Here is a 72,089-nt window from a genome sequence, read left to right as displayed (position 1 = left end):
CATAATTTTGGATTAAGCTGTTTTCACACACAAACTTTCAGAAAGCAGAAATGTTCAGGTACGTTAAAAATAAAATAAGATAAAACTTCCCCATCTTTTTGTAAATCCTGTGAAATGAGACATTTAACTGGAAACTTAATCTTATATTTTTGTAACACTTGCGGAAGTTGTTACTCAAATCTTCGGGTATAAACTTTTTTGTTGTTTTGTGTGCCTTATTTGCTGTAGGGGGTTTAAATTGATTTAAAGCTGTCCTGCAGGGGTTCCCTTAAGGGAAAACTTTGGCTCTAATTCATCACATTCATCACAATCAGATTCAGAATCAGATATTTTTGCCACGTAGGTTTGCACTTCCAAGGAATTTGACCTGGTGTTGATTGTGCAGACAAATGAGATGTATATAGATAATACATAATCTATACATATATTCAATATAAAAAATACAATATACTATATATAATATACAGTATATAGCCATATATTATATGCACAGTAGGCTGTAGGTTAATGTAACACACAATAAGACAACATTAGATTAAAAAAGTGAGATTAGTAAGATATTTTTAAAGACTAATAAGCACTAGCTATGAAGTTCCTCTGATTTAACAAATTATTCTCTTTGCTGATGTTAAAATTAATGAAAGAGTTACTAAACCGAATGTAGAAGCATAACTCTGCCCTCAGACAAAATTTTAAAACTTCAAAAGAGAGGATTGCCTAGAGCAGGCATCCCCAAACTCGGTCCTCATGGCCCCCTGTCCTGCAGGTTTTAGAGGTTTCCTTGCTCCAGCACAGCTGATTTTAATTGAAAGCTGATTAACAGGCTTTTGGTCTACTGCAATCATTATAACCAGCTGTGCTGAAGCAGAGAAACCTCTAAAACCTGCAGGACAGGGGGCCTTGAGGACCGAGTTTGGGAATGCCTGGCCTAGAGATTGGCAACTCATGCCATTGAGGGCCAAAGTCCTGCAACTTTAAGACGTTTCCTTGGTCTGTAAATTATTATAGCTTCTTCCTCCTGTTTCTAGCTCCTATCCTTTCAGCTTTCTTTGGGTCAACTGAATGAACACTATAGAGGGTAAAAAGAAGACATCTGGACTGCTAAATCCAGACAGCCTTTAGCCGTACAGATGTTATGTCAGGACAGATGCATACATGAAGGGTGCTTGTCAAATTTGTAAATACAGCCTTAAAGAAAAGAACTATGGAAAACAAAAAAATACATAAATGTTGAGAATGGCTAAAGCTCCTTATTATAAAAACCAAAACATAGTAGTAGATGTAACAATAGTGTATAGGATTTTTATAAAACTCCGTAAGGTAGGCTATTTGCCTATATGACCTGTCATATGTGGCGGATAGGTGTGTTACATGGTTTCTATGCACACTAAACTATCGATAGGAGGTTCCTGCAGGCACTGTAGTCAGCATTTATCATAACGGCCTAAGTACAGGTAGTTATGTAATTATTTGACGCAGATTGGTGTTGCACTTACCTGGCCTAGAGACACTCACAGGAGCGTTTAACTTTAACTTTAACTGACACCCTGACAGCACTTACTCTGCTGCTAGCTAGCTGGTAAGAAAAAAAGGAGGTCAAACAGAGTAGAAAGGGATCAAATCACACTGAAACTGATCGGAAGCAAAAGCACAAAGAATGAAACTTGGAGGAGTACTTTTATAGGGAAGCTTGAGTTTTGAGCTTTGAGGAGAAAAACCTGAGATGAGAATAGGCATAGGGTACATGCGAAACTAGAACCAGCAACTTTTATAAAACATCTAAAGAAAAAAAAAGGAAGAATATATTCCATATTATAGAGATATTAAGTTACTATTTCCCACCAATATGAAGCTTTATCAGTCATATTTCTGGTAAACAGCACTGTACACTTCTGCCATGAAAAAAAAAAGACTGCACATGCTTAGTCATTTCTATGGCTTTCAGAGAGAAAAACCACAAAATCGTAACTGGAAACTGTAGAGTAGCAGTTACTTCCTCAATTTTTTTCTCGCAATTATCTATGTGATGGTGATGCAGGCAAATGCAGCAAAAACAGGAACACAGCTGATTTGTGGGGCTCGATTGCCTGCAAAGTCTTATGGGGACAGCAACGTTTTTTCTGTGTTCTGAACTGTAGAAAATTTTATTTCTCTGATTTAAGGTTAAAAGGAAACAGCAGCAATATAGAATAATAGAATATATTCTGATAGACTCATGCTGCTCATTTGTCATTTCCTATAGCATGGCTTGTCAATTTATTGGCACATATTTGACTTTGATGTGAGTTAAACCAAGTTACTGGGTTAATGCCTATAGGAGAATCTCTCACAGCAGTGGGTAATTTGATTGCATCTCACATGATCAATATTGATTTTATTTCATCCATAACAACATAACTCAGCACCAGTATTATGCCATCTGTAAATAATGAATTACATCCATAAAGGTTTTATGAGTTATTAATGCAGAAAATGTGCTTTAAAGCTGAAAAAAAGTAAGTGTAAGAAGCAGCAACTGAAAACATGTTAAAAGCAACATCACCCCTACAGCCTTCAGAAGGATGTTACTGGTCTTAGATTGCTACAAGGACAAGAAGACCATGAAAAAAAGTGGTAATGTGGAGATGGGATAATTAGCAAACATGTTTTACAAAACTAATGTTCATGGGTTGCAAATGTTGGCTAACGTTATCCTATTAGAGCTTGCTAAACTAACTGAAAAATATTTGTTTACAATCTACCAGGAGGTACCAGGAAGAACCACAACTTGCACACCTGCAGATATGTTAGTATTAAAATAACATCATGCAGCAACAAATGGAAACCTTCCTGGTTTGACAAATTAATTTGTTTACCTGGACAGAATGTCGGCCTCGGAAGATGGCCGATCACACTGAGTCTGGTTCTGCTGGAGGTTTCTTCCTGTTAAAAGGGAGTTTTTCCTCTCCACTGTCACTACAAGCATGCTTAGTGTGGGGGATTGTATTTGAGTCAATGAGTCGATGCAATCAACTGGTTTTCCTTAGATAGAAAACTTTGAATCAATTTGACTGGATGATCTGGTTGAACTGTAAAGTGCCTTAAGAGTGACATGTGTTGTGAATTGGCACTATATAAATAAACTGAATTCAACTGAATTGAATTGAAAACATTATCCAGCATCAGGGGAATAATGTGACATCATTTTATGGAAATGGTTAAAATCAGCAAGATTTAATTTTCTGCTGTATCTTTCCAATTTGCTCGTTGATACATCATTGATTAGAATTAGGTTTTTGGCAAAGATTTAATAAAAGAGATCTCTTTAAAATTGTACACAAGGAACAGTTTTCATTATCAAATAACAATAAATGTAATAAAGTTGTTATAAAAATATTCTTCTTTACTTTCTAATGACATTTATCAAGGACTGTTTTAAATAAAAAAGTATGGACAATGAAAAAGCAGGAACTTCATTTCTGAGTTAAACAATTGATCACACTAGGTTTAAAAATTAACTGCAAAGATAGTATATCATGCAATAAAAAATCAAAGATAAATTTTAATTTTTATTTATTAATAATAACTAACAATATGTTTTTTTTTATTTGCCTTCAACTAAACTCATAGAAAACTAGAGTTTTTGGAATAATATTCAGACTTCTTCACACAGCATTAGACTCTCTGTTTTCGTGTTTTGTTTTATGTTTTTTTTATATGCATGTATTTGTTTTAATCTATTTATTTTATTCTATTTGTTTTATTAAGTTAAACTTCTATGTTTTAATAGAATTTTCACTTTACTTGGCATGTACAGCACGTTGTGCCAGCGGTGGTTGTTTTAAAGGGCTTTATAAATACACCTGAGTTGAGTTGAGTTAAGCAGTATATTTATGTATACATCCCGTTTGGATTGCTGTTTAAAAGTGGAAATATGTCTGATCTCAAGATAACCTCCATAATATCTAAATAATACTGACGCCAGCTGCCGGGTGTTTTTTCTTAACCCATCCGCAGAATGGGAAAGATAAGAAAACAGGCCAGTCAGTATAGCCAATGCAATTCACTTTATTCTTTTTTAGTAATAAAGGGCCACTTTCTTACAGATGTCACAACATAAGACTTTAGAGGACTGTAATGTAAATCATCACAGCGTTATAAAGGGTGTTCTTTGTAGGCTAAGTATATCTTCCTAGAAACAGACTGCAGATCAAAGCCTGAAGCATAGTACATAATTATGTTATCATCCATCCATAAAACCATGATAAAGAAAATCTTTGATAGCTGGGTTCAGAGCGTTAAGTGGGGAAAATCTAACATCACAAACCGAGACGCTCACTGTAATGTCAATCTTTAATAACTGCTTAATTTGCAGCTGAGATAAAAACAGAAGAAGTATCAACAGCTATGAACTGGACTGAAGCACAGGTGGGAAATCCAGATCCATTAAAGGAACATCAGATGAGTCTCATGCAATATAAATGCATCTGTAAAAATAAATTACAAAAATAAAAAAACACAAAGAGAAGAAGATTGAGAGTTTTAGCCAGATTTGATAATGGCACATCAGCTGGTCAACATACAAGCTTTTTCATTTATGCCTGTAACTAAGCAAAGCTAGTATTTCTACACATAGGTTTGCCACGGCATGAAAAAATATCCTGTATCTGAAAAAAGCTGGAATTTGTTCCAACAAAGAGACAGACAAACAAAACAAACAAACAAAATAAATAAAATCATTCAAGAGATGAAGCCTAAACAAAAGGAAATTAGCATAGGGTTTAAAAGCCCTTTGGTTGGTTTCACAGGAAGTTTTTCACTTGCAGTTTACACCCTTCCCTTTAGCTCACATTTCTCATTTATTTGGGGAAAAAACAATCATTGACACCTGCGAGGGTTTTGAGTTTTAATGGGTCTGATCCTCTTTGGTGAAACACCTGCTGAAACTGTTTACACAAGCTTAAACTTCCTTTGTGGATCTGTTGTAACTCTCCGGTCGAGGCAGTGTGTGAAATTACGTGTTGACTAAGTATCTCTTTCATTTGTCTACCTGAAAACGACGTGGCAAACCTTACAACAGCCACAAAAGGGTGTTGTCTGAGCAACAACATCAACAGGGTGGTTAATGATGATACACCCTGTCTGAAAGAAAACAAAGTGGTTAGATACATATCTTCAACGTAAGCTGTTTTAAGTGAAAAAATAAAAGAAATATGACAATTGTGACAACACCCACCAATGTAACTTGGAGCGTCTTCTGATACAGAAAAGATGGCTACACTTCTAATCCATTAAAATAAAAAAAATATGTAAGTTAAGTATGTAAGTAAAGAAAGATTAAATAATGTAAAAACAGGCGATCGCTGCAATAATGTATTAGGGAAAGTCGGCTGTGCAGGAAAAGCAGCTATATTTTAACAGGGCATTGTGTTTTTTTTTGTTCTTGCTTAGTTTTGTTTTGAATAAAAAGATCAAATGACTTACCTAATATATTGGATAAAAACTGAGTGAGATCAAGTAAGACACAGTTTGTACCAAAAAAAAAAAAATAATCATCTGATGATGACAGCTGGACGATTTTTAGCAGCACCAGTGTGACTGGCTGATCAAAAACACCATATTTGACACAGAGATGCTATAAAAATATAATCATTTACTGCTCTTATGGATAAATCTAAATAGATTTAAACTTCTGGCAGCCTCCTACTTGCACAAAAAAAAGAAAAAAAAGAAAAGGAGATCAGAAATTGGCCAGGAAATCTCTGGTCAGAGAATCCGTATCAGGTATTATAAATTCTCATCACAGAAGGATTAATTGTTGCTCTATAAATGTCCAAAACCAAAACATAGTTTAAAGGGATCTGTAAACTAAGTGTATTATAAACGATGTGTGTAATAATAACATGGAAATTATATTCTATTAACTATATAAATGTATGTCTAAGAGCTCATGCTTCATGTCCGCCTTCCAGATGCTCCTGGCAGGAGGTGACCTCTGTCCAGTGGTAGACGATCCGCTTCAGTGGCCACACAAACATGGCTGCAGAAAGAGAAACTCCACAAAGTCAGAATAAGGTCATCTAAACTTCCAGAAAAACTAATGAAGAGGAACAGCTGAAACAAATGCCATGAAACCACAGTGTGCAGCTTCCTCTCAGGCTCCAGTAGTTGTTCGGCTGCCCCTGAAAAATGCCTCAAGCTCGATGTGTAATAACATGCAATATGCTCACACCAGAGATTAGATGTTGGCCTAAAATAGTTAAAAAACAATCTGATATAGTTGCAATACAGAGAGTTGCATAATATTTGAATTAAAAACACAGACATGCTCGCCAAAGTTATCAAAGTACAATAAAACACAGAAGTTATCAGAAAGTAAAATTAGATGAGGCTGTTCAGGTTATTTTGTTTAATGATACTAGCAAACTGGACCGCCCAATTTAAGGCAGTGAAGCACAAAGGAAAGAAATCAATGCATATGAGGGGGTTGAAAAAACAGCACAGGAAGACATTAGGGTGAGATTGTAAAAGCACATGACAAAATGTATGTATGACTCAACTATTATTAATCTCACATGCTCCATAGGATCTGTGGGCTAGCTGTGTACAAGGATTAGTGAAGCACATCAGTAAATGTGGAGAGAAACAGAGAGATAAATGGTCTGAATTTGAGTTAGAGATCTCTCAGTTCATTAGCAGTCTGCGGTACCAGGGTAATGATGTCAGCTGGATGCCACTGTGTCCTTGACTGTCATTGATGGGACTGCAATGCCTTGCTTTGATTCAACTTTCAGTGCCTGTGTGTGTGTGTGGGTGTATTATGCACTATAGACGAGAGACTCACTATGCCTCTGTTTTCCAAATCAGTTCAACATACTGGCACAGTGAATCTCCTTGAATGCATAAGTTTCTGGCACAACTTCACTGACTTCAAAGGTCGATGGAGAGCGTAAAGAAAATCTGGTGGAGTAAAGACTCTGGAAATGCTAAAAGTACTGGGAAACAACTCTCCACTGACCAAGGCTATTTGGCTCATCTGCATTGGTCAGTGAATTAAGTTCTTTCTTAGTAAATAAATATCCTTGCCAGATAATAAGCACATTTAAAAGCCATAAGGAAACCAACGGGAAAGGGAACTTTTTTTTAATAACAGTGACAAAATCAAAGGTTCCAGCATTTTTTTTCCTTCGTTGACCAGTGGCTTTAATAACAGGTGCCTTAAAGTCAGCCACAATACAGACTCTCTGTCATCCATCAGTTTTCATGCGGTCATTGAAAGGCCAGCAGCTTACATGGAAGTGTGACATTATTAGTGTCACTGTAATTAATCACATCTGTCCTCATACCAAGCAAAGCACCTCATCCACTGATCCATTAACTACGGTCTTTTTATGGTCAGCTCTACCTTAAACCTGCTCAATTCTTTTCATGTTCTTTTTTCTTCAGTTATTTATTCTCCTTCATTACAGGTGTGTATTTGTTCCAATATCTTTTTATAATCACATCAGATATGAACGGGGAACAATTTTCATCTATACAGTGATTTAATGTCTTCTGTAATTGGTTTATGGTCAGGATTGCTTGACTATGGAGACAAAAATCCTAATCATATTTACTTTGATCAATACTTGAATTATATTTTGTAAATTTGGAGCAAGTTTCACGAACTGATCCACCACTATCAAAATGATAACAGTAATTTCTTACTAATTTTGCTCTAAACAGCAAAAGATGATAGAAATAATGACGTTTAAAAAGTATTTACAGTTCCTGAAATTTTTACTCCGCCAGGTTACAAGCATAATAATTAATTTATTTTCCCAATAAGATACAGTAGTGTCATGACCTTGGCACTGATGTCTGGTCTGATTACTCATTTCACTCACCTGCTTAGCTCTGCGCAGTTCTCATTACCGCTCATCTGATTCACCTGCTTCAGGCTAAATTTAACCAGCATTCAGACCAGTCATCAGTGCCACATTATTTAAAGCCCATTGTGAGATGTTTTCGAGCATTCCTGTGTTTTTGATCTGCCTGTCTGTGTACTGAACCTTGATCTCTTTCTTGACTCCTTTCTGGATTCCCCTTTGGCATTTCTATGGATCTCTGACCTCCTGGCTCTGACTACCAAGCATTTGACTGACACCAGCTTTGGCTTGACCCTCTGGATTATCCTGCCTACCTTTGTCTGCTTGGTTCTGATCTCCTACATGTCCTCTGAACGACCGATACATCAGCGTCTGGTCGGCGCCTGCTGCGTCATGTTGGCAGTCAACGGGCTGGAACCAACCTCATCCTCTGGACTCGGATTGGAATATAAGACCAGGTTAATGACTCACTAATTTATTATCATCCACGCCAGAAAGACGTGGTCACTAACCTGTTTTCTCCTCCTGCAGAGGTTCCTGCCTTAGACACCGACTCTGTTCACTGCTGTTCTGTTTCCAATAAAAGTTAAAATAATTCTTTTTGTCCACTTCGAATACTAGGTCCTAGTGTGCCGAACCTGAAAGATAGCTTGATAGAAAATACTGCATAATAAGATAAAAGGGTAAAGTTGCACTTTTTTTTATGCCAACATGTACTAACAGTTTGGAAGAAAATTAACTGATTAAAGTTGTGCAAATTTTTGGTAAGAACTTCTTAACCTTTTTAAGTTAACTTTTAAACTGTATGTTTAAAGTTGGTAAAGACACTACTGAAAACAAAGTTCTCTCTACATCCACATCACACAAAACCCATTACAATATGTTACAAGCTAAAAAGTATAAGTATAAATACTTTTAGGGGCTATTTTGTGGTCATGACGAGGTAAAACCACACTTGACAGCCTTCCAAACAGTGTTCCTGTTCAATATAACAATGGTTTTAGTGATTATTGTTATTTCTTCATAAATTTTAGGTTGGAGATACAGAGGCAAAGGGAACCCATCACAAACAGAGTCCAACAAAGCGAAACAACAGATCACTCCAGACACTCGCGATAATAGCTACAGTTTAGAGTCTGTTTATTTAAAGAAAACAGACGTTAACCTAGCTTCCTCGTTAGACCTAAAATTAGTTGACAAGGTGCCTCAATGCGTAACTCTCCCTATTGAGAAGTCTTACGTCATGGAGGAAGACTAAAATACATTAAAGGTTCTAAACTCCAACAGCATAAAACAGGGTATGACTCATTAGCACGAACCACAGAAATGGTGGCTGCTAATGACTTAGCTAGCATTTCCCTCTGGTCTCAGCATAATTGGTGAATCTAAAAGACAGCCTGTCATTTTGTTCCATCACATCACAGTAAATGCTTCCAAGTGTGGCATCCCATTATGTAAGATTTCCATGGCTGTCAGTGGTGGCATCAATCAAGCGTGTGGCTTTTCAGAGCGATTTCACATTAGCCTCAGGTTATCAGACACCAGATGCCCTCAAATGCATACGAGCTGCATGGAGGAAACATGCCCCAAAATCTTATATGTGAGGGAGACGATTTTTACAGAAATGTCGGTAAGAAACACCCAATTTGCCTTCTGAATAATTGCACACAAGGGGTCGCTAACCTTTTTGAGAATGTGAGCTACTTTATACTGAGTCAAGCGGCTACCGATACTGACCTATAAACTGGAAAAGTCCTTTACCAAAATTTCATGTATAATAAACAGATTTTTAGTGTCTTTTACACTGAAAAAAGTGTTCCTTCAAACTAATGCTTTTCACTCTAAACTAGATAAAATTATCGATTTGATTGTTTAACTCAATCTTTTTGCATTTTGAGACATCAAGTTTGATTTAACCTGAAGTAAATACACGTAGAAAAGACCCAAAACAAAGTTTTTGATTCCTCTCAATATGTATATATCTATTCATGGCCTGCAGGTAATTTTTTTTGTTTGAGTCAAATGTGAACTGCGCTTTGCATGCAGTCAGAGCACGTGATCAAATCCAAGTCCTAGATCATGACAGAGTGGGCCAGTGGCTAGCACTGCTGCCTTGCAGCAAGAAGGTTGCGGGTTCGAATGGAGTTTGCATGTTCTCCCTGAGCATGCGTGGGTTCTCTCCAGGTACTCCGGCTTCCTCCCACAGTCATAAAACATGACTGTTAGGTTAATTGGCTTTTCTAAATTCTCCTTAGGTATGAGTGTGTGCGTGAATGGTTGTGTTGCCCTGTGATGATCTGGCAAACTGTCCAGGGTGTATAGAGTTTGTAAAATGGGAAATGGTATATGTCGGGAGCTACGTTTTCAGACAGTAATTTCAGCTCAACTTTCTCACCACGGTTCTTTGAAACAGAGGGTCGTAAGAGAAAAAGTGTCTACGAAGTTTATAAGAAGAAAAGAAAGGCCTCAGAAGTGGCAGATATATCCCGGAATGCTTTGCGAGGAGAGCTCTCCTCTCAAAGCATTATGGTATTTGCTGTCACAGCAGCCCGCTGTCACCATAGGCTGTCGCTATCCGACAGCAATGACTAATAATAAAGATGGTGCAGGCATGGCGCAGTGGAGGAGGAATTATGTGACCAACGGGGGGCGAAAAGCAATGATCATCTGTCCGATAGTAAGTTAACTGGGTTTTGCTATAAAGACCGCTATATAGTCCCCACTCAAAATAGTGATTGGGGTATTCAGGGGTTAAGGCAGACGTTCGGACACAGTAAGCTTGTATGAGCTATGAGAAAAGCAACGCTTAAACAGAGCGTGCACGAGGAGAAATGGGCTGGTGCATGCTCCCACACGCATTTCATAGGTGTTCCCTTTCGGGAGCGGATATGGGGTTGTGCATGGGCATTTTTTTTTTTAACTGGGAAGGGAGGATCTTTTAAAAAAATTGTGAAAATCCTTCAAAATACCCACAAAACATTTTGACAGATACATAAAATACAGGTGCTGGTCATAAAATTAGAATATCATGAAAAAAGTAGATTGATTTCAGTAATTCCATTTAAAAAGTGAAACTTGTATATTATATTCATACATTACATACAAACTCATATATTTCAGATGTTTATTTTGTTTAATTTTGATGATTACAAATGACAACAAATGAAAATCTCAAATTCATCATATCAGAAAATTAGAATATTGTGAAAAGGTTCAAAATTGATGGCCCCTGGTGCCACACTCTAATCAGCTAATTAACTCAAACCACCTGCAAAAGCCTTTAAATGGTCTTTCAGTCTAGTTCTATAGGCTACACAATCATGGGGAAGACTGCTGACTTGACAGTTGTCCAAAAGACGACCATCGACACCTTGCACAAGGAGGGCAAGACACAAAAGGTCATCGCTAAAGAGGCTGGCTGTTCACAGAGCTCAGTGTCCAAGCACATTAATAGAGAGGCGAAGGGAAGGAAAAGATGTGGTCGAAAAAAGTGTACAAGCAAGAGAGATAACCGCACCCTGGAGAGGATTGTGAAACAAAACCCATTCAAAAATGTGGGGGAGATTCACAAAGAGTGGACTGCAGCTGGAGTGAGTGCTTCAAGAACCACCACACACAGACGTATGAAAGACATGGGTTTCTGCTGTCGCATTCCTTGTGTCAAGCCACTCTTGAACCACAGACAGCGTCAGAAGCGTCTTGCCTGGGCTAAAGAGAAACAGGACTGGACTGCTGGTGAGTGGTCCAAAGTCATGTTCTCTGATGAAAGTAAATTTTGCATTTCCTTTGGAAATCAAGGTCCCAGAGTCTGGAGGAAAAGAAGAGAGGCACTTCATCCACGTTGCTTGAAGTCCAGTGTAAAGTTTCCACAGTCAGTGATGGTTTGGGGTGCCATGTCATCTGCTGGTGTTGGTCCATTGTGTTTTCTGAGGTCCAGGGTCAACGCAGCCACATACCAGGAAGTTTTAGAGCACTTCATGCTTCCTGCAGCTGACCAACTTTTTGGAGATGCAGATTTCATTTTCCAACAGGACTTGGGACCTGCACACAGTGCCAAAGCTACCAGTACCTGGTTGAAGGACCATGGTATCCCTATTCTTAATTGGCCAGCAAACTCTCCTGACCTTAACCCCATAGAAAATCCATGGGGTATTGTGAAGAAGAAGATGCAATACACCAGACCCAACAATTCAGGAGAGCTAAAAGCCACTATTAGAGCAACCTGGGCTATCATAACACCTGAGCAGTGCCACAGACTGATCGACTCCATGCCACGCCGCATTGCTGCAGTAATACAGGCCAAAGGAGGCCCAACTAAATACTGAGTGCTGTACATGCTCATACTTTTCATGTTCATACTTTTCAGTTGGCCAACATTTCTATAAATCCTTTGTTTTTATTGGTCTTCAGTAATATTCTAATTTTCTGATATGATGAATTTGAGATTTTCATTTGTTGTCATTTGTAATCATCAAAATTAAACAAAAGAAACATCTGAAATATATGAGTTTGTATGTAATGTATGAATATAATATACAAGTTTCACTTTTTAAATGGAATTACTGAAATCAATCTACTTTTTCATGATATTCTAATTTTATGACCAGCACCTGTATGTGCGGCTGAAGGCCAAGCAAAGTCTCTGGAGGCCCGCCGTGTGGCTGGGGGCCAAGCAAAGTTTCTGGAGGCCAGTTGTGCGGCTGGAGGCCAAGCAAAGTCTCTGGAGGCCCGCCGTGTGGCTGGAGGCCAAGCAAAGTTTCTGGAGGCCAGTTGTGCGGCTGGAGGCCAAGCAAAGTCTCTGGAGGCCCACCGTGTGGCTGGAGGCCAAGCAAAGTCTCTGGAGGCCAGTTGTGCGGCTGGAGGCCAAGCAAAGTTTCTGGAGGCCGGCCGTGTGGCTGGAGGCCAAGCAAAGTTTCTGGAGGCCAGTTGTGCGGCTGGAGGCCAAGCAAAGTTTCTGGAGGCCGGCCGTGTGGCTGGAGGCCAAGCAAAGTTTCTGGAGGCCAGTTGTGCGGCTGGAGGCCAAGCAAAGTCTCTGGAGGCCCGCCGTGTGGCTGGAGGCCAAGCAAAGTTTCTGGAGGCCAGTTGTGCGGCTGGAGGCCAAGCAAAGTTTCTGGAGGCCGGCCGTGCGGCTGGAGGCCAAGCAAAGTTTCTGGAGGCCAGTTGTGCGACTGGAGGCCAAGCAAAGTCTCTGGAGGCCAGCCGTGCGGCTGGAGGCCAAGCAAAGTTTCTGGAGGCCAGTTGTGCGACTGGAGGCCAAGCAAAGTCTCTGGAGGCCAGCCGTGCGGCTGGAGGCCAAGCAAAGTCTCTGGAGGCCAGTTGTGCGACTGGAGGCCAAGCAAAGTCTCCGGAGGCCAGCCGTGCGGCTGGAGGCCAAGCAAAGTCTCTGGAGGCCGGCCGTGCGGCTGGAGGCCAAGCAAAGTTTCTGGAGGCCAGTTGTGCGACTGGAGGCCAAGCAAAGTCTCCGGAGGCCAGCCGTGCGGCTGGAGGCCAAGCAAAGTCTCTGGAGGCCGGCCGTGCGGCTGGAGGCCAAGCAAAGTTTCTGGAGGCCAGCCGTGCGGCTGGAGGCCAAGCAAAGTCTCTGGAGGCCGGCCGTGCGGCTGGAGGCCAAGCAAAGTCTCTGGAGGCCAGCCGTGCGGCTGGAGGCCAAGCAAAGTCTCTGGAGGCCAGTTGTGCGACTGGAGGCCAAGCAAAGTTTCTGGAGGCCGGCCGTGCGGCTGGAGGCCAAGCAAAGTTTCTGGAGGCCAGTTGTGCGACTGGAGGCCAAGCAAAGTCTCTGGAGGCCAGCCGTGCGGCTGGAGGCCAAGCAAAGTCTCTGGAGGCCAGTTGTGCGACTGGAGGCCAAGCAAAGTCTCCGGAGGCCAGCCGTGCGGCTGGAGGCCAAGCAAAGTCTCTGGAGGCCGGCCGTGCGGCTGGAGGCCAAGCAAAGTTTCTGGAGGCCAGTTGTGCGACTGGAGGCCAAGCAAAGTCTCTGGAGGCCGGCCGTGCGGCTGGAGGCCAAGCAAAGTCCCTGGAGGCCAGCCGTGCGGCTGGAGGCCAAGCAAAGTCTCTGGAGGCCGGCCGTGCGACTGCAGGCCAAGCGACGCCTCTGGAGGCCAGTTGTGCGACTGGAGGCCAAGCAAAGTTTCTGGAGGCCAGCCGTGCGGCTGGAGGCCAAGCAAAGTCTCTGGAGGCCGGCCGTGCGGCTGGAGGCCAAGCAAAGTTTCTGGAGGCCAGCCGTGCGGCTGGAGGCCAAGCAAAGTCTCTGGAGGCCGGCCGTGCGGCTGGAGGCCAAGCAAAGTCTCTGGAGGCCAGCCGTGCGGCTGGAGGCCAAGCAAAGTCTCTGGAGGCCAGTTGTGCGACTGGAGGCCAAGCAAAGTTTCTGGAGGCCGGCCGTGCGGCTGGAGGCCAAGCAAAGTTTCTGGAGGCCAGTTGTGCGACTGGAGGCCAAGCAAAGTCTCTGGAGGCCAGCCGTGCGGCTGGAGGCCAAGCAAAGTCTCTGGAGGCCAGTTGTGCGACTGGAGGCCAAGCAAAGTCTCCGGAGGCCAGCCGTGCGGCTGGAGGCCAAGCAAAGTCTCTGGAGGCCGGCCGTGCGGCTGGAGGCCAAGCAAAGTTTCTGGAGGCCAGTTGTGCGACTGGAGGCCAAGCAAAGTCTCTGGAGGCCGGCCGTGCGGCTGGAGGCCAAGCAAAGTCCCTGGAGGCCAGCCGTGCGGCTGGAGGCCAAGCAAAGTCTCTGGAGGCCGGCCGTGCGACTGCAGGCCAAGCGACGCCTCTGGAGGCCAGTTGTGCGACTGGAGGCCAAGCAAAGTTTCTGGAGGCTGGCCGTGTGGCTGGAGGCCAAGCAAAGTTCCAGGAGGTCGGCCGTGCGGCTGCAGGCCAAGCAACGTCTCTGGAGGCCGGCCGTGTGGCTGGAGGCCAAGCAAAGTCTCTGGAGGCCCACCGTATGGCTGGAGGCCAAGCAAAGTCTCTGGTGGCCAGCCCTGAGGCCGGAGACAAGGCAGAGTCCATGGAGGCCGGCCTTGAAGTTGGTGCCGAAGGTGGACCTCTGGAGGCCGGCGATGAAGGAGGACCTCTGGAGGATGGCCGTGAAGACGGCGACGAAGGACGACCTCTGGAGGACGGACGTGAAGAAGGTTTCTCATCGGAGGACGGCGTCTCCGCTGCAGAACCCTTGGGGGCAAACCGACTGTGGCACAAGAACCTTGGGGACCGCCGACTGCGGCACATGAACCTCGGGGGCCCATAACGATGACGTGAGGAGTGCCTGCTGAGGGGCCTCGCAGGCGAGGAGCATCCACTGAGGGGCCTGGGAGGTGAGGAGCTACCGCTGAGGGGCCTCGAGGACAAACTCTCACTGAGCACAAAGTCAGGGACCAGTTCATTAGCAGGCTCAGGGGACTATGGATGGCACAGAGCGAGCTCAGGGGCTGGAGAGGGGACACCATAGGGCACAATGGAGGAGAAAGAGGGGCCTGAGACTAGAGCATGTACAACAGAAGGGTCTGAGGCTAGAGAGGGAACACTAGAGGGACCTGAGGCTACAGAGGGAAAACTAGAGAGAACTGAGCCTAGAGAGGGAAAACTAGTCTGGTTGGGTGGTGTAGAGAGGCGAGGAGGAGTAATATGATTAACAGCAGGCTGGCCTGAGGAGCTCTGAATTCTTTGGATCTGTTCCACAAGGAAGTTGAGTTGTTCAGTGAATGATAACATGAACTTGCCCCGTCGTGTATCCAGTTGATTGATGTCCTCTTTTAATAAAGCCAGTTGCTCCTCCGGTTTCTCCAGCTGTCTCTCTCTGGTGCCCAAAACTAAGTCCAAGTCTGCTGGGTCAATTTCTGGCTGGTTTGTATTGTCACAGAGGGGGGTGGAGGTTTAACAGGGCCCAAATGCAGACACAAAAGCTTAAGGTAGTTACTTGAAGTTTTAATAACAAAAAGTAGTGATGGGTCGGGCAACACCGATGCGTCGGCGCATGTGTCGGTCTCATAGAGCGAAACCTGTGTCGACGTGTGTATCGCTACGGAAAAGTCACGTGACCGAAACAGTTCATGTATCGGTCACGTGACCGATGTTTCGAACTGATTGACAAGCCTTTATAAGGATGCACATCTGCCAAAACAATCTTGCGTGTTTTGCGAATATAAAATTCATCAAACATTATGGAGCTTCCTCAAGCAAAAAGAAAGGTTTCTGCCGTGTGGGACCACTTTGATGTCATTTCGGAAAATAAGGTATTTGTTTTAATTTCCTTGTTTCATCCTGTTCCTCTCAGAGTTTCCACTTGATTTTCTGAGTATAAATTCATTTCAAAGTGACCTTTAGTTTACTGTTCGTGTTATTTTCTACAGGTTAAATGTCGCAATTGCTCAACAGAGCTTGCATATTTAAATAACAGCACCTCCTCAATGCTGAGGCATTATAGGGCCAAGCATGAGAGTGAAATCCATGATACACCCATGATGAACTCAGGTATACAGGTATTTTACAACTTACTGACTTTGTTTTATTGATAATTCTGAATAATTTACACTTTCTCATTTTTAACCATCAAGCTTCCAGAAAGCAGATGCTTGATGAGGCTGTGCTTAATTTCATTGTAAAGCACTGCCAGCCCCTCGCTGTTGTGGAGAATGAAGGGTTCAGGGAGCTGGTTCAGCTCCTTGAGCCCTCATATGTTTTGCCAACCAGAAAGGTTTGTGTGGAAATTATCTAAAGTGGTAGTTTATTCATCAACTTTATTTTAAATATATTGATTTTCTTCTGGTTTGACTTGGTGTGGTTTTCAGACCATCAAACAACTGTTGGCCAAAAATTACGAAGAGGAACGGGAACGAGTGAAAATGGAAGTACAGCAGGCTGCGGACAGAATGTGCCTCAATAGTTGGAAGCTCAAATGAGCCCCAGCCGGGAACATCTTCACAACAGCTGTCTGCCCCCACTTCAGGCATGATATTGAGCATCATTTCTTTGTTGTTTGTAAATCATGTACTAAAATACTTTTTTTTTTTTTTAAGATGACCTTTGGGAACATTTTGATCTCGAAGTGGGGAGGCAGACCAAAAGTGCCACAGCTGATGCCATCCTTGAGGTGCAGATACATGGCAGAGGGCAATATTGCAAGTCCCAGGATCCTCTTGTATATTGGAAAAACCAAAGGACGGTTTATCCAAACCTCTTCCGCCTGGCCTTAAAATTTTTGTGCACTCCAGCTTCATCTGTGCCGTGTGAGCGGGTGTTTTCCACAGCTGGAGAACTAATATCAAAAAAGCGTAACAGACTGAATTTCAAAACGTTGCAACAACTTATTTTTTTGAATAAAAAATTGTAAAAACAAAATACCAGTGAACAAGCATCTTCATTTACTACATGTTTACTTAGAGATTATTACATTATGATGCAGGTTCTCATTATTCATTGACTGTGTCTAAAATATCAAATATGTTTTAATAATAATACAATGCATCATACAATGAATTGCATCATATTAGTGTATATAATAGGTCATCAAATCAGTGTCAGTTAACTCTGTCAACTAGGTTGCCTGTAGGGATTTTTAATGTTCAGCAGGTGTCAGTATTCAGTGACACAGTATCGACACAGTATCAATACAGTTTGGTAATGTGTCGAAACGTTTCATGACGCCTCATCAACCCATCACTAACAAAAAGGGTAACAGAAGCAAAAATCTAAAAACATAAATCTAAAAAAAATCCAAAAATACTGAAGGCCAGGAATACTCAAAACAAGAGGGCAAAGAAATGATGACAAACCAGCAAAGAGTGACTGAACAGGAGGAGATTATATGGGAGAGAGAAACAAAGACCAAGCTGATTAGCAGATTGGGAGCAGGTGTGACCAGAAGCAAGAAAGGAGCTGGGGAAAAGGAGACTGACACAAGAGGACCAACAGGAAATATCTAAGAACTCAAATACAATCAAAAATAACTAGAACATAGGAATCGAAAAAAGACCAATGAAAACTCAAAATAAAACTTGAATAAAACCACAACCATGACAATGTCAAACCCTGGATGAACCCTCAGACTTCATAGATTCATATGCTGACTATAACTCAAGCAAATGTGGACTGAATAAGTTGAGGCATGTTTGTTCCATAAAGGATTTAGTGGACAGTGTGTTAGGTGGAAATGTGATTTTGGCATAATGCCAAAAGTGCAAAAATGCATTTTTCCACTCATACAAGTGTACCTAGCCAGACAAAATATGTTTATTTACATTATTGGAGATGTTCTGCATAAGGAAAAGCCTTTGCTCCTAAGATTTAGCCCTTGTTTCATTGAAATTTACCAAATATATCACCAAACTGAATATAAAATAAGAGTAACAGAGCAAGCTTATGTAACGCATGCCGGTTACATCACCTGAAATGGTCTGAGCCTCTAGTTTCCAATGATGCCGGCCATTAAAGGGGTGTGGCTAAAAATGAATACCTGCTGTTCCATTGCTCCCGCAGAGTCAAACATGTCAGCTGGAATTTTAAATCTCATTTTATTTGTTTGCACAGCTATAAAACAAAAAGTATTTGTGAAAAAATTATTTTGAAACATGTTTTAGAAATTTTAAAGCCCCATTTGAAACGTGTGGATGAAACACCATGTGACTGTTTTTTGGCCATTTCTATAAATAGATAAATATGAGGAGGTGTCAGTTGGGCCCTGTACCGGGCCCGCCAGGCTTATGTTAAAGTAAATATGGCTGTAAGTTTCCACATACCAAAGCGTAGCGTTTGACACCTCCTTCATCAGCTTTGACCAGCCTACCTGTCTCTGCTAAAGAAAAACAGCCAAATCATAATCCTCCCCGTTCTTGTTTCATTGTCTTGATTGTAATTTCAGGGTGGCGTAAAGTGTTATTTTTATGCATCCTGCAACCCTTTGCATTGTGCCAGGTTGTAGCATGTCATGACAGTTTACAGGCAGGCTGGGAAGAACATAACTCATAATACATTTTACAAACATAATACAAACACAGGTCTCCGACATTTAATACAGGCTTTCTGGTGCTGTGCCACAAAGAAACAGCAAAAAGACAAAACTTTAAATTTTTGTCTCATCAAATCCCTCTCAAATTCAAATTCCTCTTTTTTGCTCTGCCTCCAGCATGGCTTGAAGAAAAACCGAAAACAGGACTTTTTATGATTTTTGTCTTTGTTGAGCAGGTACGCTAATATTTATGTGAACAAATTCTTTTGGTTGCAGCTCCTTCAGAAACACCATGGGCCAGGGCTAAATCTCTCGCCGTTTCTCGATTCACGAGAATGCGAGTACGTACTCGCGTTCTCGTCAAGTCCGTTCTTGGCGAGAACGCAGGAAGATCGGACTTGACGAGAACGCGAGCACGCAAGCACATATGTGTATTGGAACAGAAGCGTACTCGTGACGTCATCACATGCAACGTTCTTTAGCATTTCTTTAACAGTCAAAACTATTTATTCCAGCAAGTATTGAGTTAATAAAGCAGCGCAAGGCAGTCAGATAAACACAAAACAAATGGACGTTTGGCGGAATTAAAGCAAAAAAACGCATCAGAACGAGCGGTAGTTCACACATAACTAGACCGAGAGAAGTGCACTATAGACGGGGTAACATTAGCCCTGGCTGCGGTTACCCTCGGAGGTCTGCTGGTCACTGCGGTCCGCTCAACGTCAGACTTTTTTTTTTATTTCGCACTAACTCTGTAAACAGACCACACAGGGAGGCCTAAATGTATAATGTTATCGCCTCAAACGATTTCAAAACGTACTTTTGAAGAACAACAGCAGCAGAAAAGGGAATGTTTAACTTAACACTGTGAGCGCTGTCTCGAATCAAGCTGCGGCCGCGGGGCATTCTGGGGAAGCGGTCAGTCTGAACAACGCACAAGTCTGCTCTGATGCATGCTCGATAAAGAGGGCGGGGCGAGAACAACATCCGGGGATTTGGTGCGTTCTCGATCTGGCGTTCTCGAGAATTGGAACGGCACTCGGGCTGAGGCTGATGACGTGTCACGAGTAAACGAGCATACGAGAACGCTCAAGAACGCATATTGAGAAAACAGAGGCTTTATACTGAGATTATACACAACACTCTGAAATCTGAATTCTCTTTTGCTGTAGCTTATTTCTGGCATATGCCGTTTTCACAAGGTAAATCGCATGTAAAGGGACAGAATACAAATATCCGTCACACTTTTCAGATTTTAGTTTGTAAGAATGGGTTTAAAAGACATTAATGTTTGTGGTTGTAACACGATAAGGTGAGATAAATGTCAAGGGTTGTAAGTATGTTTGTACGTCTATGAGCGAAAAGATGAAAACATTGAAGCTAAGTGGATGTTGACCTTTACACAAATTTCTTTATTTCTAGTTAGAAACAGAGTGTCAAATGGTAGCGAACACCCAACACCTGGTTTTGAGGAAGGTCAGAGAGGATGTGTCATGTTGCTTCTGCCACACTGGCAGCAGCGCAAACAATGATTAACAACAAACATGGCCTTTGTCCTCCTTCTGTCTCTCACTGGTTCCCTTTTCCTTGCTGTTTTTGTATTACTCTTGTTCCGACTATGACTGATGTTACACTCTTCTGATGTTTATCTCCACTCTCTTTTCGCTGTCTGCTTATTTCTTTTGACTCACTTCTATAATAAAAACTTGGAATGACAGAGCAACGCTATCTCCTCCTCACTGTTAATCAGAGGAGTTAATGTGTAGAAACCGAGCAGGAAAAGAAGGGAAGAAAAAGATCTGGAGAAAGAATAAAAGTCAAGCAGTAATAAAAACCTGAATGTTTCAAAGGAATCCTAAAATGGAGAAGAGGATGAGAGAAGTTCATAAAAGCAGATATGCTTTAGACAAGCGGTGTGTCAGAAATATGTATGTTAGCAGAGAAAAACATGGTTTCTGGAGGGCATATTTTTGAGTGCAGCTGTTCATATCTTACACCTTATCATGAATAATAACGAACCATCGCTCCGGCTGCTTTAAATGTATATTTCATGGTAGGAAAACCAGAACTCTCACGTTATCTTACAACATAAACTAGAGTAGGCTGATCCAACACTTCTGATGTTGATTAAATTTAAAGTATTTAGTATAGAACAAATGACAAATTAGATCAGTTTCCTGACCAGCCAAGAACCCATGAGAGAATAAGAGTCATATCTTCACACAGTAACAGAGAAATAAGAGGCATAAATAATTAAATATGTTTCTGCATTGGCTAGATGAATCTGGGCCACAAACGGCTGATTTTCATCAAAGCCAGATAAAATATGGTCAGAGGAAACCAACTTCAGTCATTTCATGGAATGATGTTATTTACAACTGAGAGTGTTCCATATATTTTTTCTGAGCTTCACTTTCATACATCTAAACAACTGTATCAATCTTAGAGGTCACAATTTTGGATTGACTGGATTCCAGGGCAGCTTTAGGAGGTTGATTCTGTGAAATAATCTTCGAGGAAGGAAGAGGAGGTGATCAAATCCACAGGTGGAGAAACATGGCAGAGGGATGGGGTTCTCCCCAGACATAAATGAGGAAGCAGGCTATTGGAGTCTGAACACTGAGTATGGCGAAGAAAGTAGGCTAATGTCAAAGAGAGACAAGAGATACGTGTAAAATCTTAAAGTGAGTGTGAAACACAGAGGAGATGAGAGTCTGGTTGGTGCTCATATGAGCAAAACAATTTTCCTTGTGTACCCAGCTCCTCTTTAAGCTCCTGCAGAGCCTTAATGGGCTGCAGCTGCAGAGCTGCACCTTCTGTGATGAGAGGAGAAAAGAGAGACACACAAACACCATCCTGAACTCAGCTATGTGGGTATTGGTGCTGCAGCATTTAAAACTGGCCAATGCGGTAAACCTTGTCCACAAATCATGTGGAGCAGAGATTTCAGAACTTTTTAGCTTCTGAGCTGAAATGGCTCCAGAATTGGAGCCAAATTAGATTTATTTTTTAATCTCTTGCCACTTTAACTTAAATGCTTATTGCTTAGTTTAATCTCTTTAATGAATCTCTAGACCCCAAACATGTTGAAGAATGAACTCTGGTCAGATGAGAATAAAACTCAATTTTGTGTTTGAAAAATTATCTCTGGGCATCATTGGGCAAACCGTCTCCATGATTAAACACGATGGTGGAGAAATTATATTTCCAGCAGGACAATGACCACTGATCTATATTTATTCAATGGATTGCTGATAGCCCGTTGGTAGAATATGGTGCCATATTGATACTCCCTAGTCACACAGGTTGTAATGTTAACAATACGTGGGCTACAGCATCGAACAATAATGATTTCTCATTTTCAGCAGGGGCTTAAGACTTTTAAAATGAAGATAAAGTCATCACTTTGACCCACACTTGCTGTTTACTCACATAAATAGATTATTGTAATTTGTGGCAAAAAAAAAAAAAATGGGCACATTGCATTGCATATTCAGTTGGAAGTCTATAAATTCTCTAATATAACATATATTTACAAATCCATCACAATAAAATTTGTGTTTTAAAAGAGTGACACATTAAGAATGTTACATCCACAAACACACCATCGGATGATGTTCCAAAAGTGCTAACTTGATGATTCACATGTAACATAAATGTATTGATTACAATGTTATGGTAATTACATATTACATATTATTCCAAGATTTTTCATCAAAATTGAATAACAAGTACATGTCTGTTAATGCTATAGTGCTATGCTATATATTTTTCTATTTACAAATTGTGCATGCATGATGCCATACTTTTATGCTGTGTCTGTGCATTGCATCCACTGGCTGTAAAATAACCTGTGCTTCTTCCTGCTTTGTATACCCAGAGCCAGAAAACTGCTTGTTTTTGCAGCCAAATTCTACACACGTAGGCATTTTAATGGCACAACTGCATGAGAGTGGGGAGTAACAAGATGGCGACAGGGAACTTCAGTTTCTTTGGCTTATCAGCAATCCAGTGATTAGGTAGAGATCAGTGACAATGACTCTAAACATACAACCAGAGCTACTGCAAGTAGTCTTGATTAGAGCGCATTAATGCATCGGAATCATTTGTCTGTGTCACATTATACTGCATTAGATACCAACAGTATTGATAAACCAGACATGTTTTCCACTTCATTAAATATTTACAAGTTATCTTTTTAAACATTGTTGGCTGTATTGACTTTTCTCTTGCTTTTGTTTCCTAGCTGAGAGTCACTTAAGTAGGTTAAACCCAAACACCTGCTTGCAGGTGAAAAATTCAGCAGCAGGTGCTGGAGTGAATTCTGGTTCACTGTAAATGATAAATGAAACTAGTGCACCAGGCATGAGGGAGGAAGAGTTCATGTTTTTAAGAAGACAAACGGTATGAGACTGTGGAATAATAAATCCTCTTCTACAACTCCTCTTACAGTAATGAGACTCTTCTCATGTTTCCTTTTTTCCCTTACCCTGACATGCACAAACACACCTCTGCAAGGCTCTCTAGGGAGGCCGGTATTCCTCGTTCTACTCGGTCACTCAGGACGCTTTTACAAATTAAGCCACTTGAAATCTTTCAAGCCTAAATGTAATGTTGAAACTAGGCAACAAAAAAAGTTATGCAGCAAGTAAAATAAAAAATCTGAAAAGGAGTCACTGTGCAAGGACCTTTATTCCATTAAATGTGATATCTACAATTGAGAAACCTCTCAACATGTTTTAAAATTCCCCGTTCTACTAAATACAAGTAGGTCAGTTACTTGAATTACTACAACACAGACTAAGAAAAGGTTTAAATTGTTAACCCTTTATAGGGCAGGTTTGCATATTTGATCACTTGCATACCATTACAAATGGAGTGACCCCCGTCCCTCAGTGAGGTCTAGAAGCACTAGATCTATATCCAGCCATTCAGCAAAGATACAGCTACATGGCTGTACATCTTATTTTGGCATTTGACCAATTAGATGAGCCCTTGAATGATATATTACCTATTACAAAATTAAGCTAAAAAAAAAAAAAAAAAACAAGTCAAGAAAAAAAGTTAAAAAGCTAATTTAAAAAGTACAGTTAAAAAGTTAATAATCCTAGTTAACAATTGTATTTAGGTTTATAAACTAAAAACTGTAAGGGCCAGCATCAGCATTAGTGCCTCTAAGGTTATGTTGTACCAAAAAACATAACCTTAACCTTTATTCTCAGAGTGTTTTTCTTGAATTTTTTATAGAAGCACTTTTGTTATTTTTCTTAATATATTTGGGTTTTGTTTTTTGTTATTACATTGAAATTAATTTTTGCAATAAAAATATCCATATTTTTTATGTTACAAAGGTAACAAGGTCTTGTTCTGTCCTCCAATAACTCTATTGGCTTAAAATTTTGATTTTCAAAGTATTTCACTGAAGACCCTATAAATGGTTAAGCAGTAAATAATCTTATAGTTTCTCTTGAGGAGCATCAGACAATTACAGCTCAGGAGGGAGAATCTGAACAATTAATAATGGAGTCCTCCATTGGCCTTTATGGCAAGAAGAAAGCCATAAGGGATCCTGTTTAAAGTTGATTAACGCTAACCACACACCAGGTAGGGAATACAGCCAACAACATATGGAAGAAAACGGCTTCCGCCAGATGATTTATTGACATTTGTATTACATACATGAAGTCCAGGGTCTGACAGCTCTTGTTTTATAGCCACAAGTTCTCTTTTTTACCTTCCAGAATGGCTCTTAATAGCACCAGATAAAAAAAGATAAAGATTTATCAAATTATTAAATCTAGATCAAACAGTACTGCAGATTTTAAGATGTTTTCGGTTATTTTTTTCATTTACAGTGTTGCATTGACACATTTTTTTAAGATCTATCTTTCTTACATTAGATTTGGAACTATGTGCATTTTTCTTGTTACACATCTCGTTTGTTCCAAATATATCAGGATCTCATAGAATAGAATGCATCCTGTTATGGCGGAAGGACTATTTTTTCTTTAATTTACAATCTATAATAAATAAAATTTGGCTCTTTAGAAATGAAAAATTTAATGTGATACATATTTATAGAAAATTAAATAAATCTTTTTTCAAAAGGTCATGTAAATATAATAGGTCTTTAGTGACTTAAAATGGCAGACCTCTTCCTAAGATGCACCATCCCTAGAGAAAAACATGGTGGTGGGATAATCATGCTTTAGGAATGACTCTCTTCAAAAGTTTGAAATGGTTGTCAAAGGTCATGGGGTGATTGATGGGGCTTATAATACAGGAACATGCCAAAATAACTCCTGTCAGGTACAAGTGTGCTTTTTTAAAATTGGTAAATATCTTTACCATCATTTTTTTATTATAATTTCAACATAATCTCTGTCTACATAAGGTACATTGCGATTTTTTTTCTTTGATAAAGATAAAGTTGAACACAAACATACTATAGAAGACTTAGGGTTAGTGAGGAGGCTCACCTTCCAACATGGCCAAACCTTACAGCCAGAGCTATTAAGGAATGAATTAAATCACTTATATTTACCTGTTAGCATGGCCTAGTCAAAGCCCAGATAAAAATCCAAATATAAATCTTTGGAGATGGATGCTCTTCGTTAAATCAAACTAAACTTCAAAGATTTTTAAGAAAAAAAAGCCCCAGAACTTTCCTGGTCTAGATGTTCAAAGTTGATGGAGACAAAACAACAAAGGACTTTGTACTTGCAGCATAAACTGGGCCTGAACACACAATGTGCACTACACCACATAATTTACAGTTATAAGCGGCGTTGTGACGGTTCCTCGCAAATGGCCAACAAAATCGATGAAATCTCGTGACTGGAATATGACAGCATGTGGAAATTCAAAATATATGAATTCAACCGAGAGTCGCTGCAAGAAATAAGACACCTAACATGGCATTATTCAAATTCAACCGTCCGCAGTGCCTTTTTCATACGAGAATTTTGACATTCTTTACAGGGAGCCAAATACTACAGCTACAAAAACAGCTTGTTTTGTTAACAAACGACTGGTGCAATCAACTCCTCTGAGGAAATGAAGTAAGCATATATATAAGCCTTTGTGTAAACTGCAAGCAGAGCTTCAAAGACAGAGAAAAACAGAAATGTTTCTCAGAAATGAAAGAAAATTTGCCTTGATTTAAATAGAGTTTAGGAACTATGATGTAGATTGTCCAGGTGTGTTTCCTTAAGATAACTTTGTAAATAAATGGATGAGTGGCGGTCTACAGGTTAGGGGATAGAGCTTGGATACCAGAGGCTCTGAGTTCGAGCCCCACTGCCACAGACAGCCACTCTGGCTCTCTGAGCAAGACCCTTAACCCCAGACTGCTCCCTGGGCGCTGCACAATGGCAGCCCACTGCTCCCCAAGGGGATGGTTTAAATGCAGAGGTAAATTTCTCCAATGCGAGATCAACAAAGTTCAATTGTATTATAGTCAAGAGATGAACACATAAGTATCTGCTGGGAATTCCTCTTTCTATTATAATATTTAAAAATTTTAAGCACATGAAGGAACTAAACCTTTAACAGCGAGTTGACTAATGTGACGACAAACTGAGATACAAACTAACAAACCAATCACGTCCCTCCGTCTGTCCTTCCTGGACTCTACGTACGTTTGACACAAAGTGTTATGTAAATGATCTGCCCGGCAGGGAAGTGTTGAAAAAGGGAAGCTCTGCATTTTTAAAAAGGCAGCAATAGTGTTGCATTTCACAGGGTGAATATTTAAAAGCACTTCTCAGCTGACATGTTGAAACCAGTGAAATCACCTCTCCAAACAAAATGAAAATGATATTAGCACTCTCTATACTTTGCTAAACAAAGCATCTGATACAATTTATTTATATAAACACTAATTAAACATAATCAAATCATGTCAAATTGGAGTGTTTAGAGGCCGTTTTTCTTATCTGAAAGAGACTGAAGATGTATTGTACTGAATATTGTAAATCCATATGAATATAAAACATGTACTTCTAGTTTTCTCTCTCAGTAAGATAACTTCTCTTTGTACCCAAAACCCAGTTTGATGCTTGGTTCAATAAAAGACGCAAAGAAAACAAACACACAGTGCATCTAGTATAGAGGATATATTAGATATGCTGTCTGATCACAGTAAAAATCAGGAGGAGCTTTGGTTCATTTAACTGCAAGAGGAGAAAGTGTGGTGTAAAAGTACTGAAAGCTGCTGAAAAGCTGAAAGTCTTGGTATTGCAGCTGAACACCACCACCAAGTGGAATCTGCAGTGCAGCACAAGCTGTCGGCTATTAGAGGAAAGTTAAAACACATTATCATCCAGCAGGACTTAACTCATCCAAATCTCATCATGATGTAATAACTAATTTATGTTATTAATTTAGGAGTTACTACTTATCATTTCCTATTCTTTTTTACACAAATATTTATTTGCTGTAAGTATACATTTGCTCTTTTTTCCCCTTTGATTATTTACACTTGCTATACTTATACTGTTATTTTGTTGCCTTTATCAAAAACATATTGTAGCAAAGGAAGTGTTTAATAATTTACGAAGGTGCTTTTATGTCATCAAAATTACACAACTATAATCATTAATCGTTGTTGTTTGCTCAAAGCAAACGCCATCATGTCCAGTTCTGGCCATGATCATCATAGTACCCAGTGGAGACTCCTGCAGCTGATGATGTTAAGATACATGCCAGTAGAATCAGAATGAGGCACAAGTTTGACTTTTTACTGGGAGGCGTGCAGAGATTAAGTCTTTGCTCTGTGAGAGAAACACGAAGCTCAACTTAAACTAATACTAAAGACAAAAACATGTATTTCTGAAATTATTTGCTGGCAGAAAAGACTAAAGTTTGTTTAATTGAAACCAGAACAGAGCATGTTTGGCATAAAAATATATTCACAAAATTCAGAAAATAAGCCTTACATGAACCGTGTGCAAAAACGATCTAGAAATAAGTAAAAATTTCCTAAATCAAGCGTATTCACCCTTAATTTGAGAAGGTAAAATGAGATAGTTTGCCAATGGAATGAGTAATTTTAGTCTTAAGGTAAGATAATTAGATAATATGCACTTTAAATAAGACAATGCAATTGTGTTTTCTTATTTTAACTGTAAATTGTCTTGTTCCATTGGCAGAATGTCTCTTTTACCTCCTCAATACAAGAACAAATGCACTTATTTTTAGAAAAAAATTACTTATCTAGATTTAGATTTTTTGCAGTTCATGGAGGTGAAAGTGTTTTATGGGATAGGACCTTACTAACTTACCATAATAGATGCCACCATGAATGCTCATGTGTATTTTGGGGCTTAAGAAAAAGGATAGAGCTTTTATAAAAGAAAACTGAACCTTAATTGGTATAACATACCAATGTGAATTCCCACAAGCGATCTTCAAACTTGTGTGAGAGGAAGTAAGATCCTTACTAGAAGAAATTAGATTTTCATTCTATTTAAAAGGTGGACTCATCAGCTTATCTCAGCTTAAAAGGGCAAAGCAGATAGAAAACAAAGAAAACCCAAACCTGAGATTGGAAATTTTTTATGTGACTTTACACAGTAAGTGAGGCAACCTGTGGGATTTGATTATATGGGACAATGGTAACACATGCATGGAAAATCAGGACCCCTTTGCTTTTTCTAACCCAGTACAGTGGAAAAAAGGGAAAATATGAATGCTATAGCTGTGCAAATGTAGCTTTAGGTTTTTAATCTGAGTCTGTACAAACAGCGTACCTTAGGTGCATGGATGAGATTAATCTTTTAAACATTCCCACTGATGTAAAATGTACAATAACACTGAACAGTTTAGTATGTATGCAGGATGTATCATTGTACTGTACAGAATCTACCAAAATGTTCAGCTTTGAGTTATATGCATTCGCTTCACCATTCCCCGGGTCAGTGAAACGCTTCCCAGAGGAGCTAATCAGCGCCTCCACAATGTTCCCGCTGATAAGCGCCACCTCACTGGGGAGCCAATCAGGCTGGGGAACAGTTCAATTATGCTGACATGCAGAGAACAATGGCAATGCAAGCAGCAGGGAAGTCTATATGCACCGATTGAAAAACATAGGAATCATATTGTGAGTCTTTCTAGAAATAAAACAAGCAGAGCCTTTGCTGTATGGAAACCTGCATCTTCTATATGCATTCTGATTCTTTTTTTACAGAAGAAAGTTAATGGTCAGCTATACATTCTAGTAAACTGATTTTATTTTTTATGACATACTCATAAAAAAGCAATAAACCAATGTGTTGATTAAAATTTTTTTCCCAATATTTTAGAAAACATTTAATATCAAATAAGAATATTTAAGCAGTTTGTCAGAACCAGTTTATTTATTAAACGTATGTAAAAAATACGCCTCAAGAAATTAATAATGTTTTAGACACAAAGAGTGCAAGTGTGTGCAAGTTTTAGCTTTAGGGTTAAATCAAAATATGGGGGGAAACTGGCTGCTTGGCAGAGGCCTGTGCTCTCACACTGCTTTTCTAGTATTTAATAGAATACACTATTACTTGTAAATACTTGTTTAATTTAGGCGACCCAAATGCATTGACAGAAACGGAGGTGGTTTCTTGCAGATTTAAAAACCAAAAGTAGGTAACTGAAGCAAAAATACTAAAATAACACAATACAGAAAATCAGAAACCAGAAGATGTCAGGGAAAACCCACATAAGGAGCAAAGAAACAATGAGAAACCAGCAAACAGTAACTTAAGAGGAGAATATATGCCAAACAGAGCAAAGACTGGGGTAATCAACTGATTGGGAGCAGGTGTGGATAGAAGAATCTAGAAGGGAGCAAGGGGAAGGAGACTGACAAAGACGGCAACAGAGGGTAAACAAGAAATACACAAGATCTCAAATACAACCAGAAAACAACAAAAAAAATTGAAATGAAACAAAGAAAACTCAAAAAAATTTTTTAAATAGATCTAAAAAGTGCAGAAATGATGACAGTTGGGAGACCATAGACCATTGCCATTTTTTGTATTATTATGGTACCAGTTATTCAGGCTTACTGAAGGGGTTATTATATGTTTCTTTTGGACATTTTTATAAATTATTCTGTGTAGTTCATCCCATTTGGATTAAATGTGCCAACTTGGACTGTATGGGAATGAAAAGAAAGATAATTTAGAAAAACATTTTTATTTAAAATTTTTATTCTCCTACCTTTTGTTGTCCTTTTAGCAGCAGAAGAAATTTGTCAGCCAATTTGTCATGGTGATTTTAAAATAATAAATAGATTACAAAAAACAAAAAAAGTATTAAAATATTTCGAACCAAAAATGTGAAAATGCTGCACATGCTGGTAAAACAGGAAACCTGTGAAATCAAGGGCTTTTCCTGACCAAATACAGTCAGATGATCCCTGCTTAGTAAAAAAACCCAAATGGTAATATGATGAGTATCAGGGATTCACAGGACTTTGGCTGAAGATATTATGCTGGATAAACAAAGATGCTTAACACAAGGTAAATAATCTGTACTTATATAGCGCTTTTTCTAGTCAGGAGACTTAACCAAAGCGCTTTACCCTACATTCAGTCATTCACGCACACACAAAGCACGGATAGTGGCAAACTACGTTGTAGCCACAGCTGCCCTGGGGCTCACTGAGAGAAGCAAGGCTGCTGTACACTGGCGCCAAACGGCCGGGCCCTCTGACCACCATCAGTGGGCAATGCAGGTGCCCAAGGACACAACAACACTGGAAGCCAGAGCAGGGGCTCGAACCGACAGAACTCCAATTAAAGGGCATAGCGAGATCTTAACCAAATCTAAATAAACAGGAACAGATACATTCATATGATATTTTTTCTGGGACAAATATCTCATGTGTCCAGAGAACAACATCAGCACCCTTTTAAGAATGTATTTCTCACAGCTGTCTTCCACTTGTTATACCACCTACTGCTGGCAACTGTTGGAAAGTTTTCAGCTATTTGCTGCATACTTTTCTGATTTGTTCACTTTTCCTCAAAAAGCAGCAACTGTTAGCTTGTGTTAAAAATCCTTTTTTTTTCTTTTTTGGTCAAAAATATAAGAAATGTTGAAGGAGGCTCAAAGTAATGAAATACACATTGCACTTTAAGAAAACTTTAAGTAATCGCATGACTGGTTTATAAATTGTAATGTTTATGCTGACATAGAGTTTCTTTAGAGTTTCCTCAGAGTGTTGCTGTAATTGAGGTCAAGTTGTGCTGTTTTTCCTGCATCATACCACATATGACCACCAATGATCTCCAAAAAAGGAAGCGTGCTTACAGGTTTGACTTCCCCCATTGCTCTGTACTCAAGAGAACGTCAGATGCATTAAGAAAACACAGAGAGAGGAAGACAGAGGAGAGAGGCAGAGAATAAAGCATATGTTTGGAGGTGCCTTATTTGCTTCAGCCGGTCTTCTTTAAAGGTCGAGGATGCAGTGGGTTTGTGGTCGTTTACTCTGGTTTTATCCACTTTTTCTCACGTGGTTACAACTTTCGGGTAAGAATCATACCATAGACCTGTTTTAAATGATTCATTTTTATAAATATACTGTCTGTTGTGGAAAATGTCTGTTGAACTTTCCCTGTTTTTGATTTACAACACAAAATGTATTACAACAAACTGTATTTTAAGTGTCTTTTGAAAGAACACACACACACACACACACACACATATATATATATATATATATATATATATATATATATATATATATATAGAGAGAGAGAGAGAGAGAGAGAGAGAGAGAGAGAGAGAGAGAGAGGGAGAGAGAGAGAGAGAGAGGGAGAGAGAGAGAGAGAGTTGAAAATGTTCTTTTTAGTTTTGTAATTTTCAGCATTTCAACCTGAATGTCACCTGATGTAGAAATCACTGATTTGCACATTTGCAGATGATGCTGTTATTTTTTAGGGTAGTTGTGTAAGCTCTATCTGATCTCTCTTTCATGCAGAGCTGCTTTCAGCCTCCACATCTCCTCCAGCGCTTCTAACACCAACCCTGGACATCTATTCAAAGTCAGGAGACTCTGTAGTTCTGGTCTGCCGAGCCCCTGAGGGTCACCATGGGGTTCTGTTCATGTTGTACCGAGAAAAAGAAAAAGTAATTAGAAGTCTTTGTTGAAAAGTTAACTTTTTTGTGTATTGTATTTAATGTGTACCGATTAAATTTAGTGCTTTACTTTCTCATTTTATTGAGATTGACTGGCATGAACTGCAGTATGCTGAGGAGCAGGTTTACTTCACTGTCAGGATGGAAGAATCAAAATCAGGCCAGCACTATCTTTACTGCTGCCTGTACAAGAACCAAGAGGGAATGTACAGTCTCTTCAGTCCCTACTTACAACTTAAGAAACAAAAAGGTACTGTGTTACCACTTTCCTATTTGATTGCTTGATAGCCTTTTTTGTTTTCTTCAGAAAAATAGTCTGGGAAATTCTTAAGTATATTTCTGTACTTTTTTTCACTGTGGAACAAAAATCACTGCTTACGGATAAATTATGAATGATACACATAATACAGTTCAGTAGAAATAAAAGCATAATATAAAGAAGAAAAACAGCAGATGTATGTGTAAGGCTGATTTAAGTTGAGATTCAACACTCTGTATAAAATAAACACTCCCATCCGGTCTACACTAACCACAAAAACGCATTTCAGTATGCAGGTGCTGTCTGTGGTCTCTTATTGTCCTCAGCTCTGTGGGTGTGGATAGCGGCTGTCACATCCTGTGCTTCATATAGAACTACACACCCACTGACAGCTTCATACAGACAAAAAGATCAATCATATCTAAACTGGTTTCCACTACTGCTGCTCATGAAGGGAAGTTTAGTTAGGAGCTTGGAATATGGCAGTATTGTGACAAATCATTCATCTATTGTCTCATAGTTGCAGAGGGGGGTTGGTGCCTATCTCCAGCAGTCACTGGATGACAGGCGGTGCTGATCCTGGACAGCTGGTACCCAATACTGATAAATATCAAATAAAGTAGGTCGTTTGTATGGCTGATCAAATCCACTCTTCTCTGATTTCTGTTTGAATGCCAGAGGCTTTTAAATATGCTTTACTACAACCTTGAAGCGTAAAACAAGGTTGCTTTAAAAGCCATTCCAGTCATTTCTCTATTCAGATGATATTGCTATAAAAAATTAGCTTGACTAGGAGACACCAAAAAAGAGCATCCTCTTGCAATATTGTAAATCAGACAATCTGCATTTTACTTCAGGTATTTTTCTTTTGGTATTTTATGTAAAGCTCTGAAATCACTCCATTTGATCTTAAATGATACAACATATGTACATATTTTTTTACCATTTGTTACGGTCGAACCCACAATCTCATCCAAGTGGACAACGTTCCACTCAATTCAATTCCATTTATTTATGTAGTGCCAATTCACAATATCCGTCATCTTAAAGTACTTTACATAGCCAATCTGGTCAGATTGGTTAGGAAAACCAGTTCCAGCAATTGACTTGTAAGACATGTAGCTCCTTGATGAGCCTGTGGCGACGATCTTCGCTTGCACTCTTCAGCAATCAGGATGATTTCCCTTCGCCTTTAATTGGTCTTCTTATCAATGTATAAAACTGGACTGAAACAAACGTCTTTACTCTAAAACAAACCAAAAAACGTTATAATTGATCCCCCATATGCTAATGACAGCACCATCAGTGTACTGAGTTCTTTTTCACCTTTATAAACAACATCTTGATCTATAGATGTGCTCAGGAATTAACGTTTTAGTGCAAAAGCTTGGAGTTTGACACACATCTATGCATGTTTTAGATCTCGCTTGGATTCGTTATTTGTACAGGGACGTCCACAGGGGGTGCACAGAGGGGCGGTTGCCCCCTTTTGTGGCCAAGCTGTTGAAGAACACATGCTAAGGTGCCCTCTTGGGAACCAAAACACATGTTAAAGCCCTGAAAAAAACACTGAATCCAATTTTGTGTCTGATCCGACGAAGAATTGTTTTGGTCAAGGTTGTCTTTAAAGACAGTAGGGATGATCACAAAATCAGGATGTTTCTTTTCTTCTTTTCCCCACAGCTGAAGGCCCAACTCCATCCATTCCTTCATTCCCCTCACCAGTGTTATCCGTACAGCCCTCCAACGAGGCGGCAGAACTGGGAGACACGCTCCACTTCCGATGTAGCGTCCCCACTCACTCCTACCATTTGCAGTCCCAGTCTAACAAACCTGCAACCTATCTTTTGCTGAGGGCGCAAACAGGAGTGACATCTGTCATCCCACAGCGTCAGGCCAGTCAGATGTCGAACTCTGAACCACAGCCAGGAGTCTTTAATGTGGGCCCATTAAGAGGAGGGGAGGAGGGCGAGTACACCTGCCTCTACCAGATCAACAGTAAAAGGGGGCTGGTTAACTCATCTGTCAGCAACACGGTACATGTTACCATTAAAGGTGAGGGTATTTCTAAGACTTCTGTCTCTGTTAGGTTTTTACTTTTAGCCAGTCTCATGGTCTTGATTAAAAAGGTGAATGTTTAACCCTCTAGTGGTTAGCGCATAGAGCTTCGAATCCTGAAGTTGGGAGTTCGAGCCCCACTCTCACAGACTCCCACAGCACCCACACTGCTCTCTAGGCGCCCTACAATGGCAGCCTACTGCTTCCCAAGGAAATAGGTTAATGCAGTGGTAAATTTCTCCGATGTGAGATCAATAAAGTTCATTTATTGTTATTATTACATTTGAAATTAATATCTGCTGGCTAAGGTGGACACCATCATCAGTGGCAGTATTTCTCCTGAAAGTTAACATCACTGTCTAAAATGTTCAAGAGGTGATTGAACACCAGTAGTTTTTGCTTGTATGTGCTTGTTATTGGAGTGTTACTTAGGGCTTTATATAACCTTGACATATTTTAGTAAGAGTTACATTCCATGTTCTTTAATTTTGTAAGGCTGAAAGACTGCAGTACGTGATACATGCAGGGTTGTGGGGATGTGCCTGTCTAAAGAGAGCAGTGACAGTGCCTGTGAATATCCTCTCAGAAAGGAAGATTCTCCTGCAAAACACAAAACTAAAATGCTCTGATAGGTGAAGATGCTTAGGGTTCTCCGACTGGACCATAGAGCACAAACCTTTTATGTACTTTTTATTACTATCGGGATCTTTTTTAGAGTGATATGCAGGTTGCTTTCCTGTATCTCATTTGCTGATTTTTCAATTCAATTAAATTGATGCACTTTTCTTTCATGGCAAACAAATGTTTTTGTCAGAATAATATTATAATTCAAGAAGTTGAAATGGAGCATCTCAAGAGAAAAGACCAAGAGAATGAATGACGGAAATGCTCTACCACTTTGCATGATCATAGTTTTAGTTGTGATGCAATGTTTTCTATTAGACTAACTGGCCATATGTTTAAAAAGTTAAAAACTGCTGGTTGAGGTTATTGTGATTTAAAGGTTGAAGGGATAATATTCTCAGGCTTGATGTTGACTTCTCTGCTCCCAGGTGTGCTCCCTGTTCCCTCCCTCATCCTCCAGCAGCAGACGGATGTGTGGCATATGCTCTGCAGAGGATCCCCTGCATACCCCGGTTCCTTGTTTTCACTCTATGTAGCTGGTAACGAACATCCTGTGGCAACTTACCATGCAAATGCATTGCACCATCAAGCCACATTCCCAGTGCCAGTCCAGGACTCCCCAGTGACCTTTTATCAGTGTCAGTACAGTGCGCTGTTAGGGAGCTCGTGGAGCCCCTCTGAGCGAAGTATCCCTCTGGCTATAAGCACAGGTACGGACCTACAGTACACATCCACCATCAGCAATATTTTCAGTTAATAGAGTTTTGACGGCTTCTTTCCCTCCATCTTTCAGGAGGTTCCCCTCCACCATCGAAAGGTGGGCCACAGTGATTTCTGTTTTGTTAATTCATTAAAATGGGAAAAGATGAATGAAAGACAACAATGCCTTTACAACATTTTTGTTTTCCTTTAGCAGACGTGGACTGGCCTCTTTTACTGGGCTCCTTCTCTGCAGCTGTATTATTTCTATGCTCGCTGGTTTTTGCGGTAATGTTTGCGAAGAGGAAAGGTATATCCCGTATAAAATGTCTAATTTTAACTTTTTATATTTCCTCTATAAAAATCATGATCTCTCTCATTTTCACTTTCTTAAAGTAAAAGCAGCTGCTGAGGAAAAAAAGAGAAGGTAATAGATTTATAGCCCTAATTTAATACCCTGTGCAATAACCCTGTATAATAATCCTGCTATACAAGAGACTTCAGCTGTCATATAAATATATATGTGGATACACTATAAATACTGTATATACCTCCATGCACCTTTTCCTCCTTTTGGCACCTTCTTCTTCTTTTTGACTTTTGAGCCGATGTAATGAGTACATTTTTCCATTGTGAGATCAATCAATCAATCAATCAGTGGCGGCCGGCCCATAGGGGGCGCTGGGGCACCGCCCCCCCTGATAAGAAGAGAGAAACGTAAAATATATTTTTAGAAATTAACTCATAAATGTCAGTTTTACTCTCTAGACTGTGTACCTATAAGCAAAACAAATTATATAAACTACATTTCCCTATCTACTGTCATTAATTTGTGGATTTCCACAGACAGACTCCTACCGTCTCTGTTCTTGGGGCGCTGGTCAGACTGACCCACATTTGCAGAGAATCTGTCAATTATGTACTATTGCTAGGTGAATTTAATGGCCAATCAGCGTCTCGGAACTTTATGGTCTTGGGGCGCTGAAAATACTGCGCTTTAACAGGCTTCTGAACCCAAGCGCAGGTGCAGACAATTAGAGGGAAGATGGCGAATGTAACGAACGAGATGCAGCTTCCACCAAATTCGGTGAGATCCTTATTTATCTACCCGTTTGCCAGAAGAACATCCCTGTTGTAGGGTAGGAAAATTTCATGTCATGGTTATTGTGACTGTGACGAATCCACCTCGTCGCTTAAAACAACCTCTCTAACTTTGCGCGCCACACACACATTCCTGTTATACTTTGTTTGTGAGGACCAATACACTCGCGCTGAGACCAGTAGCTCCATGAACTTAAAACACACAAGCTGTTCCTGGTTACCTGCTGGCATATTGAGGGTGCACACTTAATATTTCATTGGGGTTAGCCGTGTGTGTGTGTGTGTGTGTGTGTGTGTGTGGGGGGGGGGGGTGGGGTGGGGTGTGTACATGTTTATTCTATGGGGACTTGTCATCTTTAGTCTGGCTGCGTCTTAGCTGGGTTCAAACCCAGTTTGGTGTAATTGAATAAGTCAATGAATCTGTGTAAAAGAATTAAGTTGTAAAAATTATTTGTTGTTGTACATCAATTGTTTGTGGAGGTAATATATGGACAAAACTGATTCATGAGAAGAAATCAGAAATAAGAGAGCCTGAGGGTAGGGGCTTAAACTATTTAATGAGGGCTGTGGGAAGAAAAGCGGCAATTTTTGTTTTCTGTTTCTTTGTTACATTGCTGGTAACTGGAGGGAGGCTGAGGCCCAGAGTATCTTGTACATGTTTAGTTTCTTTTGCACCCTGTTTTGAGTTTTTGAGCTCAATAAATCACCAACACCGGTAATCCGACTGAGACTGGATTCTTGGAGGCCAAAGAACCCCGTCACAGTGACCCAAATCATCACTGTTACTGTTATTATTTAGTAAATTAAATCATTACTGTTAAATTGTATGTATTGTCCAATTGTTTATTTGAATTCTTATTCCGGATTAGTTGGAGACATACACTAGGCTATATCAGCCCCACCAAAAATATTTTTCACCAGCCGCCACTGCAATCAATCAATCAATCAATCAATCAATCAATCAATCAATCAATCAATCAATCAATCAATCAATCAATCAATCAATCAATCAATCAATCAATCAATAATGGATCCTGCAGAGCACAGAGACAGTGTTTTTCCCCACATACAATGAATAAATATTTTTTATAGAGTAGTAAATATTTAGATGTATGCATATTCTAAGAAATTAATTTCCTAAATGCTTGTAGACTTTTTTTTTTACATTAAGAGATGCTCTTGTTGCTCTGTTCCAGGAAACAAGCACAGTTCTGGACAAAAGTGCACGCTCGAGATCACATTGTTGGTAAGTTCTCTTCCACAGAATCTAATTTCCTCTTTAAGACCTCCTTTTTTGTCGATTCTGCTTTTATAAGACTAAAACATCCCCTCCAAACTGCATGGGAATCACCCATGCAGAGGGGATGTCTTTAAAGTGTATAAATTTTTTTTTTCAGATCTTACTCTCAGACGAACCAGTTTCACTTCTCAGGTACATCTTTCTATTTTGTACTTATAGATAAATGAAACTGTGGGTTTTTATTCAACTCTCTTAACTTTAATAACCTTTGATGGAATATAGTGCCGTCATTTCCTTTCAGGCATTAGCTAGTCAGTTAAAATAGCCTATGTATGTGTTATTTTTTTCTGTCAGTATGAATAGAAAGCTTTTAAGATTAACAGAGAATTTTGATGAATAACGAAAAACAAGAATCAAAGAAAAGTGGAAAGAAAATAATCGAAATTATGCCAAACACCATAGGGAATACAGCAACCATGTGGAAGCAGCTGCTTTGGTCCCATTAGCAAAAAGCTGAACTTTACGTCCGACATGATAGAAATATAGCCAAAACACACAGCAGAGGTGGTAGTATCAAGCTGTGCAGATGTGTATTTATCAGAACAAATGTCAACTGGCCAGATGTGATGGGCTGAATATAAAGGCAATGATAGATGAAAAACTGTTAGATTCTATGGTGGCTCTGATTCTGTAGTAGATTAGTTTATTAGGAGGACAACAACAGGAAGCAAACAATAGATGAATATTAATGCATCAGAACGTTCCAGTCCGAGTGTAAAGCTAAATCTGAGGTGAGTTTAAAAAAAAAAATCCTCCTAGATGTTTTTCATGCAGTCTGATAGGGTAGAGATGTAGTTTCATAAAGTTCAACCTTTATCTAATGGAAAAAGGGATCCTTCAGAGAATGGACTCAGAGGCATAAATGTAAATACACCCACAAACCTTTTCAGTTAAATTGCATTTTGTGTAATAACTATGTAAAGCCTTGCTCCAACATTGATATTTGATGTTACAATCTGCAAACAGGTGAAAAGAAGCAAATGTGTGAATAACTTTAAAAAGAACTGAGGAAAGGAAACAAGTAGGATCCCTGTGTCAGTTTTTTCTTTAAGTTTTAGTAAGATTTATAAACAGACATGTAAAATATCACCTTGTTAGTATTGTCTCTGGAATTGCAGGTTTGTGTGAACATTCACAGTGACAGGGGAAGGAAGATTTTGCATTTCTTTTGCTGGAATGAAAGGGATTTTCGTGTCCTCGGTTTGTAGATTCCTCTTACAAACAGGAATAAACTTTCATGCTCGCTCTGCTGTAAACAGACTCATTCATCACTACAAATCAGCCCATCGCCTCTCTAAAACATATTTCTACTCAAATCTGCACACACACTGCTTTTCATTAGTGTTGTTGTGCACTGTTAGCACATGCTTCTCATTAGGTGTAATTATTTTCATTAATTAGCTTGATGAAAGGCTCTCCACAGACTAAAGGCTCTCTCCAGGCTGTCTCGTTGTGCACCGCTCCTCGGCAGCCATCATAAACAACAGAATGCAGTCGCCACCAGCTGGTTTCTCCCAGAACAAAAAATTATTTAAGGTTTATGTTTTACATCTTGCATTAATATGTGCTTTTGTTGCACATGAATAAATCAAAGTGTGTATGGCTTTCTATGATGCTAATTAGCCTAATTAAAAATAGCATTTCTCTGGGCTGCTGAATGACAAATAAGTTTTTATTTCCTATAAAGGAAAAACAAACATTTAAATCTCATGCAGATCTCCCTGAAAAAAGGCTGATGGCAATTATTTTTGATTTGCGATGCCGTGGAAGATAATTAGATGTGAATTAAACATTGACACAGACTCTTTTTAAAACAATGAAGATCATAAAGTGAGTTGAAAACAGTTTGATGAGATGTGTTGGCTTTTAAGACTCCAGATAAAGCTTTCATTTTCTATATTAAACTTTTATTTTCACCATTTTATTATTTTTTTGCTTTTGTTCTTTACCAATGTAACATTCTCTATAAATTACATCCAGTTATATAATTATTTTTGCCTCCTACCACATGGCTTAGAACCTCATCTTTCTTTTAGGACCATTCTGAACTGCCTTCAGAACATGCAGCCTGCTCAATTTATTGTGGCCCCTTTGCTTATCTTAACATTTGTGCAGCAATATTTGTAAATCAACCACAACAAGCCCATTTATTACACATTCTAAAAAGAATTGCACGTGCAGGCCCTTGCTGGAAGACCAACCTCAAACAAATCAAAAGCATGATACTGTCACTATCGTTTGTCACTGTGTCGAGGATGTTTCTACAGTGCAGGGTTAGAGTAGCTAGACTGATATGCCAAAAACAAGGAGTATCAGTCTGGTAAAGAGCTGGTCAAGTTTGATTTCAAAGGTGGGATCAGCAGGGTACGCCTCATGAGGTTAGAACCAATCTGATAACTACTACTTTTTCCTAAAAAGTCTGAGTATATAAAGTTTGATTTCTATTATGTTCCTGATTTATGGTGGTAAAGATTCTCAGTTATCCAGGTCATAGTAATATCAACAGAGTTAAAAAAGCTAAAAAACAAACCACTGGAGTTTGTTTTCCAAGTCTGAAGACGTTTCGCTTCCCATCCAAACCGGTGGATGCCCTGACAGGGCATTTGTCAAATCAGCAAGGAAATCCGATAGACACACAGGAGAACATAACGGTGAGAAGATTAAATGCAACAACGTCGCCATTCGATTTGTTGCTGGAGTCTCTGAAAAACTCAAGAATATTTTCCTTAAACACAAAATCCCAGTACATTTCAAACCAAACAAGACACTTAGACAGAGGCAAGTGCATCCTAAGGACAAAACTCGCAGACCTAAGATGAACAGAGTGGTGTATGTTTTTCAATGTAGTGAGGAATGCTCGGATCCTTATATTGGAGAAACCAAACAACCTCCCCACAGGCGCATGACCCAACACAGAAGAGCGACTTCCTCCAGACAAGACTCTGCTGTCCACCTACACCTTAAGGACAAAAGATATTTGTTTGAGGACCAGAATGTTCACAGTTTGGACAAAGAAGATATGTGGTTTAAAAGGTGTGTGAAGGAAGCTATTTATGTTAAGAGAGAAAAAAACAACTTTATACAGGGGGGGGGGGGGGGGGGGGGGGGGGGACTCCAGGTCTTCCAGGTCTCAAAAATCTACAAGGCAGCAATGGAGTTGAATCCATTCCTGCTATTATTTCCAACCTCATCGCCATGCAAGTTAAAAAAAACATGTCGCCAGGCCGACCAAGACCCTAACAACTTCCTTTTCAGATGCATGGGAGAGCATCGGGTTTTGCAGGCCAACAGCGACTTCAGCTACTCCCTATTACTAAGGGGTGGACCTGTTTTTTGGTTCATTTTGCATGCTTTCTAAGTCATAACAAGGCTTAAGTTTATGCCACTCTGTAAGCCTAGAACTCAACATTACTCCAGATATTTTAAATTGAGAAAGCTTCCAGGATGGGAATCAAACATCTTCAAACTTGGAAAGCAAAGTCCAGTGGTTTCTTTTTTTTTTTTTTTTTTACTTTGTTGGATTTCCTAATTGACACTGCAAGATTGCTCCATAGTGGTTTTGAGCTTTCTGTTAAATTAGCAGAAAAGCATTACTGCATTATGGGTAATTCTGGAACTGAGAGTCAGGCATCATAAAATCCAGCCTTCCACGCTTTCATTGGCTCGGCCAGATCTGGTCTGAGACAACGGAGGCTTACCAAACTGAATTACGCCCTGCGTTATTCAGTCAGGTTGTACAGGCTAAGGTTAGAGCAAATAGCCTGTTTACATGTAGGTTTAAAGTGTCAATGTTAGTCTTGTATAGAGATGTCCCGATCCAGGTTTTTGCACTTCCGATCCGATACCGATATTGTTTTTGGACTTCCAATCCGATACCGATACTGGCCGATGCCAGCCTATCCGAGCATGTATTTAAGTTTAAGTTAAAGTATTTAGCCTTAGTTGTAAGACTCATGTTGAAAAGGGTTTTAGTACTCTTGATAACATCTAGCCAGCTAAATTAGGTGAGATTGAATAAAACACAATGCTTGGTAACAACAAACTTACCTGTTTATTAAGAGATAAACACAAACTGGACAAAATTGCGAATAGCAATCTGAAATTGCACAGTGAGCAGTAAAACCGTAAACAGTTAAAGGTGCAAGTATTACCGTAAGTTTTAATAAAAATGCAAAACAGGGAAACACTGGCGCAAAATAGTGGAATGGATCGTTTCAATCGGCGAAACTGGAAAATATGGACCGGATTTAAAAAAAAAAACTGGATCGGCAGTCTGGATCGGCATTTTACATGCTTTGCCGATACGCATTTTTTTGCCAATATCGGCGTCCCGATCCGATCCACGTATCGGATCGGGACAAGCCTAGTCTTGTATAACTATAGCATTTTTATCATGTGTACATTGTTCTCTATATGGATTGTGGCAAAAGTCAGCCTTCCATAGAGGCTAGTGTGTCGTTTACACACTCGCTCTGGGGTGGATTTCTGCAGCTCTTTCACCGTTACCATTAGAAAGCCTCTTTTAGACAGCAGGTCTATGTCTTAGGAGAACAGTTGTGTCTTAATTGTTTAATTTTTGCATGATTAATGGAAGTTCTCCATGAGATGTTCTCATTTTTTTTTAACACTTGCATAAGTGTAGAGGATTAAACAGAGCTGCTTTGCCTTCTTTACTTTTACTTTTCAAAATTTCAACAAATCCTGGTTATTTTCTTAAGTTTAGAACTACATTTGATGTGAAGACTGAGCCAAAAGCTTCACATTTGTTGTTTCGTGTTACTCTGCAACATCACAAGCTCTGTCTCAAAAACAGGAGAATATATTTAGCAATGAAAGCAGTGGTAGGATATGAACCCTGCCCCAGGAAATGACATTGCACATCCCTTAATAGGCTGCCTCTAAGTGTTTGTTTCTTTACAGGAATGGGCCTGCGGGGACACGGAAACACCTTCCAGATCTTCTCTCTGGAACCCCCTCACGACTTTCACAACCCCTAACCATTAGAGATGTTTGTTTCATCTCTACCTGTGTGTGTATGTGTGTGAATGTGTGTGTGTGAGAGAACTTCATCAGGGTTTATCAATGTAGCAACAGCTGGAGTTGCACAGCAGACAGGAAAAGTCTATTTCCTATTCTTTCTTTTTTCATTAATGTGTAGCGATTATTTGAAGATATTGTACTTTGATCTTTTAAAATAAATATGGATTTCTTTTTATCTTTTTTACTTGACTTTGAAATGTGTATTTTTGTGCCTTATCTGGAGATCCATTAATTAAAAAAAGGCAACAGTTCATATGTTTTATTTAATAGCACCAGGAAGTTTATACATGGACGGATCTGTTTTTGACCAATCTCCATATTCTTTTAAAGCTTTGACTGATTTCTCTTTCAACAATCTTCCTGGTCTTAAAACCATCAGTCAAATTTAATTGCATATATTATGGGAGAAACATCTAGTGTGAGTGTGAGAGCCAGCAGTTTATTTGAGCTGTTTATTTATATGGTGCCAATTAACAGAGTGTCATCTCAAGAGTCAACTGAATAAAAAACTCCAGGCAGATTAGTTTAAAACTTTTCTATGTAAGAAGACTAAACACTCTACATCAAGTCATTGATTTAAAAAGATTTTTGTTTCCACTGTAACAGCGTTCATCACTATAAAACAAATGAGTCAAAAGATGTAATGTGTTTACTTTTTAATCTAACTTTTCCAACCCAGAGATAAATAATTAAATGATATCACTACTAAATAAAGAAACAGGGACAGTTACAGTTTCATTTTTCTTTTCCATCGTTTCTAATATTCTAACTCTCAAAATAAGTTTTAACATCAGAAATTTGTTTTTTTTTATACTTGCACTTAACATAAGAATGACTTAAGACTTGACTTGGAAAAAATGCTGTGAGCCTTGTGACTTAACTTGAACTTTTACATCAGTTACTCAGGACTTGTACCTGTGTTTACTCTAAAATACTTTATTTTACATCTATCATTTAAATAGAGGGTATAATTAATTAATTGTACTTATGTTTAAAAAAGCAGACGTTCTCTCCGTCACTAATCACTCTCCCCCTATGTGAGTTGCCGCACAGCCAATCAAAGGCTCCTAAGTGTAATGTCTTCACATCTACATAAACCTAATTACACAATTTGCACAAAGGAATATGCAATTCACAGATGGGGACTTGCAACAGCAGGTAACTTGTTTCGCTAGATAAGGTATCCAACGTTAACTGACTTTAGCTAATTATCAAATATTATTCGTGCTGGTTTCACTACATATGTTCAATCATTTACAAACAACACATAATAAAACTTAATTAAAAAAAGGCAAAAAGACTCGAAAGGACTTGAAATTGGAACTTTCAGACTTGGGACTTGACTTTTGTTACCTGTCTTGACTTTGACTTGACTGTCTTCACTTGAGCTTGACGATAAAGACTTGAAACTCACTTGAGACTTGTATAACAATGACTTGGTCCCGTCTGCCTGACAGTGTAATTAACAAGTAATAGTAGTAGAAGGATAGTCACCTGGGTTAGACGGTGTCATATGTTAATGACTTTGTCCCTCTGTTTGATTTACAACTATCAGTCTGCTGTTATTCTAAAGCAGAGGTATTATAAAACAATCCCTTCAGAAAACATCAGTAGGCATTATTGAGTCAGAGACCCTTCAGAAGTTGGTTATTTTTTAAATGTGAACCTTGGATGATTCTAGTATAATCGTAATCTGCTGGGCTTCAATACATCCCTCTGCAATTGGCTGCTAGACTTCCTTAAAAACAGACCTCAGTCAGTCCGGGTCGGACAGAACACCTCTGATATCAAGCTCCCCTCATGGTTGCATCCTGAGCCCTCTGCTGCTCACCCTGATGACACATGACTGTGCCCCCAGGTTCACCAACAATCACATTGTGAAGTTTGCAGACAACACCACGGTGGTGGGCCTCATCAGAGTCGACAACGACCAGGACTGCAGAGAGGAGGTGGAGCAGCCTGATCCTGAATGTTGAGAAAATGAAGGAGATCACCGTCGACATCAGGAAGACCCGACCTAACCACGGTCCACTGATGATCAACAGCTCATTTGTAGAGATGGTCAGCAGCACCAAATTCCTCACCTGGACTGTAAACACCACCTCACTGGTATAAAGGGCACAAAAGCGCTTGTACTTCCTGCAGAAGATGAGGAGAGCCCAACCGCCTGCACCCATCTTCACGTCCTACAGAAGCACCATAGAGATCATTCTGCCCAGCTGTCTCACTGTGTGATGTGGAGGCTGCAGCGCCTCAGACTGGAAGAAGGTGAGAAGAATGTGAGACCAGCAGAGAGGATCATCGGGGCTCCTCTTCCATCCATTTAAGACATTTCATCCCAGCGCTGAGTGTCCCAAGCCTGTAACATCAGTTACTCCTCACATCCCCACCATGGACTGTTCTCCCTCCTGTCCTCTGGAAGGAGGCTTTGCAGCATTCGATGCAGGTCCAGCAGATTCTGCAAAAGTTTCTTTCCCACCGCCATCAGACAGCTGAACAGTTGAAAAAACTCTAAATCAAGTCGCAGAGTTTTTATAAGGACCAAACCAAAATACTGCATATTTGCTCCATATACTGATGCACTGAACTTCCATATCAATGCGTTTTTTTCCGGCATGTTTTTTCTCCCACACTGTTTACATTTCATCACTGCTGTACTTTAGGGAATGTAAATGTTCATTTACCCTCTGTGAGCTGTACAAAACAAAATTTAGTTTTGTATACACTGTGTATACAAAATGACAATAAAAGTTGTCTACAGTAAGTCTATGTCTATCTGCACTGGAGATACAAGCTTAACAGATTAAATGCACATTTAACTAGTTGATTATCTTTCTCTCCTATCTTGACTGCTACTATGAAAGGTGCATTTAAAACACTTTGTTGCAAGCCTTAATATATGAATATTTGTGTAACAGATTGTACTGTAATGTGAAATAATTTGAAATGTATAGTTGTTCTTATGATGTGATCATTTGATATGTTTTGTGTATCTGTATAATTTTAAAAGGACCCCAGAAAGAGTAGCTGTCAAATTACTGACGGCTAATGGGCATCCAAATAAATAAACAATAAACAATATTTTCAGTGTTGAGTTCTTGCGTCTTTCACAGTTTCACTTTCACTGGACCCATTATTCATTTTCATTCATTTCAATCTGAAAAACTCACACAAAGAGAAAAGACAAGTAGAAGAAATTTCTTGATACAATTACTTGGTCCTCGGCAGGAAACATAGCACTGAATTTTGATGGAAATGCATGAACAGGAGTAAAGAATAGGGCTGTTTTTCCCCAGGCCTGAAACTGGTGGTGGAGTTAGAGGAAGTTGGTCAGTCTGTAGACTGCTGGTTGGGGAGACGGTATGCTGAGCTTTAGATCCAGTGGACTGCCTACCCCTCAAAATCTATGTTCACAAATCACTATAATGAACTATAATGGCGTTACTGAAGCTTAATATTGGTCTCTGTGTGCATTTCAAACAGAATGTAAATCCTTATCTTAGTCTCAAGTTCTAAAGAGGGTGCATTTTCTAATTCAGGTCGTTTTATGGTTGAAAAATCAAAAGGATAAATTATTCTTACTTTTCTGTCATGGATTTAGCTTCCCTGTTCCTCACAAAAGTCTCTCTTTTATTTCCAAAGTAATGCACTGAATGAACATGAACTGTCATGCTTCCATAAGAGTTTTCTTCCCTTAGCCTCAACTTCTATACTGAATACTGTAGTTGTGACCATAAGTTGCTCATTCCTAAGAATGGTCATTGACTGGAATGAGGCCAAAATTTTATGACTCGAAATTCCTTTGTGCTTTTGCAAAAAATGAGCAACTTCATTGTTTTTCTTAAGCTTTTTCATACATTTTACCCATTAAGATGCTAAAAGGTTTACACTAATACCTGTGCTGCCTTAAACAAGTGATTTTCTCTTACAAGAAAAGAACGTTGACAGCAAGAAAAAGAAAAAAGCTCTGATATAAGCAAGAACTAAAGAAGATACGTAATACGCATCTTTTCTATCTTTAAAAACTCATGTTAACTGATGATGAAAGAAGTACATTTATAAAAAAAATCACTTGTTTCATCTGAGAAAAAAAAGACAGGTCATGAAAAAAAAACGCAGCTTTTTAACCAGATGAGCTCCAGAGGACATTCAACTCAAAAGACAGCAATATGCAAAATTGCAATCAAGATTAAAAAACAATTATTTATCACAAAGCTGAGAATAAAACAAACATATTATTGAGCTGCAGGGGTTCTGCTAAATATCCTGCAGGGGGCACTGCTTCTTTGCAGTTTTGAAGTCATAAATACCTTGCAGAACAACTTAATTACCTTGTCCTTGTTATTGACAACAAAATAAAATATAAAACCCTCCCTATAACATGCAGGGAGCCAAAAGATCCAATAAGCATAATCAGATTACAATATGTAATTATTTACTTCTTCACCTTTTACTATGTGATAAAAGGATATCATATAATTGATTACATCACAGTTCGTATATCTGTGTACCATGTGCTATGAGTGATACATTAAAAGGCTGTAGGAGGGAGAAGCATTTCTCTTCTCTTTGTACCTTTTTATTTCTTACAATTACAGGACAGAGAGCAGCTGTCCTTTCACAGACTGAAAGCGGCTCTTTATTAATGTCATTTTATCACATTTCATGAGCCTCACAGCTTCTCTAAGCTGTCAATCACTTCCTGAAAGCAGAAAATATTTGCAGAACATTATGCAGACTGCTCAGAATGTCCTGCTTATTAGAATCATGCTCTTTCTATATGGTCACCAACATATGCATGTAGGGTAAAGGCATTTAGCTGTAGATAATTATATTCAATCAGAGAACCTTAACAGTGATAAAAGACACCAGGAATGGGGTTTAATTACTTTAAAGCCCTACAGAAACAGCCTGTTGCTCATACATCTCAGTTCAGACCATACAACATATTAATCTAGGCTTGTTAATGAACATGTTTTCAATAATGCTGATAATGCTGATTCACAACAAGTCAATTGAACCTGTTCATCCAGATTTAAAGATTATTCAGAAAGTCATGAATGGCGCAACAGACTGCAGATATACTCCAAAACAAACAGATAAAAAAGTACAAATTCATGCAAAAAGAAATTGCTGCAAAAGAAAGATGTTGCGTTTAGAGAAAAACAGAAGCAAACTCTTAGAATGTGTAGCTAATTTACTGTTTAGATTACTGCTGTTTCTGGCATGTAAAGCTGCTTGCTGTCAGCTGGTGTAATAAAAAACTTAGAGTAAAAATAAGGACTGTTTACTGTCTAATGACACGACCTCTAAATGGCACATTGGATAAAAAATAGCATTAAAAGAAAAAATCTTTTCATTAAAGAAAAGTTGTCACTTTAATAAACTGTCTCTGTTGTATTTTTTGTTAAAACATATTTTTCATTCTCCAAAGTTAGTCGCGATGCATAGATTTAAAAGTAATTGTCTCCAAGTAAGAGAAGCAATACTTCACAATAATACTGCTCTAGTAAAAACTATGTATTTTGCATTAAAATGACTGTTAATTTTTTTTTTAAGTTAGTAAAGTGCATGTAATTGAGTAAAATATTAGTTACCATCCACCTCTTGCAATGAATGAATTAGAGTTGAAGAAGTTAGGTCACCTACTGTTTAGTATTCTGTTATAGCTGATGACAATAGCAGCTACTATAGTAAATGTATCTAGAAAAAAAAAAAATAGAGCTGATGTACAGTTAGTGATTTAATTACATTATTATTATTATTGGAAAGGTAATTTACTCACTATATAGTGTATGTCCACTTCATTAACTATGGTTTAATTGCACAATGACCGGTGTTTTGAAGGCTTTATTTCTGTCATTTATGCCATTTTTCTGTTTTTAGTCAATCAGAAAATGACATAAGGTGAAAATAATATATCTGGCCACTTTAAACTCAGAAATATGGGTTTCATGAAAATGTTTTACAATTCTTTAAATGTTGGTATTTTTATTTGTTGTTATTCAGTTTATTATCCAGTATTAATATCCACCCAGGGGTTCATAATAACTCCTTGAGAATCCTAGTATTAAAGTACTATGCAACCATGCTCAGTCAGTCCAAACTAGGCTATCTAACATATTTTCTGCATGATGATAATTTCAGTAACACCTGAATTACTTGGAACCAGTAACTGCTAGTTTTGTTGAAGTTTTCACCTCTCCATATCTTTGACCATCTCTATGCACCTTTAAGGTCATTGAAATTGTGCCTGAACATTCTGGATGCAAAGTATTTTCAAATATTTAGTTTGTGAAATGGTTCTTTGTGTTTGGGCATCGGTAATAAAGTACATAACGTTTTTATTTAAAGCATTTTTTCTCTGTTAGATGTACATTTGCTAGCTGGTTTGTTGAGTTCAGGAACCTTTTTATGACTGAATAACTCAAATATTTGTTTTTCAGAAAAAATAGAAGATAAAAAGAAAATTTTTTCATTTCATTTAATGTGAGGGGGAAACTTGGTGTTATAATGTAAGGTTGGCCTCCCTAGAAACTTGATAAAAGAATGAGTTATGACTCATGGGGAGTACTGTTTGCCATTGGAAGTGTTTTGGATATGACGGAAAATCATTTGATAAAGCAGAAAGTTTGTGTTTGTTTTGTCAGCCCTCTCCGTCACACCTGAAGGGAGTGTTTCCACACAGAAAGATGACAAGGACTATGAATTTCTGGCTAACCTTTTTTTTTATGACTGTACTGCCTAAACAGAAAGTTAGGACATCCCGTGCTTTAGTTTTTATTTGCTGTTTGTCATGTAATTGCCTGTATTCAAATATTTGCGTGTAAACATGTTGGAGATTGATTGTTAATATTTGTTTGGTTGTAAAGTCGCTTAGAGTGTGTCGCCTCTTTGGTCTGAGAAGGTTAAACCTAAACTGTTTAGGTGGGGTATAATCATAGCGAGGGAGTTTCAAAGGGCTGGGTTATGACCAGTTGCCGTTCCAGAGAATTTTTATAGGGGTGGCCAGGCTGGGTCCAATGTGCACTAAGAGGCGACAGAAAACGAATAGGCTCCGAAACCAGTTTAGGGTCAATCCATAAATCCAACAGTAAAATAAACAGAGAAAGATGAACCAGATTTTAATAAATTGTTTAACCAATGTTTATACATTGGTGCTTTAAAATATATTTATGGTTCAAGGCTTAGGCTTAGACATAGGCTTTGACAGACTTTATTGTCATTTTGTACACAAAATGTATACAAAAAAAAATTTGTTCAGTACAGGCCTCAAGACATTTTCATTTTTAAAGTGAAGCAGTTATAAAAAGTAAGCAGCAGTGATAAAATGTAAACACACGATGGTCTATGATTTATAGTTTCCAACATTCAAGTGTTTTTTTTTTCTTTTTTTTATAAATCCTATTTTATACAACATTCAGCAGTCTAATGGCAGTGGGGAAGAAACTTCTATTCAAAGATGAACTATAACGTATAAAACCTGGAAACTAATTTATTTGCAGTAGATGTTTGTGAATAATTTATTGCTGTATTTTCATTGCCAGTATCTGGTTAATTTACTTGCCTTAAAGTAACAAATTAGGAGATTCTACATAAGGATTTCACTGCTGTCAGCCATTACATGGTGTTCTGGAAGGATTTAGTCTCTCAATCTGTCATGGCCAAACTAAACAAACTATTTATTAAAGCTTATGTTCAAATAGGGGCAGTTAGAAATTTCATTTAAGTATGTTTCCCCCTGGTCATTATTAAATCAAACAGGTAAAACATTTTTTTTTTATAATAAATCAATAATTATCTATAATGACTGAATTAAAAGGCTTATATAGTGATACATTTTCAACCCTATCGCCCAGTTTTATCATGGTGTGACTACCAGCTCCTCTATTACCATTTCCTGTGCTTTGAAAGGTCTAAACTAGGCTTAGCTAATCAGCTGCCACTCTCACTCCCATGTTGACCACATCCTAAACCCTCACTGCTCATTACCACACTAGGACTTGCCCCTCGTGGTCTCTTGGTAAAACTCTGGATAATTTTGTTTTCCAAATTTGTTTGGGGGTGGTTTTATGCTTTTTACACGGGGGAAAGTTACACTTTAAATATTTCAAACCTGGTTATTGCTTTTTTTTTTTTTTTGCCACTTTCTCCACATGCTGTGGACTTTAAAGGTATTGTGGAGGATTTTCGCAAATTTCCCATAATGCTTGGTGAGGAGAGCTCTCGGTGCAAAGCATGGCCAGGATATATCTGTCAGAGTCTTGGTCTGTTTGCTCCTGTTTTTCTTGGTTTTCCATTTGTTGTCCTCTGCTGCCCTCTTGTGTCCTCCCTTGCTCTGTTTTTCTGTTCTGCCTACACCTGTTTTCAATTCCCTCGTTAGCTCTCTCTTTGTCTCTGTCCCCTTTAAAAGCCCTCCCTCTTCAGTTCCTGTTTGCTGGATCCTCGTCTAACATCTCGTCTAACTTCTGTCTGTGTTCCTCGTCTCTCCCTGGCTTCTAGTTTTGGTTAACCCCTGATGTGTCCTTGGTTCAGGTGCGTTAGTAGTTTTCTGTTGGACTCTGATTCCTGCCCTTGGACCTGTGAACTTTAATAAACCAACTTTAATTCACCTCTGCCAACTGGTCTCTGCATTTGGGTCCTCCAAACAAACACCGCTTCATGACAATATCTGCCTCTTATAAGGCCTTTCTTTTTTTTCTCATACACTTCGTAGACACTTTTCCTCTCACGACTCTCTGCCATTTTTAAAGAAACGCGATGAGAAAGGTGAGCTTCAATGACTGGCTAAAACCGTAGTTCACCACAGATATGCGGCTGAAAGTGCAAATGCACAGAAAGAGATGGCAGCCTTACGTAAACACATCAGCAGAATCATCAGCAGAATGATTGACAATAAGAAGGACCACTTATTTACATGATCCACCCAGAAATAAAAGATCATCCTCCATACCTTTAACATGAACGCTGCTTAAAGGATGGAAATCACACCCTCACACTGATGTTATGCAACCTCTACCTACTGATAACACTGAGGTCGAATGTAGCAGGAACGGTTTCTTTTTCATCTTTCTTTGTTGTGGCTAATATGTTGTAAATAGTTCATTAATAGTTAACTAAGTATAATTTTAAATTCGAGCACTATTCATGGTCAAACAGTTAATTCTGCACATACATGGAATAAATTCAACACAACTTCTGTTTAAAATATTAGAGTTTATGAACAAAAACCATTCAGCTCCAAGTCAAACATATTTCAGTTTAACATTCTTAACTAAAATTAGTGAAAATCAACTGAACTAAACTAATATGTCCAAAGAAAAGGGAAACATGGTTGAAAACCATATCACAGTTTAAGGTGGATTTTTGTGTTTGAAAACCAAAGTTTATTTGGGAAGAATTTGGGATATGATAAAATTAGCTTTCCCCCAGCTGTTATTCACCAAAGCTGCATGTTCTCCTCTGGTCATCCTGTCAAGATGAAATATGGACACTGGTTCCCAATGTCCAAAAACCAGGATCATGGCATATGGCACAAGAGTAAGAAGCATACTCATAAAAAAGCAGAAAAATCATACAGAAAATGATCTTTTATTAGTGATTTTGTTTGGTGGTTCTACAGGTGCTGGTCATAAAATTAGAATATCATGAAAAAGTAGATTGATTTCAGTAATTCCATTTAAAAAGTGAAACTTGTATATTATATTCATACATTACATACAAACTCATATATTTCAGATGTTTATTTTGTTTAATTTTGATGATTACAAATGACAACAAATGAAAATCTCAAATTCATCATATCAGAAAATTAGAATATTGTGAAAAGGTTCAAAATTGATGGCCCCTGGTGCCACACTCTAATCAGCTAATTAACTCAAACCACCTGCAAAAGCCTTTAAATGGTCTTTCAGTCTAGTTCTATAGGCTACACAATCATGGGGAAGACTGCTGACTTGACAGTTGTCCAAAAGACGACCATCGACACCTTGCACAAGGAGGGCAAGACACAAAAGGTCATCGCTAAAGAGGCTGGCTGTTCACAGAGCTCAGTGTCCAAGCACATTAATAGAGAGGCGAAGGGAAGGAAAAGATGTGGTCGAAAAAAGTGTACAAGCAAGAGAGATAACCGCACCCTGGAGAGGATTGTGAAACAAAACCCCTTCAAAAATGTGGGGGAGATTCACAAAGAGTGGACTGCAGCTGGAGTGAGTGCTTCAAGAACCACCACACACAGACGTATGAAAGACATGGGTTTCTGCTGTCGCATTCCTTGTGTCAAGCCACTCTTGAACCACAGACAGCGTCAGAAGCGTCTTGCCTGGGCTAAAGAGAAACAGGACTGGACTGCTGGTGAGTGGTCCAAAGTCATGTTCTCTGATGAAAGTAAATTTTGCATTTCCTTTGGAAATCAAGGTCCCAGAGTCTGGAGGAAAAGAAGAGAGGCACTTCATCCACGTTGCTTGAAGTCCAGTGTAAAGTTTCCACAGTCAGTGATGGTTTGGGGTGCCATGTCATCTGCTGGTGTTGGTCCATTGTGTTTTCTGAGGTCCAGGGTCAACGCAGCCACATACCAGGAAGTTTTAGAGCACTTCATGCTTCCTGCAGCTGACCAACTTTTTGGAGATGCAGATTTCATTTTCCAACAGGACTTGGCACCTGCACACAGTGCCAAAGCTACCAGTACCTGGTTGAAGGACCATGGTATCCCTGTTCTTAATTGGCCAGCAAACTCTCCTGACCTTAACCCCATAGAAAATCTATGGGGTATTGTGAAGAAGAAGATGCAATACACCAGACCCAACAATTCAGAAGAGCTAAAAGCCACTATTAGAGCAACCTGGGCTATCATAACACCTGAGCAGTGCCACAGACTATTCGACTCCATGCCACGCCGCATTGCTGCAGTAATACAGGCCAAAGGAGGCCCAACTAAATACTGAGTGCTGTACATGCTCATACTTTTCATGTTCATACTTTTCAGTTGGCCAACATTTCTATAAATCCTTTGTTTTTATTGGTCTTCAGTAATATTCTAATTTTCTGATATGATGAATTTGAGATTTTCATTTGTTGTCATTTGTAATCATCAAAATTAAACAAAATAAACATCTGAAATATATGAGTTTGTATGTAATGTATGAATATAATATACAAGTTTCACTTTTTAAATGGAATTACTGAAATCAATCTACTTTTTCATGATATTCTAATTTTATGACCAGCACCTGTACATGGATTTTATTTAGTTGCAGAGCAGCTGAGAATGTCTCTCTTCACCCTTTACTTAAATGAACATTCTTGTCCTAGAAGGGTGTCAAGCCTAAATAAAATGTTAGCCAAAATAAAAAATGTTTTAGATCAGCATTTCACTGAAAAAACTATTACATTTTATAAAAATATTATATTGTTACAGCTAGGGGTGGATCATATGGACTGTAATAGTTTTTACAATATTTAGTGTTATCTTCTGGGATATCAATAAAGCTGACATTAAAAACATATTTTAAATATCCCTGCACTTTTTCAGGAATCTGTTTTTCAGCAACATAGCAAATGGTAAGCCTAAGAAGCACTTATAAAATAATATAGCCCCTGTTAAATCAGATAAAGAAGTGTATTATTTTGATTCCTAGTAAACTTTAACTAACTTCAATATAATTTTTATTTGCAGGTACATTTGCAATCAGTGCCTATCCCTAGTTACAGCTACAGCCTTGGCTCCAATCAGAAGACCAGCAGGTCCTTTAAAACATATTCTTCCATTTCCCACCTTTCATTCAGCCATATTTAGGTGGGTGGGGCCAGATGTGTCTGGTTAAAGCAGGATGATGCACAGGAAAAGAAAGAGGTGCTTCCTGACTGAAACCCTAATACACCAGTAGAGCATTCTGGTATCTATAGTGGTTGAATTTAAAGATTGAAGTAGGTTGCACTGGTGTTTATTTTCATGTGTTAATTTAAGGGGACTCAACAAAAATGTCACACATAGTCTTTTATTTAATTAACAACGACATATTCAGTTCACAATTCGCTTTTTGCTACAAATTAGCACCATATGTCCTTTATTTAAAAAAAAATCAATCAAACAATATATTGATTGTCCCTGCATAAATAAAAAGGTAATATATCAAATTGTATCGTGATCTTTTAGGTTTGTATTTCTAAAAAAAAAAATAAAAAAATAAAAAATAAATCATTGACCACTTACTATTTCTGTTTCATTTCACCGTTATGCACTAATTTGTGTTGGTCTATCTCCAAATATCACCATATTGTAGTTGAGGAAACTATTTTTATGGTGGGCAGGGGAAGCGGAACAGGTTGGTTAGATCATAAAACAATAGATCTGTTTGTCTTTTCACTGTAAGACAACATTTTCTAATGTCACTGAAATATAAAGTCTTTATGTTCATAAATGATACTCCTTTATTAAAAAAAAAGAACAAAGCATTTAGAAACCCCATGTCAAAACTTTTTACGAAGACAAAGAACCTATTATTATGTTCCACTTTTGCATCCTGCTCTGTTTTACCTGTGAATTGAACTCGTCCACTCCCTCATTCACACAGTGAATTACATCAGGTGTGTTGGAGTTGATTTTCGATGACTCAGCTCAGCTATTTAATCTAACCTTTAACAAAGTTCAAAGCAGGGAACCACTCCCACACACTGAGCATTATTGGACATACAGAACTCTCACTCACCAGGAAATCAGAAAAAGAATCTCTTTCATTGTCTTGTTGCTGCACACACACACACACTACAATGAGAAAGTTGTTCGTTAAAAGCAGAAAGTAGAAACACGTCATGATGCATTGCAGATCTATTCTACACACATACGTTTAAATCTTACTTCTCCATTTAAATTACTAGCTACAGCTGCTAACACTGATTATTAGCAGAGGCGTCAAAAATATTAATGTTTATTACTTAAGTAGAAGTATAAATCCTACTGTTAAAAACACTTTTGTAGAACTTTGAGTATCAACTTTTTACCCTAATAAAAGTGTGAAAGTACCATTTATAAAACTACTTAAAGTATAAAAAATAAAAGTAGTACAGGAAAATAAAATTAAGGGCAGATGCTTTAATGCACTACCCCATTAAAGAAAAATTTTTTCCAAAATTCTGAATGAGAACTTCCTTATATTTCATTTTCTTAGTTTTATAACTAATGTTAAAGGTGTAAAATATAACTTTCGATCATCTTGAAAAACAATTTATTTTTGTATGTGACTGACGGCAAGTTGATGCAGTACCGAGTCCAACCACAAAGAAACTGTCTGGATGAAATAAAAAAATGTTTTTTTTTTTTTTGTTTTTTTGTTTTTATTTAAATACCAATAGACCATAGCGAAAATTAGCTTAAATGAAACAAAACTGATTAGTCTATTTTTCAAATGTAAAAAGTAGAGATAATTGGAAAATAATGTAAAGTGTAGAACTAAAAATGTGTCTAAAAATTTCTACTCCAGTAAAGTATAGATAGCTGAAATTTCTACTTACGTAAGGTTACAAAGTATTTGTACTTTGTTACTCGACACCTCTGACTATTAGGGGGCAACATTGTGCTGAAGCGATGCTAGGATCCCGCATATAACATTGATGTAGGAAGAAGTATTATGCAGTTAAGCTGCATTTAAAACACAATGAAATTAATTACTGTAGTTATGCGACTTAAAGGAATAGTACACCCAAAACATGATTAGCCTTCATTTTCTACTCACCCCCATGCTGAACAACACTCTGGAGTACTTTTTTGATATCTCAAATGCATCTGGAGATCTGGGAGGCTTCTTGCTGTCTGCTGACATTCAAATAATGGAGGTGCCCAGCGCCCGAGGCAGAAAGGTCCATAAAAGTCCACAAAAAACATTTCAATATTCCTCCATACTGCTCGTCCAATGTATTCCAAGTGTCCTGAGTGGGTAGCATCCAGAATTTACTCGAAACGACGTCATTTAGAATGTTTTTAGAGCATAAACAGTAGTGTATAGGATTTCCTGAAAGCGCGCACATGCGCGATCACGATGCTACGGAAAGCGGCAGACCAAACCAGATGAAAGTGCGCATTCAGCGTCTGCTCTTCCAATAATGCAAGCGTAGAAGAAGAAATATGCCGTTTACCTGTGCAAAGAAAGAAACAACGAAAGAAAAATGTCTGAGGACTTCAGTGTTGAGGAAGAGCATGAGTTCTTTGCCGAGCTGAATGCGCTGGTTTGGTCTGCCGGCTTCCGTAGCGTCATGATCGCGCATGTGCGCGCTTTCAGGAAATCCTATACACTACTGTTTATGCTCTAAAAACATTCTAAATGACTTCGTTTCGAGTAAATTCTGGATGCTACCCACTCAGGAAACTTGGAATACATTGGACGAGCAGTATGGAGGAATATTGAAACGTTTTTTGTGGACTTTTATGGACCTTTCTGCCTCGGGCGCTGGGTACCTCCTTTATTTGAATGTCAGCAGACAGCAAGAAGCCTCCCAGATCTCCAGATGCATTTGAGATATCAAAAAAAGTACTCCAGAGTGTTGTTCAGCATGGGGGTGAGTAGAAAATGAAGGCTAATCATGTTTTGGGTGTACTTTTCCTTTAAGCTGTATGGGAGGAAAGAGTCGAAGTACTAAGGAACTTTCAGTTTTGGTTGAATGGACAAAAGTAATACTGTTTTGCTTTGAGGAAGGCAGTATTTCCCATGAGGAACAAAGTGGTAAAGACCATAGTGTAAAAAATCCTGATCTCCTGCACTTGGATTGAACTACATTTCTAGTGGCTGTGTGACAGATGAATATTGATAACAAGGTAATGGATCTAAGTGTGGTCGTATAAACTAATATCATATGACGATGTTGAAAACAGGAAAAATTTAACTTATTACCATAATCTTCCGCCACTGCCCCCTGAAGTGGTTACATTTACCATTCCTGCACACTAAGTAACTTAATGTACAAAGCAAATGCATTTAGGTTCTAAAAGAAGTGGATTTTGCATGATATCTTCTCTTCAAGGGGTGTAACATCATATTGCTGAGGTAGCACACGGCCCTAACCAGGTAGCACACGTTTGATTCTCATAGCCTCCACTCTGGGTTGCTCCCTGGGTTCCGAACAATGCTGGGTCAAAATGCAGATAAGGAATTTCCCCATTGTGGGACAATAAAGGGATTTATATTACATTTACATCAAGTCGTTAAAATTTTCGATTTACCTTAGAGAACCTCTTTGATTGAAATAGTTACATTTGGCTTAAAAAAAACAACAAACAAACAAAAAAAACACACTTAAATACAAAAAACAAAAACAGGTTCAGGTATAACACGATTTGGTTGAGGGCAAAAACTGGCCTGGAATAGATGGACCAATAGTCATCGGAATGTGTGCTCTGTAATGTACAAAATGTGGTTGATATAGAATTAAGAAAAGACAACAAACTTTTCAAATGTAAAGTTTTTTGTTTTGTTTTGTTGGAACCAAGTCAAAGGATTAAATATTCTCTCCCTTTTGGCAAAGACATATTAAAGACTGACTGTCATACAATGTTGCTTCAATGACTTTGTGAGCAGGAGTTGGGGAGGCAGTGATAGCAGTGATAATGAAATATCATGGAAATGAGTCTGGAGCTGAGCAGATGATAGGTGAGAATGTTTATTCTGGGGCTGGAAAGCTGCCAGATTAGATACCGAGAGCAGAGATAAACTGGATAGGTTGCAAATTCTGAAGAAAATAATCTTTGATGTTGAACTGCCATTGTTCTGATATAACCAAACAATAAACAAGTTGAGCTTTGAACTTTGACACATTTCTCTCCACAGCTTTTGTGGCTGTTTCAGTATGAGTGGCTATTACAGCCATGGAGGACAGGTTGACTCGTAAAGTATGAGGCCTCTGAAAATGTTTTTGATTAAGTTGATTCAGATTTACTGTAAACATTTAGTGTCAGTACCACTATACAGAGTCCAGTCCGAATGAAGGATGAATTATTCACGGGACACTGGGAGGTCACAAAAGCACGCCCTCATCTCGTCTTCATGCAAACTTAAACAAAGAAATGCCCGGCAGGGTTTCCAACAAAGATGTATCCATGGTGACACCTTTGACCACCTGCGGCGAGATCCTTCATGAAGCCGAAGCTTTGAGAAGAATGTTTCTCATTTTTGTTGCAGAAAAGAACCATGCTGACCTCAGTGCTTACTCTGTGATGAACCATGCATCTAAAGATAGCTGGACTGACATCGCTCCACCCCTCACTTCACCGTTAGCTTCTTTCCCAAACATAACATGGATCAGCAACAGCTATCCAAGTTTTACTAAAAAAGGGACTTGATGGCCACAAAGGCTGGTGTTATTTTAAACCTTAGCACTATAGCTTGTAAAAAAAAAAAGTCTAATCTATCTAAAAAAATCTATCTGAAGACAATAATACAGTTTTTTTCTTAAAATACTCCTGCAATATCTAAAATGTATAAATATTAGTGCTGTCAAAATTATCGCGTTATTATCGCGTTAACGCGAGGCCATTTTAACGGCGATAATTTTTTTAACGTGAGATTAACGCTATGTGGTTTTATGGTACAATTTTCCAAGTACATCCCGCTGCAGCCTGCGGGAAGGCGGGGCTATTTCCCCCCAGTCTATGCATTTCTCATAGGCTTCGAGAGCGGAGCTCCTCAAGGAAAAAAGACGCGCATACACTGGGTGACGCTAGTGCCTTTTCTTTAAGCCCCACCACCAACAAACAAGTTGAGTGTCTGGTAACTAGTAGCAACCTGGAATACGCTGAGAAAACAGATTACTGAGGTGAAATGGAATCTGCTACGGCACACTTGCTGTCTGTGTACGCCACAGGTCGGTATCGTGTGTGTGTGTCTGTGTGTGTGGGTGTGTGTGTGTGTGAGTGTGTGTGTTCTCATTTTTTTGTTAAGAGGCTGAAAAGTAACTTTCTAGAGCATAGACTACCTCCATCTAGTGATGTTGGTCTATTGATTTTGATGTATTGATTGAAAATTGTTCATTATTATCTTGGTTAATTAACATCTAATGTTAACTCTACTACATTTTATAGCAGTAGGGTAAAATGCTTGTCTTTGTTCAAAAGACTGTATTAACTGTAAAGACTGTCTTTTACATCAGCCTGTTTTCAGGGCCTTTTTTTTGGCTACATATTTGTTATTTTTTGCTACATGCCTCCCCATCTTCTTGCCATATGTTTCTATGGCATAAATCATCAGTATCTGTGACCTGTTTTCATTTAAAAAAAGAACATTGGCACAAACCTAGCCTGTATGTATTTTTTTGTATGTCATCGAGAGTATTTAAATGATTTTCAATCAGAAAAAAAATGTGCGATTAAAATGCGATTAATCGCGAGTTAACTTAGGCATTGATGCGATTAATCGCGATTAAAAAAATTTAATCGATTGACAGCACTAATAAATATATTTTTCTACTGATTCTCTTCTAACTACATGCAAAACGAAAATGTTTTATGTTATAAGTAGGGAACTTTAACAGTTTACTTGTGATGCGAATTAGGTGCAGAGGGTCAATCCCAATCTGATAACCCTGGAGGTGGGATACCATGTGTACTGTACTGATGTACTGATGGTTGTTTTATGAAACTTCTAGTACCGTTGTATCTATGGAGCATTGCTAATCCTCTATATGTCTTTTTATTGGATTGTGTAAAATATACTGTATGAAGCCACATTATGTATGTTTTTCCATACAAGATAGAGAGGTTCTAAACGTTAAACGATACATTTATCCGTAAAAAAAAGGAAATCTTGATTTTAATTTTATAAATGTAATACTGGTTAAACTGGAAAAGATATATATTATTTAATCTACCTTTAACTGTAAAGGTATTCTGGATTTTTTTTTCTTATGTCTTTAGGTGGAAATGTGTTTTACCTTTAACCTTACTCTATACTCCTCCTACCCCACCACCCCAAACCTCCAACCTTTACAGTCTGTAGCCCCTGTTCCATTAGCAATCAAAATCCTGGGGGTTTTGAGGAGTCTGGGGCTTTTGAAAACCCGGGTAGCGTTTCTTTACACATGGGTCAATTGACTTTGCTGGGGCTTTGGAGGCTTTGGAGGGTCTTGAGACCCAGTACCTTCTGGGCTTTTGAGGGGTGGGGTAGTATACAGCTGCAGTCATTTATTCAATCAGCAGCGACAGAAACTGATGATGTATACAGGCAGAGCCCCGAGTTGGTGGGGCGTGCCTGCAACTTAGGCTACGTTCACACTGCAGGCCTTAATGCTCAATTCCGATTTTTTTGTGAAATCTGATTTTTTTAGGTGTCCGTTCACACTTACAAGTATATGCGACTTGTATGTGATCTACTGTGTGAACTGAAAGCGTTCAACCGAAGTGTCCCGCATGCGCACTCGAGGACGCGATGACGTCACATGTAGCAAGCGTCCTCAGTGTTTGCGGAAGTAAACATGACTCGTAATACCGCAGCATATATTGCGTTCTTTAAGTTCTTCTCCAACAGGAGCAGGCACATTACGAACGAAATCTTTTTAAGAAGATCAAAAAGAAAGAGAGCCAGGTTCCGGTAAGACCCTTCGAGTTTGGTCTGAATCGAGCTATCTTTCCAAATATGAATTAAGTCAGCAACCTCACTTTCTCTCCATTGACTGCTCTCTGTGTTATCTTCCGCCATGGTTGTTAGTTTTTCCCGCCTCCGCTTAGTAGGACGCAGATTAGTAACGTTTAGTAACATTTGTCAAGTATCAATGACGTGTAGGTCGGATGAATGCGACCTGGCTGTACAGACACAGGTCGCATTTGAAAAGATCAGATACGTATCGGATTCAGGACCACATATCCAAGTGGCCTGGGTCGCATTTGAAAAAAATCCGATCTGTTTCGTTCAGACTGTCATAAAAAGATCAGATACAGGTCACATATGGGCAAAAAAAATCAGAATTGGGTCACTTCAGGCTGCAGTGTGAACGTAGCCTAAATCTATCACCTGTCATATACTGTGACCCAAGGGGGCCCCGTAAGTATTTCACCATAGACTTAGCTTTAGGTATTAATTGTGTGACTTTAGGTATGAATCCTCTGAGCATCCCTCACAGCAGGCGTTTCACAATATGACGAGTGACAGATTTAGTCATAACTCTGGGGTGTGGAGCGGGATCTCCGTCCATCTGCAGCCGTAACTTCAGCCAGTCAGACGGCCTCTACCCATTTATTTAACAGTCATTTAAAGATGTTTTGAAGCAGGAAATTTTACCGTAAAACTTACTTTGTGTCATTTGATCAAGATTGTGCCAATACTTTCAAAAATATGTAGACGGGCAGAGTCCCTCTGATAGAACAGTCTGGGTACTTGTCTAGCTAAGCTAACTGGGTGGTACTGGCTGTAGGAATCCCATGGGTGAGCCTTCAAATCTTCCGCTGCCTGTATTCGTCTGTAGGGACTAAAACATTAACATGAACCATTCATGGCGTATGTGGTAAAAAATGCGAGAAGCCAAACAAACTAAAATTCTAAGATTAAATAATCAGAAATGATACAGCTGAATCCACTTAGGGTTTAGCTTTAGATTGATTAGAGGTGAACAATAATGATGCTGAAGCAGTGGTTCTGTTAGCCTGTTTTTTTTTAAAGCATTTGCCTTTGAAGAAACAGCAGTAATTGTTGCCCAGCGGATAAGAATGGAATAAGTTGGATCTCTCCATATTGATTTCTGCTCTTTTGATTCCCTTGCAGATCACAGGCTACAACAAAGGGCCATGCACGGATTGTACTGGAGGACATGTCTCCAGGACAGGCTTGTTATGGATGATGAAAAGAATATTTTCTTCTTACAGAGATAACAAAAGGCATGAAAGGTGTTTGTTTCATTTTTTTTTAAATAGGGGCTTTGTTAAAGATACAGTTTCATTGTACATTATTCTAAAACAACACAATCATAACTTTAAAACTGAAATATATTATTCTATTGTTATTTAAGAAAATCAAAGTAAAAAGAACTTCAGCACGATTTAAAAATTGCTTTCTCATACATGTTTTGGTTTACATTCTATTATTCATCGTCTTCATCTTTTCTTAAGTGATATTTTCTTGTCTTAGCAGCATCAGAAGCAGGGCAACATCTTACATTCTACATTGTGGCCTGTCTAAAAGTCCTTCTTCTCTCCTCTTTTCACAAGACAAATAGAGCATTTTTCATATACTGCAATTTTTCTTGCTCCCAGTCCGCCTGGCCCCGTTTTCTTGCCTAAATCCACGACCTCTTTCTGATTTTGCTTCATGTTCTTTCTTCTTTGTCATTGTTGCTCCCTCCTGCTTCATGTTTCACCCTCCTTTACACTGATTGTTTTTGTTTTGATTTCTCCCCCTAATTAAAGAAAATGCAGATCTCTGTGAACTCTCCTTGATCTTCAGTCGTCCTCCAGGTTGTGGCCGTAGACCATGCCTGACTCCCACAGCTGCAGTAGAGGAGTCTTTTGTCTTGGAGTTCGGGGACTCTTCCGCATCTGTTTGGAAAGGAGAAAAGAAGAGTCATGCATATATATATATATATATATATTAAAAAACAGGGTTATATACATAAGATAATGTTGTCAAGTGGAAGGAAAAGTACTGTAGACAGAGTTCTGAAACCCTGTATCAGAAAAAAACCTGGAAAATATTGCTTAGAGCTGTATTCCACCCCCTTTACTATGATTCCCCTAAAGAAAATCCTTCATCTTTCTTTGACAGTTTCCTAATTAGTAACTGGAGTCCCTCTGTGTAGAAATTCCCCCTGTGACGCCCTTATAAATCTGTCACATAATGTCAGTGCAAAAACAGACCAAAGAATAGAGCAGAGAGCTGATACAGAAAGTCAGAAACATTTTATTGGGCTATAATAAAGTTTTTGAAGCTTTAAACCATCACATGTTTAAAGCTCGGTCCAGAACTCACACACTGAGTGTGAGAGTGTGTGTGTGAATGGGTGAATGACTGAATGTAATGTAAAGCGCTTTAGTCAAGTCTCCTGACTTGAAAAAGTGCTATATAAGTACAGGCCTTTTACCATTTACCATGTTGCCCTGTTGGGCCAGGATTATGGATCATCATAAACAACCTCTCAGAATCTACTTAAAATATTCATGTTTGTATGATTTTCTTTTTCTTTCTTTTTTTGGATCTGCTGTTTGTTTTGAAGTTTTTACCATAAACAGCAAGTAGGTATAATGCTGAGATATCATTCACATTGTCAAATGGTGGTGACAGTACCATTGGTGACAGCACCATTATGCAGTGGGGATACAGTCAGGACAAGGAAATTGGTTAGAGTTCAAATGAAAATGTATGGAGCTAAATGCAAGGTAACCATAAGGAACATTTTTGTCACTACAAAGTGTATAGTGGGGTAGAATTTCATCATCCTGCAGGAGGCCACAGATACAACCAGAGCTAAAATGTAGCAGTTCAGACTCATTCATTTTAATTAGTCTGAATGGCCCAGTTAAAGTCTAGAGAGCTATAGCCAAGTCTCACAGCTGAACTATGGGGGCTGCCATTTTTTTCTGCCAAGAATATTAAAAAAAAAAGCACCTGCTGTCTGAACAGTCTGCATGTCTGAACAGGCTGTTTATAGGGAGAAAGAGCCCTGAGAATAAACTGATATTTTTATTTTTTTTTTTATTAATAAAATTGTGTGGAGTCTGTGTCAATAGGATGGCAGCTGCATGAGTGCTTGAGTTCAACTATACATGTGGAGCCTGCAGTCTCCATCTCCCCATCTTCCCTGACCGGCACCCCAGCTGACTGTGTCGCTATGGAAGTATTGATATCTTTCCAAGCTTTTCAGGCTCCTCGTGGCATTTCCATCTACTGCTATGGACTCAAGCAACTACAAAGGTATTTTGCTGATCGGAACATTAGGCTATTTTATTACACTATCCTTCCAGTTCACCATCACAGTAGGGTCAGGAATTGATAAACCACCTCCTGTCATAAGGAATAAATGAGAAAGTAACAATTTTGGAGCCACGGCTAAATGTGTAAGTAAATGCTGACCCTGTTCAATTGGAATTATTTTGGTTTTGGAAGTAAAACAGGAAATTTATCCAAATTACAATTTGTAGAAAGACTACAAATTAATGCTTACACATGCTCCCCTACCTTTCTTACTAGGATTGAGCTTTTTATTTTTATTTTTTATAAAGGATAAAAATGGTCCAACTGTCAATTTTTTTACGCCTCACTTTCTGCAAACAATTGGAATCCGGCCATCTAGCGTTTCCCTCCATTTCACAATTGTGAACTAATTTGCTTTGGTCACCAAACTGAAAAAAATGCAGTAAGATGTTTGTTATAATGTGTCAAAATGGGAAGAAAATTACTATAAAATTGTGAATGAAGAAAATGTAACTTCTTTAATTATACATTTTCCTCACAGATATGATACTAAGCTGAACTGAGGTTTATGTGACGTTTATCCTGACTAAGTCAAGGTTTAGGGGAAGTCTCTCCTGCAGAATCTGAAGTTTATCCCTAAATCCTTATCAAACGAAGGCTTGATGCATTAATAAGGAAAGAGAGTCAGAAAGAACCATGGAGAAAGATGTTAAAATGCTCATGCTGATGTCAGATCAAAGCATGCAGCTAAAGACCAACACCTTAATGCCTCGCCAAATTACACAGCGAACTCAGGTATAATCACAGCCACATCAGTTTCTAAAAGATTAAGAATCCATAAGACGGGTTCCAAAAGTCAGTGGGAGGGAAACCGGCTCTCTTTTTTATCTCCGGAGTTGAATACATGACCATACACACATGCCTCCTCAAATGGACACACATAATCCCACTTTCCTCACTGCATGTTACTTTTCCTCTCAGTCTCAAGGCTGTTTGCCTTCTTCCCTTATCTGGCGAGATAAGTGCCTTGCTGTGTGTTCAGGACCTTATCAGACATTTGTGTCCCATATTTGGTGCAACAGAAAAGCTGACATCCTCCCTGGAGGGTTTTATCCATTATAATTATATATTAAAGTCCAGAGCAGTTGCAAAAATGTTCATAGTCTGGCTGCTAGGAAACTGCTTGAACCCCTAATGCATCGTCTTAATTAAGACATACAATACAAGCTTTGTATTTTTTACTAAGCAGCAATCAAAGGGAGTCTGGGAGGTGATTTGCCTACATTTTCATGTTCTAAACAGAGTGCGCCATTCATTTACAGGGCAGAAAACCCTTAAAACTGAACAAGAAGTTGTAAGAGGAAGGAAAATAAAATGCCAACAAACCTCTGGATGGAAAATCTTTTCCTCTTCACTCAGGACAGGCTGCCAAGCAGACACCTTGTCCACTGACTGCCACCCTGAAAGACACAGAAGCAATTTTTACAAGATAAACCACAAGAGCAGAGAGGAAAAATGTTTCTGTCACGATATCTCTGCTGAGGAGGCAGTAAAAAACAGTTAAGTGACTATAATGTGAAGGATTTCACTGAACACCAATATAACACAATCCAAGAATAGAAGCAGATACTAAGGACCACATAAAGTTGCACAATTAAACAATGTTATGTAATAAGCGCTGCGTCATAGACATCTAATTGCACTCTGGCACACCCAGGGTCGATTTAGGCCACTTTTTATTGAAACAATTGACAACTGCATTCTTTTATTCATTAACATTTTTATTCTTTAAACACCCTTCATTATTCCATGTAGTCGTGGTTAACAAGCCTTCAGTTTCACCTCGAATGAGCTGTAACTATTAGGAACTCTCTTTTTAAAGCAGCTTTCGCTTTTCTACATATATTGCAGTAAGAAAGGATCAAATAATTATTGAAGATAGATGTAACAAGTGCTTGAGGAGACTGTATAATCCATCTATCCATCCTTAAAGGCTCAATCTAGCTGTAACCAACTTTTATTGATGTCCATTCTGAGATGCTTGGAACATTCCAAGGTTGATATGCATCATTTCCTTTGTTTATTACATTGACCTCATTCTACTTCACTGTCATCCCATTTGTTTCTATACAAAAGGGAAAACTACACACCCTTCACAATATGAAAGGGCTGTCCACAAATATATATTACAAAGACAAAGGTAGAAAAGCCCAAATACTACATTTTCACAGTGGAAAGAACAGTGGATCAAGCCCAGACCTTTGCACTGCAAGTATTTTTGTGATGTAATGACATAACCGAAGATCTAAGGATGAGCTCAGAAAAAGTTCAAAGGTTTTTAAGATATTTTTCTTTTTGTCTCTTACCCTCATTATATACTTAGTACAAAGCAAGACCCCTGTTTTTAACTCACCAATTAAATAAAAGTTTTCTGATTTCAGATAAATTAAAGCAATATGACTCATTAGTTTCCGCTTTTCTGTTATTACTTAGACGTCCTTGTGGAGATTTTCACCAGTAGGGGATGAATAAAGTAGTGTGTACGCAGAGGCAGTTTTAAAGGGGGTCTTTATCATTTTCCCACTGATTAAAAAAAGAGCTCATACCCACTTACAGGACCACATAAAAAACATTTTCCTAATTCACTAACCTTCATATGCTTCCCTTCTGCTATTGGACAGTTTCCCAGGAGCTGGCATTTCTTTCGTTATGGATGATTCAGCGTTGTTGATGCCCCCATAGAGGCTGAGCCGTAAGGTGTGGAGCTCCTTCTCCCTCTCATTGGCCTCTTCGATTTCTTGCCTCACTTTTTCTAAATTAGCTGAGGTGCGAAGCTTAAAAAAGGGGTTCCCCTTGGATGCTGCCTCCTCCTTCTCCACCAGTACCTTCTTATTCTTTGTCAGCCCATCATATCCCCTTGTCTTCTCCAATGAGTTAAAGATGTTTTTGGTTTCAGGAGCTGGATCGGCCGTTGTCTTTATTCTAACATTGTGGGGTTTCTTTGCTGGAATTGTTCGGCTGTGTTCTAGGATGATTATCTGAGATCTGGTTCCCTCAGAGGACCTTGACCCCCGAAGAATAGTTTGATCTGAACCTTTGGCAGGGATTCGGCTCTGAGAGTGATTCAACATCATGGATTTCCTCTCACTGTAGGTATGGTCTGGGGTGGAGGCACCAGATTCATCTTGACTCTCCAGAGATAAACTCAAATCTTCACTGCTGCTAGACGAAGAGGATAAGGTTTTAGTTTTGAGTGAGGCCATCATTGAAGAGCCTGGAGCTATCTTCAGGGTCTCAAAGAGCTGCTTTCTCTCCTTTATTTGGCTGGCTGTGCCTTTGTCATAGAAGCCTGGAATTTTCCCAATCTTAACCAGATCTTGTTCCCTTCGGGACTCTTCATGGATCTCATGCAGCATCTTTTTGCCGGCAAATTCCCTATCCTTGTTTTGGGACCACTTCGGAGTTACCGACTGGCTAAGCAGGCTTCTTCTCAAAGGAACTTCTACGTACTCTGGAGAGGTTCGTTGGTTTGGAAGTCCTCTTGATCTCCTCAGGCTCTGCTCCCGCTCTATGGCACGTCTGATCTCCCTCTCGATGGGGGTCTCTGCAGAGACAGGGCCTGTAGAGTCTACAGACATGCTGCTGCTCAGAGTTCTGAATGTTTGGAAGTCTGCTGACACGCCGCTGTCGCTCTGGCTGTCATCATGCATGTCAGTCCTCATCCTGACGTCTCCCTTAGGTTTAAGAGGTATACCGCAGCTGTTGTCCACCTTAGGTTCTTGTTTTTGGACTGCCTGGAGATACCTGAACAGCACTCTGTTCTGTGACCTTACAGCTGACTTGATATTCTCAACTCCGGTCTTATTCTGCCCTTCAACTCCACCTATTTGCTCGTTTTCACCCTGTGTTCTCTCCCCCACCCTACCGCTCCTTTCTGTTACAGCTGCAACATGGCCTTGAGAGGCTTCCCTGCCCTGATTGGTCAGCTCCATGGCAACAGCCGAGCCAGGTGGAGATCCATGAGCAAACACCTGTTGTACAGCTTCCTGGTTTAGTCCTCTGGGACACAGCTTAGACTGGCTTTGTGGCAACACTGCCTCCCGATGCCTGACTGAAGTACCTGCAGGTAGGACAGTGTCTTTCTCTTCAGGATCAGAATATGTAGGTTTCAAACCCACACAAATCAACTCAGGTGTATCTAATTGCTGCTGACAGGCTGTTAACTTTGTATCTGCTTCCTCTTCTTCTCCACTTTCATCAGCAAAAGGAGGAGAGTTCAGAGTGCTTCTGTCATTGCAGCTAATGAAATCAGAGAGACAGTCTGGGGCGGTCTGAAATGTAGGAGCTTCAGTTTTATCATTACAAATGTCAAATGAATTATGATAAATAGATATGTATTTGTCCTGATAAGCTGGCTCAATTACTTTAGGTGTCTTTGGGCTTTCTCTAATGTCTTTCTTTGGATCGGGTTCATTGGTCCACTCCCTGACCTCACCCTCCAGGCTGTAAAACCTATCTTCCTCACAATACTCTGCTAGTGATAAAACACTGAGCTGCAGAGAACGTAGGAAACCCTCCTCACACAGATTATATGCTTGCTTAGATTCCTCTCGAACTCCTGATGACGTTCTAGATCTTTCTTGTGATTCTGCCAAACCTTCGTTGGTCCCTCTAAAAGTGCCCCAGCTTAAATCGGCAGATTCTGGATTTTCAGTTTTATTTTCATTATCAGATATACTGATTGTCTGGCTCCCCTGTGGATCTTCGGCTGCAGGCTCCGGGGCATCTAAGTCCTCCTCAGGTATTGCCTTGGGGGCTTTTCTGTCTTGCAGAGAAACATTGTGGCCCACGGTCACGCCCTCTTCACCCAGCATCCCTGCTAGAAAATGGAAAGGACCCTGTTCCTGCCAGGTTCTTGGCTTTGTTTCCATGGCAGCAGGACTGCTGATGTAAAAGGTTTGGAGCAATCAGGTTGTTGGCCCTCCAGCCCTGAAAGCATGAGGGAGCACAGAGAGCAGTGTGGTGATTAGCAGAGTTTAACAACAGAACATTGTCAGTCACTTTTAATGCTATTATTACAGTTGCTGCACCACTGCATGAATCATCATCTGTATTCAGTCTGACATTTATTGTGCAAAACAGCTGAATATAATCTTTCATTTGCATTTTAATGTTTCAGTTGGTCTAAGCTGATCACATAGAAACAGCTTTAAAACAAGAATGAAATGGAATACTGTAAACTTAAATGTTAGAATCCTTCATATCTTCCAGTTGAGAAACATACATCTCATTTAAAGTTATCAGAGGTTAAATTGATGTTTGCATAGAAATAGATGCCTTACTTCTGAAACTTAAACAGCTTACGGAAAATCTAACAAATACATATCAATGAGCGCACAGTTGTTAAATGGTTGATAGGTATGTAAACGAGGATTAATCAGAATCCATTACCTCAGAACCCAGTCCTGCTGTGGAAGCCGCTCTGTTGACAGTCAGATTTGTAATTATGCACAGCAAATAATAAATCGAATGATGTCTAGACATCTTCTGTGTGCTTGTTATGTCAATAACAGGATTGTTTCTCTCATTTGTCCTGTGAATGGTGTCTTTTTTGTCCTGATTGTATCTGACCTACAGGGGAAAACTGGAGAAGCCTTTTTTATTTTTATTCATGTATAAATTCTTTCATGTATATGCATTGTCCCTTTTCAACAACAACAAAAAAAAAATTATGTTCTGTTTGCTAGATGAATCTTAGCTCTTTTTGTTGTCCTGTGACCATTTATCTGAAAGAGAAACAACCTTGCTAATAATTCTGGAACAAATAGTTTATGTAAGATATTCAGGCATTTCCGAAAACAGACATAACAATGAAAAATGTTTTGAATTTCTACATTAAGAGATTAAAATGTGGTCTTTAAGAAAAATTATTTTAGTTTCTTGTAAAAGTAGTCACACCCCTTCACCTCTTTTTCATTTTAACATTAAAATCTCAAACCTTTTTTTATTATTTATGTTCCTCTATTTCCACTGCATTTATGTTTTTTTCCCTTTTTTCCCCCAGCATTTATTGTCATTAAACTGTCACAAGTACAGAGCAACGAAATTCCCTCTCTGCATTTAACCCATTCCTTTGGGGAACAGTGTGGGGTTGAGATTCTTTGCTCAGGGACCCAGAGTGGCAGTCTGTGGGAGTGGGACTTGCACTCAGAACCTCAGGATTCCTAGCTCTACGCCCTACCACTAGCTGCCACTCCACTTATGTATCCATTTCTTTTCAAACCTCTTTACTCTGATACCCCTTAATAGGTTCCGGGACACCCAAGTTTCTCCTGCAATTACATAAGTATTTATAGTCTCCAAAGGTGTTGCTTACTGCTTCTTTCCTGAGGACCTCAGAGGTTGATTAGAGAACATCTGACCAGATCATGTCGGAGGCATCACAGTGATAAGTAAAATGTTCTTCTCTGATGAAAATCTGACATGAACAAACCATTATTATCTTGAAAAAAAAAACTAAGATTTTGAAGCATCACTCTTGATTGATTTATCAGATGTTTGAAAAGTTTCTTTCAGCTTCAGTGGAGGTTTTGGAGGACCCAAATGCAGAGACAGAAGCTGAAGTGATTTCTTGCTGATTTAATCATTCAAAAAGGTGGCAAATGAGTCAAAAATCCAAAATTAACTAAATACAGAAAACCAAAAACTAGCAGACATCAGGAAGAACACATGAGGATCAAGAAACAACAAGGAACCAGCACCGAGGAACTGCACAGGGAGAGTACAAATGGGAGACAGAAGAAAGACTGGGCTAACGAGCTGATAAGGAACAGGTGTGGATGGAAGCATCTAGAAGGGAGCTAGGGGAAGGAGACTGACACAAGGGTCAGCAGAGGGTAAACAAGAAATACATGAGCTCAAAAAACTAGAATAACACAAAATGGAAATGAAACCAATGAAAACTAAAAAACTAAACATCCAAATCCATGACTGTTTCTGGTTGTAATGTTTTTAAAGTGAATGTGAAAAGTGTGAAGAGGCAAAGAAATATCCATTTATTAATGTCCCCTGATGTGAAGAGTATTTGTGAGGTATATTTATGGAACATCTCCATCTTTACTAGAATCTGTGCGTTAGATTTAAGAGTGTCAAATGGTTAACATTATGGGCTTCTTTGCTCTGGATGAGACAGAGTGCTCCCACTGGAACAAAGCATGGTTATAACACCGAACAACACTTTGGC

The 72,089-nt window shown here is 39.1% G+C and overlaps 2 protein-coding genes across 3 annotated transcripts in view; one reads left to right on the top strand and one right to left on the bottom strand.

Moving 5' to 3' along the window:
• The first annotated feature begins 31,101 nt into the window (after positions 1 to 31,101).
• LOC119788250 (alpha-1B-glycoprotein-like) lies at positions 31,102 to 43,152 on the top strand. 2 transcript variants are annotated; one of them, XM_038292460.1, is made up of 11 exons: positions 31,102 to 31,278; positions 31,730 to 31,878; positions 31,975 to 32,137; positions 33,830 to 34,201; positions 35,257 to 35,538; positions 35,622 to 35,645; positions 35,745 to 35,837; positions 35,924 to 35,954; positions 37,825 to 37,874; positions 38,026 to 38,060; positions 42,849 to 43,152. In XM_038292460.1, exons 1-11 carry the CDS (start codon positions 31,212 to 31,214, stop codon positions 42,930 to 42,932), a joined length of 1,350 nt encoding a protein of 449 aa, XP_038148388.1. In that variant the 5' UTR covers positions 31,102 to 31,211; the 3' UTR covers positions 42,933 to 43,152. The 2 variants fall into 2 exon arrangements, with proteins under 2 accessions (XP_038148388.1, XP_038148387.1); XM_038292459.1 differs by having other exon boundaries at positions 35,742 to 35,837.
• Positions 43,153 to 62,829: 19,677 nt separating this feature from the next.
• The window catches only part of si:ch211-207j7.2, a 13,204-nt gene continuing 3,944 nt past the window's right edge, over positions 62,830 to 72,089 (bottom strand). Inside the window, exons 2-4 of the mRNA XM_038292420.1 lie at positions 67,497 to 69,835; positions 66,233 to 66,306; positions 62,830 to 63,474 (exon numbers count right to left, since the gene is read on the bottom strand). Coding sequence (XP_038148348.1) covers positions 63,379 to 63,474; positions 66,233 to 66,306; positions 67,497 to 69,777 — 2,451 coding nt within the window. The 5' untranslated portion in view covers positions 69,778 to 69,835 and the 3' untranslated portion in view covers positions 62,830 to 63,378. The remainder of the gene's footprint in view (positions 63,475 to 66,232; positions 66,307 to 67,496; positions 69,836 to 72,089) is intronic.

This window comes from Cyprinodon tularosa, unplaced genomic scaffold (assembly GCF_016077235.1).
Source record: "Cyprinodon tularosa strain WSP-4 unplaced genomic scaffold, ASM1607723v1 ctg312, whole genome shotgun sequence".
In the NCBI taxonomy this organism is placed as follows: Eukaryota; Metazoa; Chordata; class Actinopteri; order Cyprinodontiformes; family Cyprinodontidae; genus Cyprinodon; species Cyprinodon tularosa.
This window is presented reverse-complemented; position numbering and strand designations above follow the sequence as displayed.

Bases quoted from the DNA above. Each gene is read 5' to 3' on its own strand.
- LOC119788250 (XM_038292459.1), top strand. From the start codon at position 31,212: ATGCAGTGGGTTTGTGGTCGTTTACTCTGGTTTTATCCACTTTTTCTC. The intron at 31,279-31,729 runs GTAAGAATCATA...TCTTTCATGCAG, and splicing joins CACGTGGTTACAACTTTCGG to AGCTGCTTTCAGCCTCCACA. The intron at 35,838-35,923 runs GTATATCCCGTA...ACTTTCTTAAAG, and splicing joins AATGTTTGCGAAGAGGAAAG to TAAAAGCAGCTGCTGAGGAA.